At 35.9% G+C, this 58206-nt stretch overlaps 6 protein-coding genes across 8 annotated transcripts in view; 3 read left to right on the top strand and 3 right to left on the bottom strand.

The window, feature by feature from the left end:
- Window positions 1-12389: 12389 nt before the first annotated feature.
- On the top strand, window positions 12390-13844 carry LOC126689354 (2-hydroxyisoflavanone dehydratase-like). Its single transcript, XM_050384527.1, has one exon. It carries the CDS (start codon window positions 12626-12628, stop codon window positions 13592-13594), a length of 969 nt encoding a protein of 322 aa, XP_050240484.1. The 5' UTR covers window positions 12390-12625; the 3' UTR covers window positions 13595-13844.
- A 5360-nt stretch (window positions 13845-19204) lies between these two features.
- Window positions 19205-19929, top strand: LOC126689353 (40S ribosomal protein S16). The gene has a single exon (XM_050384526.1). The coding sequence runs from the start codon at window positions 19291-19293 to the stop codon at window positions 19726-19728; it is 438 nt and encodes a 145-aa protein (XP_050240483.1). The 5' UTR covers window positions 19205-19290; the 3' UTR covers window positions 19729-19929.
- Window positions 19930-27150: 7221 nt separating this feature from the next.
- LOC126689352 (RAN GTPase-activating protein 2) lies at window positions 27151-31038 on the top strand. 2 transcript variants are annotated; one of them, XM_050384525.1, is made up of 2 exons: window positions 27151-27429; window positions 29105-31038. In XM_050384525.1, the coding sequence occupies exon 2, from the start codon at window positions 29129-29131 to the stop codon at window positions 30716-30718; it is 1590 nt and encodes a 529-aa protein (XP_050240482.1). In that variant the 5' UTR covers window positions 27151-27429; window positions 29105-29128; the 3' UTR covers window positions 30719-31038. The 2 variants fall into 2 exon arrangements, with proteins under 2 accessions (XP_050240482.1, XP_050240480.1); XM_050384523.1 differs by having other exon boundaries at window positions 27151-27531.
- A 1378-nt stretch (window positions 31039-32416) lies between these two features.
- LOC126689351 (probable ATP-dependent DNA helicase CHR12) lies at window positions 32417-44437 on the bottom strand. 2 transcript variants are annotated; one of them, XM_050384521.1, is made up of 12 exons: window positions 43940-44437; window positions 42047-42200; window positions 41212-41276; window positions 40568-40756; window positions 40130-40279; window positions 38967-39362; window positions 37384-37643; window positions 37065-37283; window positions 35998-36208; window positions 35767-35920; window positions 34139-34744; window positions 32417-33647 (listed from the first exon to the last, which is right to left on the bottom strand). In XM_050384521.1, the coding sequence occupies exons 1-12, from the start codon at window positions 44195-44197 to the stop codon at window positions 32944-32946; spliced, it is 3366 nt and encodes a 1121-aa protein (XP_050240478.1). In that variant the 5' UTR covers window positions 44198-44437; the 3' UTR covers window positions 32417-32943. The 2 variants fall into 2 exon arrangements, with proteins under 2 accessions (XP_050240478.1, XP_050240479.1); XM_050384522.1 differs by having other exon boundaries at window positions 35998-36205; window positions 43940-44436.
- Window positions 44438-47535: 3098 nt separating this feature from the next.
- On the bottom strand, window positions 47536-53207 carry LOC126689350 (uncharacterized). The gene is made up of 11 exons (XM_050384520.1): window positions 52795-53207; window positions 52649-52696; window positions 52372-52548; window positions 52187-52253; window positions 51471-51532; window positions 50315-50393; window positions 49771-49889; window positions 49557-49636; window positions 48485-48554; window positions 47911-47988; window positions 47536-47812 (listed from the first exon to the last, which is right to left on the bottom strand). The coding sequence occupies exons 1-11, from the start codon at window positions 53062-53064 to the stop codon at window positions 47741-47743; spliced, it is 1122 nt and encodes a 373-aa protein (XP_050240477.1). The 5' UTR covers window positions 53065-53207; the 3' UTR covers window positions 47536-47740.
- A 1885-nt stretch (window positions 53208-55092) lies between these two features.
- The window catches only part of LOC126689349 (protein phosphatase 2C 70), a 10292-nt gene continuing 7178 nt past the window's right edge, over window positions 55093-58206 (bottom strand). The window contains exons 8-13 of the mRNA XM_050384519.1: window positions 57678-57813; window positions 56866-56960; window positions 56300-56415; window positions 56083-56212; window positions 55433-55487; window positions 55093-55307 (exon numbers count right to left, since the gene is read on the bottom strand). Of these exons, the coding sequence (XP_050240476.1) occupies window positions 55155-55307; window positions 55433-55487; window positions 56083-56212; window positions 56300-56415; window positions 56866-56960; window positions 57678-57813 (685 nt within the window). The 3' untranslated portion in view covers window positions 55093-55154. The remainder of the gene's footprint in view (window positions 55308-55432; window positions 55488-56082; window positions 56213-56299; window positions 56416-56865; window positions 56961-57677; window positions 57814-58206) is intronic.

The raw sequence follows: 58206 nt of genomic DNA, 5'->3' as shown, positions 1-58206 counted from the left end.
GTCAGTTACAACCAAACAAGGTGTTCTGGAGACTCGAACTCGCGACTAAAACAAGTCACGAGTTTGAGTCGCAAGCTAACTGCCTTGCTAGACTGAAGGTTTTGTCCTGTAATACAATAGCTGGCGTGACTCTTCAACTCTCCCTGCATGCTTCACACATGTGCCATTCTGGCGACTTGCCAGTCGTGAGCCAATCACGAGATCCAGTTGCGAGGCTCTTCTTGATTGCACACTCTTAAGTTTTTCTTCACTCTCTCACATACTACCCTTACATGATTCCCACCTAAATACAGGGTTTCTAAATACTGAATTACAAGCAAATTTGGCACAAAATAAAGCCAACAAAATGATTGAATAAATTCAACCTTACAAATTTGATGCTTTCTCTCTCTCTAGCATGAGCTTTCATTACTTGAGACATTGAGATTATTTTGCCTGTCTTTTATTTGGAAAGAGGAATGCCAAAAACGTTTAGTAATAATTAGTATTTGTCAATCTAGCAAAGCTAACCCATCTCTCTCTCTCTCTCTCTCTCTCTCTCTCTCTCTCTCTCTCTCTCTCTCTCTCTCTCTCTCTCTCTCTCTCTCTCTCTCTCTCTCTCTCTCTCTCTCTCTCTCTCTCAGAAGGCTTGAGGTTTCATTGAGATGATTTGGTCTGTCTTTTATTTGGAAAGGGGAGTGCCAAAAGCGTTTAATTAATTAGTATTTGGCATTTGCCAATCTAGGTAGAAAGGCATTACTCATTTTTTGGATCTCTCTCTTATTATCAGAATGGGAGTGCCAAAAACATTTCATAATAATTAGAATATTCCAATCTAGAGAAGCCTTTCTCTTGTGCTTATTAGAGACAGCAAAAATTCATTGTCTTACTTGACCCGTTTTATTCTGCTCTATCTTCCATAGGTTTTTCCTGTTTAAAAGTCTCTGCCTTATCTCACTCCAGATGTGTATAAATGTACATGTCTATTTTAAATATGCATTTAAATTATGTAATTATATGTAACTTGAATTTTAAAATTCTCTAACATATATATCTGCTTCTTTTTTTTTTGAGAATTTAACATATATATAAGTCCAAATCTTTTGTCTCACTCTTCCTGCTCCACTATATACTTCAAAAATAAAAACATGCCACATGTCCATCTAATTTATTAAATGCTAAATTTATGTTTTCTATTATTTCAATTTTCTAAAATAAATAACTCATCATATTTAGGTAATTGAAATAATAGAATGCATAAATTTAACATTTAATAAATAAGATAGACATGTGACATATTTTTATTTGTGGAGTATATAATGGAGAGGAAAAGTAAGATAGAATATTTAGACTCCATATGTATCATTAATTATTGATTTAATGGTATTTTTACTTTGGTTTTTTACAAAAGGTAGAATCTGATATTTATCAATCAGATTTTACGATCCGAATTCACTAGACATTCTCACCAAATTTGCATAGGATCCCAATTTTAATAGCCATCACAGCCATAGTCCTCCATAAAGCATGTAAATATTCATCTAGCCATGCCATAGAGATAAGAGTACTCTTTCCCAAAAAGAAGAGATTATCCATTGCCACACCTTTAGGGGCCATTTGATAATATTGTTTTAGTAACGTTATTTGTATTTTTTTGAAATACATGTAGGTAAAAAAAATATAAAAATATATGTAATATTGTTTAAAAACTGAAAACATGATGTTAAAACACACTACCAAACACGTCTTAAACTCTAAGATATCTACCAATTGACTTGAGAAATCGAGGACAATAGCCCACACCCACTATGCATTAGTCTCTGTCTCCCACCCACCGCGCACTTGACCCACCGCTAATATAATATATTGTGATTTGTGAACAAAAGTGGTGAAAGTAACTAATACATGTAAAAGTGTTGTTTTTGAACTTTGAAAAAGAGGTTATACTTTGTTTTTGAACTTTCCGCATCTGACTGCATGGCTATAAATTAAAAGGTAGGGTTGCAAATAAGGACATAATCATGGAAATAGGATTTTGAGTTACTCTAGTCTGTTAGTAAAAAAATGTGAATAGATTCATGTTAACGAGCGTTTTAGGAACACAATACAAAAAAATATTAAATGTTTAAAAGAGAAAATTAAAATTGACAAAAATTTACTGATCATATGTGGACACAAAATTCAAGGTTGTTGTATTTTTTTTTTTTTTTAATGTACAATTTAACTTTATTTTTTGAAAACAAAAATCATTTTTTGCAACAATGATTGCTTTTATACAGGAACTCACTAGGTTACATAGTCTACCCTTTAAAGTCGGATTTCTATTTTTCTCAATTTCACTTGAACAATTGTCAAGCAAACTTTCGAGAATAGCACAATGTACCAATTTCAAACGGTCATATATATATTTCACTCACTTCAAATTCAATTAGGTCAACTTTGTTTCCATTATTGACAGCCTGATGTTTGATTTTTTAATGACACAAGATTCGCTTAGAAATTATTTATGATGATGAAATGTTCAAAAGATCATTAACTTATCATTTTTGAGCAAATCAAAACCTCATCTTTGAATAGCTTTTAACCTAGTTAAACTTAACCTTAAAAATTTGATGCTTTCTCTCTCTCTGGCATGAGCTTTCATTACATGAGACGTTGAGATTATTTTGCCTGTCTTTTATTCGGAAAGAGGAATGCCAAAAACGTTTAGTAATAATTAGTATTTGTCAATCTAGCAAAGCTAACCCATCTCTCTCTCTCTCTCAGAAGGCTTGAGGTTTCATTGAGATGATTTGGTCTGTCTTTTATTTGGAATGGGGAGTGCCAAAAGCGTTTAATTAATTAGTATTTGGCATTTGCCAATCTAGGTAGAAAGGCATTACTCATTTTTTGGATCTCTCTCTTATTATCAGAATGGGAGTGCCAAAAACATTTCATAATAATTAGAATATTCCAATCTAGAGAAGCCTTTCTCTTGTGCTTATTAGAGACAGCAAAAATTCATTGTCTTACTTGACCCGTTTTATTCTGCTCTGTCTTCCATAGGTTTTTCCTGTTTAAAAGTCTCTGCCTTATCTCACTCCAAATGTGTATAAATGTACATATCTATTTTAAATATGCATTTAAATTATGTAATTATATGTAACTTGAATTTTAAAATTCTCTAACATATATATCTGCTTCTTCTTTTTTGAAAATTTAACATATATATGAGTCCAAATATTTTGTCTCACTCTTCCTGCTCCACTATATACTTCAAAAATAAAAACATGTCACATGTCCATCGAATTTATTAAATGCTAAATTTATGTATTCTATTATTTCAATTTTCTAAAATAAATAACTCATCATATTTAGGTAATTGAAATAATAGAATGCATAAATTTAACATTTAATAAATAAGATAGACATGTGGCATATTTTTATTTGTGGAGTATATAATGGAGAGGAAAAGTAAGATAGAATATTTAGACTCCATATGTATCATTAATTATTGATTTAATGGTATTTTTACTTTGGTTTTTTACAAAAGGTAGAATCTGATATTTATCAATCAAATTTTACTATCCGAATTCACTAGACATTCTCACCAATTTTGCATAGGATCCCAATTTTAATAGCCATCACAGCCATAGTCCTCCATAAAGCTTGTAAATATTCATCTAGCCATGCCATAGAGATAAGAGTACTCTTTCCCAAAAAGAAGAGATTATCCATTGCCACACCTTTAGGGACTATTTGATAATGTTGTTTTAGTAACGTTATTTGTATTTTTTTGAAATACATATAGGTAAAAAAATATATAAAAATATATGTAATATTGTTTAAAAATTGAAAACATGATGTTAAAACACACTACCAAACACGTCTTAAGCTCTAAGATATCTACCAATTGACAGTTGACTTGAGAAATCGAGGACAACAGCCCACACCCACTATGCATTAGTCTCTGTCTCCCACCCACCGCGCACTTGACCCACCGCTAATATAATATATTGTGATTTGTGAACAAAAGTGGTGAAAGTAACTAATACATGTAAAAGTGGTATTAAACAAATCATAACTTGTCGCTTAGTCTAGCTTAGTATCGTTTATTTTTTATTTTTAAACAGTATCGTTCTTAGTCTAGCTTTACGTTATCTTTGTTCAAATTGTGCCAGTACTATCAATATTAAAGCAATATTGGTTCTATATAGTAGTCTCAAGAGATTGAGACACTCTAACCATCCGTAGACACACACAGAAAAAGAGGTTATACTTTGTTTTTGAACTTTCCGCGTCTGACTGCATGGCTATAAATTAAAAGGTAGGGTTGCAAATAAGGACATAATCATGGAAATAGGATTTTGAGTCACTCTAGTCTGTATCGTTTATTTTTTTATTTTTAAACAGTATCGTTCTTAGTCTAGCTTTACGTTATCTTTGTTCAAATTGTGCCAGTACTATCAATATTAAAGCAATATTGGTTCTATATAGTAGTCTCAAGAGATTGAGACACTCTAACCATCCGTAGACACACACAGAAAAAGAGGTTATACTTTGTTTTTGAACTTTCCGCGTCTGACTGCATGGCTATAAATTAAAAGGTAGGGTTGCAAATAAGGACATAATCATGGAAATAGGATTTTGAGTCACTCTAGTCTGTTAGTAAAAAAATGTGAATAAACCGTGAAATGACGTCTCGAGCGTTCCCTCTCTCCAGCGAAGAAGAAGATACTCTCCATCGTAGCACCAAGAAGATTAAGGAAGGCCATGATCCTTCACCTTTTGCTCCCCCTGTCCAGAACCAAAACCTCAGCTATAAGGAAAAGTTAGTAGGACATCTTCCTGGTGCCTATGAAAGCGCCTTTAGTCTCGCAGGCCTTATGCTTGAAGAAGCTGACTCGGACGTTGAGGAAGATGATCTTGAAGAAGGAACAGTTGCTATAGCCCTCTCAAAAGAAGAAAAGTCTCGTATCCGATCCCAATGGTCGAATGCTCTCATCATAAAAACCTTTGGCAGAACTGTGGGCTATCAGTTTCTTTCCCAGCGTGTTCGTGATCTCTGGAAGCCCAACAATAGACTTGACCTTGTTGATCTTGGCGAAGATTTCTTCCTAGCCCGTTTTGAGTCCAACAAGGATCTCGACCATGTCCTGAAGAATGGTCCTTGGTTTATAGGGCAACATTTTCTGGCTATAAAGGCATGGGAACCTGAATTCAATGCCACCGAGGCTAACCTTTCACAGGTGGCCATTTGGATTCGCCTACCTCGGCTGCCTATAGAATACTATGACCCTGTGATCCTCAAAAAGATTGGCTCAAAGATAGGCCCAGTCCTCAGAATTGATGGACACACTGCCACAAACTCTAGAGGTAGATTTGCTCGCCTATGTGTCCAAGTATGCTTAGATAAGCCATTAGTTAAAAACATACTCATCGGTAAGTTCAAACAACCAGTCACCTATGAAGGGATTCACTCCCTCTGTTTTTCATGCGGTCGTTTGGGCCATAAAAAGGAATGGTGTCAATATACCATCAAGGAAGTCCCCAAAACCTCTAGCCCAGAGCAGCAGAACGTTGATAACGCATGCTCTAGTAATACCCAGCCACAACCATCCTCCCATGGTACTGAATCACCTTCCATGGAAACCCCTCCATCTGAAGAAAAGACTGACGCCTTTGGACCATGGCTACTGGTGTCTAGGAAAAAGCCTACTGCCAAGAAACAACCTACTCCTATAGGCAAGTCACTTCAGCCACCTTACCATCCTGTTCCTTCTCCCACACATCAAGGTCCCGTCTCTCAATCCAACCCGTCTCCCCATAAAGTAAATGAACCAGAACCAAGTGCCAGTAAAGGCAAAAGGAAACTAGTCACCGCAACTAGACAATTTCAAAAATCAACCGTTATTTCTAAGCAAAAGCCATCCAACTCCTCTAGGGGTCCCACAGCCCGGCCCATTAGTCAAAATGGGAAGCAGACCCTAAGGCCCAAGCAAACTCTGCCCTTTTCTCCAAATGACCGTAACTCAGCTGGATGCTTTAATCCAATCTTTTCCTTCCAAGCTCACGTTGAACCAACAGCGCCGCTCTCCCAAACTACCTCTTCTCCAACCTCATCCTCATCACCTGACTTCTGTCCTCAAAATGCCTTGGGCTATCTGGCACAAGAACAAGGCTGTGGAACTGGGAGACTCTATGATCAACAATATACGATGGGATCCACTGATGATCTACGGGTGGACGGACAAAAATCTGATGGAAGCCTGGAGCTTCATCTTCCCGCTGACGGAGAAAAGCATAATCGACGGATGCCTTCCTCTGACCGATCCGGCATGGTTTTACACTCCCAACCCATGGTGGAGATTCACTCTGGATCGTCCACCTCTGCTACCCATAGGACAGAGGACCTCCAGCAACTCAAAGATTCTCTTGGAGAAAGACCTCTCCGAAGCATCGCTCGACCTCATGGAGAGAGAGCTTGTGCCGTTGGAGATATGTCAGAGGAAATTCTTGACCGGGGAGTACACTGGAGTTCTGATGCAGGGCACCCTTCCCCAACTGAAACTGATCCAAACCATGGTAGCAACGGCGAGCTTCACCATTGGCACTCTGACCAAACAAACTCAGCTGAACCTCCTGGAACACTCTGTCACTCTGATGCCGGGAATTCATGTGGGCAGGGCGGAGCTTCGACAGGTGGGATGGAAGTGGATGACTTCCAGGAGGGTTTTCGCTCTTGAATGTGAGTCCTTCGAACATCATTTATCTCCTAAAATGAATATTTTAATATGGAACTGTAGGGGGGCCATGAAACCCTCCTTTAGAAGCTGTATTCGTGATCTAACTAAGTTTCACTCTCCTGGCATTGTGGTTGTAACTGAGACCCGAATTAGCGGATCTCGAGCTGGTGATATTCTCCGATCCTTGCCCTATGATGGTATTCACACTACTGACCCTATTGGCTTTGCTGGGGGTATTTGGCTCTTATGGCGGAAAGACATGGCCGACTTGGAAGTTCTTGCGGCCACTGAGCAAGAGATTCACGCCATTGTCAAGGTAAATAATTTTGATCACCCTTGGCTCCTCTCTGCAATTTATGGTAGCCCTAGATTTGCTGAACGTAAGATTCTTTGGGAAAACTTGTGTTCTGTTTCTACCCTCCATAATCTTCCCTGGGCCATTGTGGGGGATTTTAATGATGTTCTCAACGACTCTGAAAAATTGGGGGGAAATAGAGTTAACATGACCAGGGCTACAGCTTATAGTGACTGCATGAGTTCTTGCAACATGATTGATCTCGGGTTTTCTGGGCCCATCTACACCTGGACTAATCGTCGAGATGCCAATGGGCTTATCCAAACTAGAATTGATCGTTGTTGGGCCAATCCTAGTTGGACTATCACTTACCCTGAGGCAAATGTAACTCATCTTCCTCGGATAAGTTCTGACCACTGCCCTCTCCTTTTAAGCTTATCTAGAGCAGTGCACAACAAGCCTCAAAGACCTTTCAGATTCGAAAAAATGTGGCTCACCCACCCGGGATTTCCTGCTATCGTTGATAGGGCATGGGATCATGCTCCCAACCTTGCCCAGGCCATCTCTTCTTTCACAAATTATGCCACTGTTTGGAATAAGGAGGTTTTTGGAAATTTATTTGCTCGAAAGAAAATAATTCTAGCTCGCCTTATAGGGGTCCAAAAAGCCATTGCAGTTAAGCCCTCCCCCTTTCTCCTCTCCCTTGATCAAGAGCTATCTCTAGCATACTCTGAAATATTGAATCAAGAGGAAGATTTTTGGGCTCTCAAATCCCGCTTAGATTGGCAAACCCAAGGAGACAGAAATACTGCCTTTTTTCATGTCAAAACCATAACTCGCAGAAAGTTTAATAGAATTGATCGACTGAAAAACCATCTTGGCGAATGGTTGACCAATGAGCAGCAAGTTAGTGAGCACATTCTTAATGGGTTTCGGGTGCTTTATACAACCCAACATCCCACTTCTGTTATCCACTCAGATTTTGAGGTCGATTGGGCCGTTACACTTTCTGAGGATGATTCATCTTTGCTTTCCGCCAATGTCTCTTCTCTGGAAATCAAGAATGCCATCTTTTCCCTAAAGCCTTACAAAGCTCCAGGAGTTGATGGCTTACATGCTGGGTTTTTCCAACATTTTTGGCCCACCCTTGAGCAATCAGTCACGGAGGAAATTAAAACCATCTTTGCTTCTGGTGTGATGCCAGCCTACCTAAACCAAACTCTTGTTGTTCTTATTCCTAAGAGGGTTGGTCCTGAACTTCTTGGGCACTTTAGGCCGATTAGCCTGTGCTCAACAATTTACAAAGCTGTGACAAAGATAATCGTCAATAGAATTCGGCCTTTCATGCACCAATTGGTCTCCCCCTTTCAAACTGCCTTCATCCCTGGTCGGAAAGGCCGTGATAACATGATAATAGCCCAAGAAATCCTCCATTCCATGGGGAAAAAAAAGGGGCGTACTGGTGTTATGGCCCTTAAGATTGACCTCGAAAAGGCCTTTGATAGGTTGGAATGGAGCTTCATTAGGGAAGTTTTGCTCCACTTCAATTTTCCTTCTAATCTTATTGCTTTAATCATGGAGTGTATCTCAACCTCTTCTGTTGCAATCCTCTTCAATGGAGGTAAGCTTGAGCCTTTTCTCCCTTCGCGAGGTATTCGTCAGGGAGACCCCATTTCGCCATATATTTTCATTCTTTGCCTTGAATACCTCGGGCTTCTCATACATGAAAAGATCAATAACAAGGCTTGGAAAGCAGTCAAGGCCTCCAGATCTGGTCCGGCTTTCACTCATCTTTTTTTCGCAGATGACCTAATCCTCTTTGGGCAAGCTTCAGTATCCACATCTAGTGCAATAGACGATGTGCTTAATCACTTTTGCCAGCTCTCTGGGCAGAAGGTCAGCAATGATAAATCCCGGATTCTCTTCTCAAAAAACACTCCCCTTGCAATCCGAGACAGCATCTGCAACAATTTGGGCTTCTTAGAAACAACCAAGTTTGACAAATACTTGGGCTTTCCTCTTAAATTTTCTGACCGAGGCAGCAAGGATTTTGACTTTATTATTCAAAGAACCCAAGAAAAATTGGCGGGTTGGCAAGCTAATTTGCTCTCTTTGGCTGGTAGGCGCATCCTAATTCAAACTTCTTCCACTGCAATAGCAGATTATGTGATGCAGGGTGCCCTTCTTCCCAGCAGAGTTTGCCAAGAGCTTGATAGGGCTCATCGTAACTTTCTTTGGGCCTCCACTCCCGAAAAAAGGAAAATGCACATGGTGAATTGGGATAAGGTCACTTCTCCTACTGATCATGGAGGTCTTGGCATTCATGCTTCCCGACCTAGAAATCTATCTCTCTTGGCCAAGCTGAACTGGGAAATTACAAATGATGATCATTCTCCTTGGGTAAGAGTCCTAAGAGCAAAATATCTCTCCAACCACGCAATTAATAACCCTTGGTCCTCCAAAGGGGCTTGCTCTCGTACGTGGGCAGCTTGTAAGGCTGCAAAACCTCTTTTGGACAAAGGACTAAGGAAAGTCATTCACACGGGAATTTCTACTTCCTTTTGGAGTGATACTTGGTGCTCTATAGGTCCTGTCAGGTCCATCTTCTATGGTCCCCTCAATGTTCATGAAGAGGATAAAATGGTTTGTGATTTTATTGACTCTAATGGTTGCTGGAACTGGGAGAGCCTCTCCTTCTCCCCCCCACAATCCTTTATTGATATTATTCAAGCCATCCCCATCAATCTCACCTCCCCTCTCGGTGACACAACTGCATGGTCTCTCTCAAGGGATGGCAATTTCAACTTAGCCTCGGCTTACCTTTTAGCTAAAGGGTTAAATGCTTTGAACCCGCCTACTTTCACCTCTAACTGGATTTGGAAAATGAAAGTCCCTCAGAAAATTATTATTTTCTTGTGGCTTTGTTCTCACAATAGCATCCCTGTCAGAGAAGTCTTGGGTTCAAGGGGTTTAATCTTAGATCAAGCTTGCCCCCTTTGCCATAGTCAAGTTGAGTCAATAAACCATCTCCTTAGAGAATGTCCTTTTGCCGTAAGTTTCTGGAATCAGCTTGGCCTTCCTTCAAAAGTCATTCAGTTTTTTAGTCTTCCTCTTCTTGACTGGCTTCACCTCAATGGTACCTCCACTATTATCTCAAAACGCCATCTTATGCCATGGAAAGTCATTTTCTGTTTTGGAATTTGGTCTCTCTGGTTGAACAGGAACTCTATTGTCCATCAACGGAAGCAGGCAGCCCCCCCCCTTATTAAAGATTGCATTGCAAAAGCTGCGGAATTTTTCTTCCTCACTCAAGGAACTAACTCCAGCAGCCATAAAAGAAACTTGGTTGTCTCTTGGGCCAAACCAAATCCTGGGTGGCATAAGCTTAACACAGATGCCTCTGTCTTGTCTTCTTCAGGCTTTGCGAGTGGAGGCGGCCTTCTTAGAGATTCATGTGGTTCTTGGGTGCAAGGCTTCACTAAAAAAATTGGCACTACTAACTGCCTTTTGGCTGAACTATGGGCCTTAAAGGATGGCCTTTCTATGGCTAGAAATATGTGTGTTGAAAAGCTCATTGTTAATGTGGATGCCATTGAAGTTGTTAATCTGTTATCTAACACTAAAGCCACCAATCGGCTAACCCAACCCATTGTGGATACTTGCAGGACCATTCTTCAAGCTTTCCAGGAGGTCCAGCTGCAACATTGCTATAGGGAGACCAACAAAGCTGCTGATTTCCTTGCTAAACTTGGCCATAGTCTGTCTGAACCTTTTGTTTACTATATGACCCCCCCTTTTGGTATTATGGAGGTCTTATCTAATGATGCTAATGCTGTTTTGTATAACCGAGTCACTCGGGTTGTAACTGCTGATTTTATGTAATATATTTTCCTCTCTGTTTACCAAAAAAAAAAAAAAAAAAAAAAAAAAAATGTGAATAGATTCTTGTTAACGAGCGTTTTAGGAACACAATACAAAAAATATTAAATGTTTAAAAGAGAAAATTAAAATTGACAAAAATTTACTGATCATATGTGGACACAAAATTCAAGGTTGTTGTATTTTTTTTTTTTTAGTGTACAATTTAACTTTATTTTTTGAAAACAAAAATCATTTTTTGCAACAATGATTGCTTTTATATAGGAACTCACTAGGTTACATAGTCTACCCTTTAAAGTCAGATTTCTATTTTTCTCAATTTCACTCGAACAATTGTCAAGCAAACTTTCGAGAATAGCACAATGTACCAATTTCAAACGGTCATATATATATTTCACTCACTTCAAATTCAATTAGGTCAACTTTGTGTCCATTATTGACAGCCTGATGTTTGATTTTTTAATGAAACCAGATTAACTTAGAAATTATTTATGATGATGAAATGTTCAAAAGATCATTAACTTATCATTTTTGAGCAAATAAAAACCTCATCTTTGAATAGCTTTTAACCTAGTTAAACTTAACCTTAATATATGATTATATTGATACCATCCAAATTTGATTAGATTACGATTCTAAATAGTTTTGATATAAGAATTTGTCCAACAAACCTAACAGCTTTTAACCTATATATATTGCTGATTGATAATGTATTTTATAAATTCAATAATTTGATATGAAAAATTGTAATTATATAGGTTGCCCCAAAGCTTCTTATCAATGTCTAGCATCGCATCACGCTTAGATAGCAATTTTTTTTTTTAATTTTTAATTTTTGAATTGTATTTGAGATGATAAATTATTATAAGAATGATATTATTTTATTATACACTAATCATAAAAAAAATCATAAAAAAATTATGAAAAGTTATTAATCCCTCATTTTTTTCAACTATGAGTTAGATAGAAGTAAATTTATTACTGCAAAATAGAAAGATGATGAAATAAAAGTAAATTTGTGAACAACATTATATTTATTATTTGATGAAATAATTTTTATTAAAATGATGTGATATTATACACCCTTTTAGAACTCAATAAAACTAAAATGATGTGCAGTATATATATTCGGTTTGAAGTACTCTTGAAAGGAACTAGAATCCCATTTTCCAATCATGTACTTCTCCAAAAATGATAGCAAAAAATGATGATACGAACACGAAGTACTGTGTAACACTTATATTTTTTTTGATGAATACTGTGTAACACTGATAGGTAGCATTGCTTTATAGCCCTTTAAGAAGTGCAACTGCTCACTGCCAACTGATAATTAGGTAGCATAGTTTAAATACCCTTGTATGATCGTTTTGTAACCTCCTCTTTAGAGGTTGTTTTGCTTTTTAATGAAAATTCCCGTCTATTAAAAAAAGGAAAAAGTCTTGTAATAAGTGACGAGTTGTGACTTTTTCAGTGACACTAGAAAGCTAACTGATAATGCAGCTCATTCATTATTTTCATCCACCACGTTACGTACCATACCTCATTTTGCTCAATATTTATTGAGTGGTGCTTATTATGGAAACTGTGACTTCAATGTGCAGTTTGTGCATGTGAAAGCTTGTACAATAGGAACTGATTTAGTGATTTTTACCCTTATTTATTTGCATCCACCCACTCCATCTCTCTAGACTCTTGACTCTTACTCTCCGAATTCAGTACCATCTCTCTCTCTCTCTACAAGGCTTCAATGGCTTCCACCACCAAAGAAGTAGCCACTGAGCTTCTTCCCCTCATCCGGGTCTACACTGACGGCTCGGTGGAACGCTTGTTTGGTTCACCGATTGTCCCACCATCACCTGATCAAGACCCAGAAACCGGAGTCTCATCCAAAGACATTACCATCTCAGAGAACCCCTCAATCTCAGCCCGCCTCTACCTCCCAAAACTCACTCCCCATAACCAAAACCAAAAGCTCCCCATCTTGGTCTACTTCCATGGCGGTGCCTTCTGCGTCGAATCAGCCTTCTCCCTCTCCTCCCATCGCTACCTCAACAGCATTGTCTCCGAAGCCAATGTTGTAGCCATCTCTGTCGAGTACAGACTTGCACCAGAGCACCCTCTTCCAGCTTGTTACGAAGACTGCTGGGCTGCACTTCAATGGGTTGCCTCTCACTCAGCTGGTAACGGTAAAGAACCATGGCTAATCAATCATGGTGATTTCGAAAGAATTTATATAGGGGGTGACAGTTCTGGAGCCAATACAGCACATAACTTGGCCCTGCGAGCTGGGACTGAGAGCTTGCCCGGTGGTGTTAAAATTTTTGGTGCTTTTCTTTCTCAGCCTTACTTTTGGGGTTCGAAGCCAATTGGATCAGAGTCTAAGGAAGGACATGAGAAGAGCTTGACTTCTTTAATTTGGAGCTTAGTGTATCCCTCGGCAACTGGAGGCATTGACAGTCCACTGATCAATCCATTGGGGCCTGGTGCGCCAAGCTTGGCTGGACTTGCTTGTGATAAGTTGCTTGTGTGTGTGGCTGAGAAGGATATGCTGAGGGAAAGAGGTGTTTGGTATTGTGATGAAATGAAGAAGTGTGGGTGGAAAGGGGAAGTAGAATTGTTTGAAGTGAAGGGAGAAGATCATGCTTTCCACTTCTTCAATGTTGAGGCTGAGAATGCTAAGGCTATGATCAAACGCTTGGCTTCTTTTCTCAAGTAAATCTGTTCCATCATCAGATTACTAGCCATAAGGAATATGCTTGGGACTGTAATAGTAGATATTGAAGCATCTATGAATGCTTCATGAGTCTTGATTATGCTTCATGAATCTTTTCCAACTTTTTTCCTTCAGTTGTTCCAGTTTAATTATGCGGTTTGATTGATCTTTGTGTCAAATATCGTTGGTAGTAAAGTTAGTTTCTTTCGAAGGGATCTGAATTCTAATATATAAGTTAGCTCTTTGTTTTTTTTAGAGGTGGGGTTAAGAAAAGTTGAGAGAAACCATTTTTGGATTTTGAAGCAGTTTTCTTTTTCTTCTTTAGGTCTACGGTACGAGAAATTTTTTACTATATTAACTATTAAGCTCTCTGTCTATCTGACATACTCAGATACTCTTTGATCTTTTTCTTACTCTCGCGTGAGATAGTGCCACTCGAAGAGTCGAAGTTTCTGCCTGCACATGAGATCTAAAATTCTAAATCTAACCCACATTGAAACCCGACAAACTCGGAGATCTACAAGTCAAAATTTCAGAATTTCTCAACCAGATATTCTGTCTGATGGGATGGATGGCTGGGCTGGCTCAACCAATCCAGCTGAAGAAGTCTGGTTTAATTTTCCTAAATCATTGTGCGTGTGATTTTTGCGGTGTTGCCCTCTTTGTTACGTTGTCTTAACGTGCAAAATAAATAAGAGGAAGAAACGTCAAAATTTTTAAGTGAGGTGGCTTTCTTCATGAGAATGCATTCGGTCAGGCTGTGGCGTAAAACACTGGTTTTACGCCAGCCAATAGATTTCTGCCGCATCATCTTTATCACTTAAATCCCTCTCCAGTCTCCAATTATGGAGCAAAATACAAAAAACCCATCCTGCTTCCTCCCTCTTCCATCTTTGCTTGCCTAAACCTCCACCACTACACACACCAAAGCTCACCGCCACAGAGGTCGCCAGAGCTGTGCGTGGAGCTCGAAAACATACCGGAGCTGGAAAATTCATGCTGCACAAACGGTTCTGGACCCTTGCTTAAATTTAATAAATACCATGGCTTATCAGACTCAAAACTTGAGTTTCTAGTTCATTAATTTCTAGTTTTTCAGCATTCAAACATGAACAAATTGAAAAGCCACACAAAGCTACATCTATAACAAATTGCCCACACAAAAACTTATACAAAATAACATGGAAAGAAACCAAGAAAAAGAAAACTACATTATGGGTAGTATTCAACAAAGAGAGACCAATAACAGTTCAACCAAAACTTTCACCCAAAAAATTGAAAAAGGCTCAGAAAAGAAAACCCAGATTCAAAAAATAAACAAAAATAAAAACCCCACACTATTGCCTAGGAACAGATAAAAAAAAAAATCTAATCCCTAATCCTGAATTCAAACCAACAAACCCAGATTGATATATTACTCATTGAAATGAAAATAAAGTGAGAAGTGAGAAGGTATCTTCCTCTTGGAGATAGCCATAAGCTCCATAGATCCACCAAAGGAGAAATTTGGGAACTCAAATTCGAATACAGATGAAGCAACTTGCTTTCCAGATGAGTTTGAAACCAAAATACAAAAAAAAAAAAAAAAAAAAAAAAAAAAAAAAAAGAACATAAATCATTCGGTCATGAGGCTCCAAAAAAACCCATAAATCCAGAAAAACCCATCAATAATTCGAAATCCAAATTGGGGAAAAGGGAAAATTCACGGCAGCTCCGGTATGTTTCCAAGCTCCACGCACAGCTCCGACGAACTCTGTGGCAATGAGCTTTGGTGTGTGGTGTGGTGGAGGTTTGGGCAAGCAAAGATGGAAGAGGGAGGAAGCAGGGCTGTGTGGGTTTTCTATATTTCGCTCTGTGTTTGGAGACTAATTTAAGCGATAAAGATGACATGGCAGAAATCTATTGGCTGGCGTAAAACCATTGTTTTACGCCACAGCCTGACCGAATGTATTCTCTTTCTTCATTCATGACTTTTTAATCATTTTGCTTGTCATTACTTTAGAGTTTAGACACATAGGCATGGAAAATCAGAAACATAGAGACTAGTGCTTTGAAACTTTGATGATAAAAAACATGGCACATTTGTTAGACTTTAATAGATATTATAATGTAATCGATATTCTTATGGCATAACTATTCGATTGTTTAGTTATTGTTTTTATTACAATGAATAGTTATTCCTTATGAATAACTATCCTTCAAAATGAAGAATAGATATTCAGCACTTTTGATAAAGAAAGAAAACAAATTTTTCTTGTTAATTATTAGCTATATCTTGAACACCCTAAAATTAGTGTATTTTAGGAAATTTGACTTAAAAATGATTTAATTACATCTTCTTTTTATACTCTACTAAATTGTGGATGCATATTCAGGGTTCTATTCGTAAATGGTCACCAAACTAATGAATAGTAATACTTATTACATTCCAACTTAATGTATTCCTTATAATATTTATTTCTATTCCCATGTAATAATCATTACATTGTAACAAACGTGCCCTGAAAATGAGTATTTTTTTTTTCTTTAATAAGAGTCAAGTGGGTAACCTTTAAGTAACAACAGTAAATTTCAACTAAAAGAAAGCCAGATTAAAAAGCCTTTTTTTTTTACTATTTAGCTTATTTTTACTATTATTCATGGGTCCCATTGCACTTTTTGGTATTATTTATAAGTCTCACTGTACTATTTCAACTACCTCTAAACTTGCAAAAAATTTTCAATTTCAGTTAAATAAGTTGTTCCCAAACGGATCCATAATATGTGCAATGCTCATAGGTTTTTAAAGGTTCGGTGGCTGCCATTTTGGAAGGTGCGAATGGGCAACAATGATAATTAGTGCTTAGCCCTAAGATTATTATCTAAAAATGAGGATAGAAAATTGGGAGAAAATGATAAAAAAAAAAATGGGGAGGATGAAAAAGTAAAGGAAATAAAATTGGGAGAAAATGAAGATAGAAAATGTAAAAATTATTATCTGAAAACTAGTTTCAATTTAAATTTTTTTTAAATTGCTTTCATATTATTTTGAAAACAAAAACAAAATCCTCCTACCAAACAAGCCTTAAGATTTTTTTTTTTTTTTTTTTTTTTTTTTTTTTTTTTTTCTGTTATGATTCTGTCTTATTAAACACTTTGAATTATATTATTTGGTCATTGATAAAAATTCATTTGATTTGATGTGATCATGATCAATTTATTTGTAATTTCAAGTATGATTTATTTTATTATAACACATTTTAGAATTTTTTTAAAAAAAATTGTCTGATTAACAGATATTCTTAAAGCATTTATTAATAAACCATTTTAGGAAAGTTATAATATCACTTTCATAGAAAATATAAAAAGTTATTAAAAAAATAATTACTTTTTTTTTCCTTTAAAAATTATAACAAGTGAGTAGAGCCTTGTGAAATTTGAGATGTGGATTAGGCAAGATAGTTTATCCCGACATGTGAGTGAGGTAGTAATGGGCTTGGACAACAATCCATCCTCCAACCTTGCCCATCCCATTGCCTCAAAGAATGGCCAACAAACTAATGTTTTTATACTATGTTCCTAAAAAATACTAAATAATTCGGCCAAAATTGGGAATTAACAGTGTTTTTCAAACAATATAATTAGTAAGCACGGTTTTAAAAGTATATAATTTACTAACATCTCGAGTCTCAGAGACTTGATTTTGGCCTATAAATCGAGTCTCAAAAACTCGATTTCCATGGTCTGATCACGTCTGATGTGGCATTTTTTCCACGTGGCGTCCACTTGGAAATCGAGTCTCTAAGATTCGATTTATAAACCAAAAAAATTTTAAGTCTCAAGTCTCTCAGCCATTCCTAGAAATACCAACAAAAAAATAAAATAAAATAAAATAAGAAATCCCAAAAACACAACAATCCAGCACAATCAAATCAGAGGGCCAAAATTGGAAATTAACACCATTTGTCACACAATATAATTAGTGGGTACTGTTTTCAAATTATATTTTTTACTAACATCTCGAGTCTAAAAGACTCGATTTAAGGCCTATAAATCGTGTCTTTTGAGACTCGATTTCCATGGTCTGATCATATCTGATGTGGCATTTTTTCCACATGGTGACCACCTAGAAATCGAGTATTTAACATTCGATTTATAAGCCCGCAGAGAGAAATAAAAAAGCAAGAATCTAGGAAAAACCAAAAAATAAAAAGCGAGAAAACGAAGGAGAAAACATCGCTCAGATATTTTTCTTCCAAATACGACACCGTCCAAAAAAGTCACCGGATCCGACGTCGTTTTTGACAGATCGGAGTCCCCTCGCCTCAGACCCAGGCCGTGCAGCCCTGACAGTGCAACCCAGATGAGGTGAGCTCTCTCTCCTTGGATTCTTTCTCTCTCTAATCTAATGGGTTTTGGGGTTTTTATTTTTTTAATTTGGATTTTAGGTGGTTGTTGGGGGTGGAACCTCGATTTTAGGTGGTTGTTGGGGGTGGATTTGGTTGGATTAATGCTCAGATTTGTGGGTTGTATTTGAAATTGGCTAGTCTGTGCTTGTATTTGATGGTGGTTGATTTGTGTTTGTGTTTTGTACTCCAACACATGCGAAAATTTCATCTTTTTAGTTTGAAAGTTTTACAGGACAAATCGAGTATTAAAGCGTCGATATATAAATCGAGTTTCTAAGATTCGATTTCCAGGTGGACAAAGTGTCACCTCAGACCTGATCAGAACATGAAAACCGACCCTCAAAGACTCGATTTATAACCCAAAATCGACCCTCTTAGACTTGAGATGTTAGTAAAAAATATAATTTGAAAACAGTGCCTACTAATTATATTGTTTGAAAAACACTGTTAATTCCCAATTTTGGCCAGATCAGAGACACAACAATCCCAGCACAATCAGATTAGAGAGAGAAAAAATCTAAAGACCCAGATCAGATAAGAGACCCAGATCAGCGTGGCCTAGGCAGCGCGGTTTGGGTAGCACGGATTGGGTTGCGTGGTGTGGTCTGGCTAGCTATGGGTTGGCTGGATCGAGTGGCTGTGGGTTGTACTATTTTCGATGACCTCCTTTTATTTTCCTCTCTGTACTCATATTAAAACTATACCAATAATCACACACACACACACTTAAAAAGCAAGGTGGCTTATAAATCGAGTTTTAAGGACTCAATTTCCAGGTAGTCGCCACTTGGAAAAAATGTCACATCAGACCTGATCAAACCATGGAAATCGAGTCTCAAATACTCAATTTATAGGCCCTAAATCGAGTTTTTTAGACTTAAGATGTTAATAAAAAAATATAATTTGAAAACAGTGTCTACTAATTATATTGTTTGGCAAAAAGTGTTAATTTCCTATTTTGGCTAGATAATTCACACTCTTTAAAGAATTTTGATAATATATTAATAATGTATTTATAAAAAATAAAAAAATAAAAAGAAGATAATGGATTAATAATGGACAGTGGCATCAAATCTCTCACCCTTTTAAGACCACGTGTCGTCAAATGACTCCAACAGCACGGAAAATAGATGCGCATCCCAGTCACCCAATCACTGAATTCCACAACCAATCACAGCCGTCCATCTAGCCTCCAAAAACCCTGAACCCAAACCCTGAAAAATACCCACAATCCCTCGTATATTACTCCCTTCTCCTCCAAACCCTAGACTCCACTCTCTCACACACACGCACACACAGAGAGCACAAACCATGGCGACGCCAGCAGTGGAGTCCGTACAATGCTTCGGCCGCAAGAAAACCGCGGTGGCCGTAACCTACTGCAAGCGCGGCCGAGGTCTGATCAAGATCAACGGCTGCCCGATCGAGCTGGTGGAGCCCGAGATCCTACGGTTCAAAGCCTACGAGCCGATCCTCCTCCTCGGACGACACCGTTTTGCCGGCGTCGACATGAGGATCCGAGTCAAAGGCGGAGGTCACACCTCTCAGATCTACGCGATTCGCCAGAGCATCGCAAAGGCACTCGTCGCTTTCTACCAGAAGTATGTAGACGAGCAAAGCAAGAAGGAGATCAAGGATATTCTGGTTCGATATGATCGGACTTTGCTTGTCGCCGATCCGAGACGCTGTGAGCCTAAGAAGTTCGGTGGTCGTGGCGCTAGGGCTAGGTTCCAGAAATCCTACCGTTAGAGACAGAGACACAGTGAGAGAGAGAGAGAGAGAATTCTCGAGGTTCAAATCGGTTATTTTATATGTCGTTTTAGGACTATTTATGTCGTTTTGTTTCTTGTTCTGTCGTTTTAGGGAGATTAATCTGGATTTAAAATTTTGATATGGATTTCATATTTGGCGCAATTTTGATTTATGATGAATTAGTTGTTTTATTTTTAATGTTTGTTTGTTTCAAATTTTGATATGCTAAAACAATGTTAACTTGTTTGCTTAGTGAAATCATTTGCTGTATTTATTGAAAATGTGAATGGAGGAGTTTTGTGCTGTCTGTGAATTGTTAGTGCATAATGTAGTGCCGGGGTAAAGCGGGAATGGCGGTAGATTTAACTGAATGATAATAATGAATTGATAATTGGATGAAAAAAATACATGTGGCTGAATCTAACTAGTCTGTTGCGAATCCATAGCTGACCCAAATTTTTTGATACTTAAGCTAAGGATTAATCTAATTAGTTTGGAAAGAAAAAAGGATTAGTTGATTTATGCTTTTTATGTCACGCAATAGATGGCTATGGATAATGCTTTGCTCATAGTTAGGTGTGCAGTTATTACAAAGAGGTTTGCCTTGATTTTATGATATATTGTGAATGGTCGTAGATTGAACTTGAACTGAATGGTGATAGTGGTTTGATAATTTAGTTTGTTGACCTCAGGTGTTTGGTGTTGGATTGAAAGAAAAGTCACTGATTAGGGGTTTAAAAAGCTGGTGAGGGAGGGGTTCTAGTCATAGGGCTTGGTTTTTCTGTTTTTCGTAAGTTGCTTACTTCATGTTTAGTCCAATTATCTATATACTTTTTTGATACTCTAAACAAGTAAGGATTGCTATTGGGTAGATAGTTTTGAAAATGAGTACTACAAATGTGTAATTTTGATGCTACAAAATAAGAATTATGGCACTGGATCAGAGTGGATGATGTTAGTCAATGGTCATTGAACTAAGATTCTTCTCCAAGGACTAGATATCCTTTACTTGTTTCTTCTTGGATGATGTTAGTAAATAATCATCTTTTTAAGGTTTATAAGTTGAGATTAGATACTCTGGATAAGACTTGGGTGTTTTTGTTTTATAGAATTAAACCTGGTGAAAATGAAGTATTTTTTGTGTAATGTTTGAGACTTTGAGGTGATGCAGAACTCTTTAGTTGTAATAATGTTGTATGGGATCTGGCAAACTCTTGTGGTTGAAACTTGAAAGTACAATTGTCTACTCCTTAACCAGTCATTTTAGTTTCATAGATTATTTGCTTTTCACAAATGATTTGGCAGCCTAGGCTGGGTGTATCCACTCGTTACTATCTACTAGGGGGAATTAGTTTGTCTAGTATAATGATTAAATTTTTTTAGATTATTGCTCATCATAGTACTTTAGTTATCTAACTGCGAAAGATCAAATTCTTGGCTAGGTGTCTTTATGAGAAATGATATTGATTTGTGAGAAGGACATGTTTAGAAGTTATTTGCTGCATATTTGTGCATGTTTTGCCAATGATCTCTAGCACAAATGGTAATGCCTTATCCCAAAAGAAAGCCATGGGTGGTGACTGTTGAGATCATGGGTAACTAGGTTTTACATTTGATATGATTGTGACCATAGTTACCTTTCAATTCATGTATGGTTGCTATGCTTTCCATCTAAATTTATGTGAGGCATGGCTATTGGGTAGCCATACCTAGTAAGCTTATTGTTTTACCATGTTTAGCAGCTGCTTGTTCATGCCATTGGGTCATAATAATGTGTCGGGTGATCCCTGCATTGGATGACCAAATCATCTTCAAAGTAAAAATAGGATTTATGGAGAGGTTTGACTCTTGTTGAATTTAAGGTGCATGTAACTGGAATCTCTGCTCCCCTTGCTAGTACTAGGTGGAGGGTGAGGTTGTGAGTTCAAGATTGATTTGATGCGAGTGCAACTTTCCAATAAAAAAGAAAGGAAGAGGTGTATGTCACATACAGGATGATCTCTTTTTTTTTTTTTTTGGATGAGAAAATTTCCATTAATAACAAAGACCTGAAGTACAACATAAAGCAAGAAAGCTACATCAGAGTAGGCAATCCTGGTGAATTAGGAGTCTCACTGCTGGAGGGGAAAAGCCTTCCCAGACTTGACTAGTTTCATTACAATTAGCATGGTGGGCAAGCTCATGCGCAACCTTATTAAAGTCCCTCTTCAAATGTCTGATTTGCCAACTGCTAAAACAGTCAAGAATGCCCAAGATTCCTTGAATAATATGACCTATTTCTCCACTGACTTCCTTGGAAGAGATGCTCTGGACAACTGTGAGAGAGTCTGATTCAATGAGAACTTGTTGGAGACCCAATTCCTTACCGTATGACCCTAAGATGTTGGTAAGTAGTTTTGAACCTAGGACCTTATGAATGTCAGTAGGCCTTGGAAACTACTATACCAAACCCCTTAGAATTTGGCAATTTTCATGTTATTACTTATTGTCATACGGTGAAAATAAACTTTGTAAGTTCTAACCAGAAACCACCAATTCAATGCAGAGTCAAAGCCTATTTTATTGCATGATAGTTGCTCACTTGCTCGTTGCACATCTGTCTTCCACCTGACTTTATCTTGCTAGAAGGGAGAGATGCGAGGGCCATATGCTCTATTAAGTAGGACCTAAATGCCTTGTGTAAAAATGACCCTCTTGAGTCAAGAATTTCACCAACAATCTAATGGCACTATCATTGTACTATCGCTAAACATGTGTCTATGTTCCATTTGCTGTTTGCTGTTTCTCTGGTCTCCTGTTTTTCAGTGGTATATTATAGACTTATGGCCATTTTGGATAAAATGTAGAGTAGAGTTGGTTGGAAATTAGGTTAATAATTGCCACCTATTGGTTACTGTAAGTTTCAAGTTTGAATTCCCTCAAAAGAACTTGAGTCTAAGAAAAGTCAATTATTCAGCAACTACCACCTGCTGTCCAACGAAAAAGAACCGGTCAAAATTTTGTCTATAGTTGGGCTTTTTTCAATCAACTTATTCACCATGTATAATTTTTTTTGTTCTTTCTTTAAAAGTATGATTGTATTTTTGTTAGCAAAAAGCTAATTATTTGGAGTTTATTAATTTATTAACAATTTTTTAAAGTTCCATGCTATCATTTGCAAACCAAACACAGGAGAAATATATTCCACAAACTTTTCTCTCTATGTACAAACACATAAACGGACGGTTATTTGCCATGCCTTTTTTCATTGTCTCTCAAGTGCAGCCAAACAGAAAGAGAAATTATACGGTCCTCGTGGTGGACTACGTCACATGTCCATCATTCCATTAAAAAACTCTCATTTGTTTAAAATTGTTAAGTCAGTAATCAGTTTCTATTTAAAAAAAATTTCTGACTTGGCAATTTTATACAGGTAAGAGTCTTTTAGTAGAATGGTGAACCACGTCACTTGTCCATCACGAGGACCTTATAATTTCTCCAAAGAACAAAGTTCTAAAAGCAAGTCTGCAATGTGGTTGCAGTTGCACTCATTATGGATGATGGATCCATTCCATTGGACCGCAAAATGATGAGGCTATTTCTTTTACATTACGACTTATCTCTACCTTTTTTTTTTGAGAAACCACTTACCTTTACCTATGTGGTCCTAAAAGAATTTATTCCATAACAAGAATTCTCCAATAAAAAACTTCCATAATAATGTGGCAATAATGTGATTTGATACTTTTTTTTTTATGAGAATGTGATTTGATGCTTAACTACCATTTTAACAATATGACAAATGTAGGTTTGAATTAATTTTTTGGGTAATTAGTGACATTAATTTATAAGATTCATGTAATAAAATTTGTAGTATTCTAGCATGAGCATTTTGTCAAAATATCTCTTTTTCAGAGGCTTTCAACAAATGGCATAACCATTCTTGAACATGAGACCATTTATAGAAGAATATGAAGTCCCAATCTTCGAACCTGAAACCATATGTATTTCAAATTGCTTCTATAATTGTTCGATTTTTACAAGGTACAACATGCAGAAATTCAATAAACTTGCTATATGGAAGTAAATCTCACTTTCACAGTTTTTTTATCATTTTTTTGCAGTAAAGAATTTGCTTGGCATACATTCTATGTAGATGGTTGGATATAGATGTGGAGGGTCCATCATCTGAGACAGATACCAAACCTCTGAACATACCATACCAAAGTTTTGGTGCACTGTTAAAAGATGATTGTGACCCTGCTGTGTGATAATGACCAATTGTGGTGGTTGGCAGTCTCATTTTACTGGTAGTAGTAAAACCATAAAAGGCATAACTCTCACAGAAATTAAGCTTGGTTCATGCATCTGTTATTTTGTCATAATTTTTTTTTTGGCCAGGCAAGCAAGCACAAGAGAGACTGAGTTGCACTGAAGAGAATGATTGATAAATCCAATAACCATGATGGTTTTTTTTTTGGTGGTGAAAAAAGATTCATTAAACCAAATTACGAATGAAAGAGTCTAGGATAACAAACATCCATGTATCAGCCTTAAGTTGAGTTACAAGTTACAACACAGCTTCTATATGCAAAACTTAACACAACGATTCTTTTTGGGATAGGTATATTCAATCCGAAATGCCTCCAAAATTAATGGACAAAGAAACCTGCAATCATTAATAAGAGTACTACACGGGTTAATGTTAGGTTCAATATTTGATTTCAAGCTAATAAGAGCAATTACCAATTGTGTATTCACTTCAATAACCACATCTCAGATTTAGGATGTGCACTAGTCAAGTTGGGTTAAGTTTGAGGTATTTTTGCGTTGAGTACTTTCCAATTCAACCCAAGTCATAGTGGCTCTCAAAACCAATTTAACCAGTATAGGGATCGAGTTATAGGGGCATTTCATCAAGCTAAATAAATAAATAATTGTGTTTTCATTTATATATCTAAGTCCATAATTTAATCAATGATTACAATTTACAATTGAGCGCAATATATCAATTTCATCAAAATTAAATTTCAAAATACCAAAAAAAATCAAACTAACAAATTTAAACTTTATTCCCAAAAAATAAAATAAAATTAATGAATTTAAAATACATGTATTTTTAAAGACTATTAATAGTACGAGTTGGGTTGTGTTACTTGCGTTAAAAGATTTTTCAACTTAATCCAACCCAAGCTTCCAAAAAAAAATAATCTCCAATACATGCACTAGGTTAGATTGGATTAGGGTGAGTTTGTTTTACACTCCCACCAATGGCGGCTCTATAAATCTTTTATAGAGTGGTCACTAAGAAATTTAAATTATACAAAATCTAATAAATAGACAATTTGAATATATCAACGTCACAAAAAAATCACACAAATACATGAAATATTACAATTTTTTTTTGTACTAACAAAGTGAAAGAAAAAAATAGACTAATAAGAAATAAAGTGGAAATTGAAAATTGAAAATGCTGAAACAAGAACAATAAAGTGACCACAATATTTTCATAACAAATCTTATACAACAAACTGTTATTGGTAGGTAAAACATGTCAATGTTGAGCCCAAATTAGAATTAGTAACAACTTACCACATAATATTTATTGTGAAAATATTATGGATTGATGTAGCATTACTCTTATTTTTGTTGAACTCAAATTCTTGTGATTCTCAAGTCAGGATATTTAACATTTTTATTAGAGTAGTCAAAATAGGTTAATTTAGTGTATAATATTTTTTTTGTAAGTATATATATAGGGGCCGACTCCCCTCCAGTCCAAAATTCTCCCATGGCTGTTTTAATCCGGATGCAAGACACATGGCAAATGAAAAATCTAATGGTGAAAAACAAAGCCACCTTGAAATGTATTTATTTCAATTTTACCCACACCTTCAGCGATCTCCCTTGCAAACCCACAGCCTATACACCACCGTCCTTGGCAGCGGAGCCATCTGAAATTCTACCTAGAAACACGACAGTTGCATCCTTCACAGATAGTCAAGATGGATTATTCTATAGATTTTATACTGCATGATTATATGCAGATTCTTCAACACCAACTAATCAACGTCCCAATGGAGAATGAAACAACAAGGGAGCCAAGTTAAAACTTCTATGAGATAAGGTTTTGTATTGACACAGTCAAAGAGGCAATATCTTTTATTTGGGTAATTTGTTGTAAAAAATAGAATAGATGTTGGGTTTGATTACTTTGAAGTGAAATAAGCAAAACCCACAAAAAGTTATGCCTAGATCTAAGAGATCCAAAACCTAAGAAGTGAATTTTGGTGAAATTCATTAAGATTTTTGATGTTTGGAAGAGGATTGGAGCAAACCCCAGATGGTACAATAGGGTTTTCAAGTATTGAATGAGAATTGGCTAGACCCATATGGAGTTTTTGTGGATTTGTGCAAAAATGGAGATAACCCTGAAAAGAATCGGAAGTTTCCACTTTTTTTAGAAATTTTTTTTTTTTACTTGCAGAAGAGATGTAACACCAAGAGATTTTCGGAATGACGCCAGTAACTCCAAGGTTTCTGGCACTATTTCCGATGGCTTCTAGCCATATGCTACCAAGGGTAGTGATGTATGGGTTGAGAGTTTGCAAGGGAGGTAGCTGAAAGGTATTTGAACAAAGCAATAAATTACGTTTCGGGGTGGCTTTGTTTTTCACCATTAGATTTTTCATTTGCCACATGTTTGGCATCAGGATTAAAACGGGAGAGAATGGGAGAATTTTGGACCGGAGGGGAGCCCGCCCCATATATATACATTTCTTTTTCAAGTTAGGTGGTCACAAAACAGATTAATTTAAATTAACTATTTATTTAATTTTTTTTGCTAAGTAAAAAAAAAAAAAAAAAAAAAATTGGCAAGTGAAGGTGGTCCCAGGACCACCCTTACATACAAGTGGAGCCGCCACCGACCCCCACTTTAAATCTATTGTCATCTTGTGACCATCTCTTCAACTTCCCAGTTAGAAGGATTCCACGCAATTGACAACTTTTTTTTTTTTTTTTATTAGAATTAAACTAAGAGCTTTGTAACCCAATTGGTATTTGCATATTTGATGTTTCCAACAGAGATATTTAAAGTTTAAATCTCTTTTATTTATTGCAATAATTATTAAATTATTAAAAATATATATGAATTAAAATTAGATTTTTTTTCAAAATTTTATAACTTTTGAGACTTTCAAGTTTTAACAATGTATATTTTATATATATATATATATATATATATAAAGTTTTAAAATACCACAAATTTTACTACATAATATTTACAAACAAATATAGTAATGAATATGATCCATAGATATCATCAACATAACAAGTCAATGTAATCTTTTTAGCATTTCCCCTAAAATTGAATGTCAAAATTACACTTTTTTTGGCCCATTCTTGTTGAGGAAAAAAAAAACCTAATCAACCAAACAAACCCAAAAACAGAGTTTCCCTCAGTTCAGACAGACATCCAAACAGCCTCTTTAAAAAAGTGACTGTCTTTGTTTGTGGAGGCGTGAATACGACCCATTTCCCAAAACCCAATTCTTCGCTCCCTTCACTTTTCAGTTCCCTCCACACTCTCACCACTTTCACTATCATTATATTTAATTTCTCTCTGTTTCAGTGACAACTCTTTGAACCAAACTAAGCATCAAGTACTTCCCCTCAAACCCAAAAAAAGTTTTCCCAAGGAAAAAAAAAAAAAAAAAGGTACCCTTTTCTTTTGTCTTTGTTTTGAATTCTAGGGTTTCTGTGTGCTTGAAAATCTTTCTGGGTTTGAATTCAGGTTCTTTTCAACTTTATTATAAGTGGGTAAGGTCTTATTTTGTCTCAGATCTGTTACATTTTGTTTTAAAGTTTGCTTTTTTTATGGTTGTTTTTCGTGGGTTTATGGTTGTTTCATGTTTGGAACTGTTATGTTTAATGCTATTTGTTGCCTAAGGACTGTTACATTTTGTTTTAAAGTTTGCTTCTTCTTTTTTTTCTTTTTCTTTTTTTCCATGATTAATTTGACTTGTCTCGTTTCTGGGTATTGAGAATCACACATATGAGTTGGTATAACTTAGTTTGTATTTATTTTAAATATGTATGTATGTATTTTTATGTTTAATTTGAAATCAAGGTGGGAATGATAGGGTAGACAATAAATAGAGGAGTTTCACTTTAGTGGGGTTAAGGAGTCTTGTGTCTGGAAATGAAAAACTTGAGAATTGGGAACCATTGTGTCTGAACTTAAGTCTTTCTCAGTTATAAACTTTTGTGGAGGGAATTTTGTTGCTGGTCTTAGCTCAAATTTGTTACTACACTTTGTTTACTATCCTTTAAACCAAGTGTGTGTGTGTGTGTGTATAAGGATACTACAAAATTTACTACATAGACCTTACCAACTGATGTGCTACCAATCACAAAAAAGTAATTCGAAACATGTATTTGTTATGTTGTTGAAGTGACACCAATCACATTCATTATCTCATCAATTTGTAAGAATTTTGTAGTAAAGTTAGTAGTAGCTTTATCCTTTTCCTTATTACCTTTGTTATTTGCTTGAAAATTGTTGTTGCACTGACTTGCTTTGAATTTAGAATCATTGGAGAAACACTTTTTCTGAAGTTCCTTGGAATTCTTTTGTTTTTTTAAATATTTTAAATAAATAAATAAATAATTCATTCTTCCTACTGATTTCTATTTTCAAATTATTTTTTTGGAGATTTAAATTAAGATGAATTTGTTGTTTGTTTCCATATATGACTCCTCCCCTAAAATTGCATTGTTCCAATTGAAAGAAAATGAACTTTTTTACCCTTCGAACTAGAAGAATTTTTAGTTTCAATCATTCGGTTCACTAGGTTTTCTTCTACAATGTAATAATGTTTTTATTGCTCAACGAATTTTCTGTTTCTTTCTCTTGCTGATAATAGTCATTTTTGTGTTGAGTCCATCATGATATCTTGGCTTTTATGAACGTCTTTGTAGTGCATTTTGTTGTTGAGAACCTTGCTTGTGTAGAGGATATCTGATCTCATACCATTGTTAGTCTAAGCTTCCACATGGTTGATCATTTTTGCATCACGGAGAGTTTAAGACTTTACTTGTGTTGAGTCCCTCTTGCCAACATTTTGGTTGGACAGTAGCATGTTAGGAATTTTTGTTTTTAGTGACGATTAACAGCTTATCTTTCTTATCTTTTTGATTGGATGATGACTACAGGTCCTTTTAGCGGATTAGGACTTGGCTTGTGTCTTGTATCCCTTGAGAGTACCTTATATTACGTATTTGCTATCAATTAAACAGTTTAATATGTGGAAATTTTATACATCCATTTATACATCTATATGATCTACTGATGTTTATCACAGTAATTTTTGAGATCTGTTCATGTTTGCAGCTTGCATTTTTAGGTTCTATTGCAATGGAGGCCCCAACACTGAACTCAGAACGCAGGCAATTCTCAATTAAACTATGGCCTCCTAGCCCAAATACAAGGCAAACACTTGTGGTGCGGATGACGAACAATCTTGCCACTAACTCAATTTTTACCCAGAAGTATGGCTGTCTCAGCAAAGAAGAGGCTGAGGAGAATGCAAAACGAATTGAGGATGTGGCTTTTGCCACTGCAAACCAAAACTACGAAAAGGAGCCAGATGGTGATGGTGGTTCTGCAGTTCAGCTTTATGCCAAGGAATGTAGCAAGCTCCTCCTGGAAGTTCTTAAAAGAGGCCCTAGAAGCAAGGCAGACACCACATCTGAGGAAACTTTCTTTGATATATCAAAGGGTCAACGAGCCTTTATTGAGGCAGAGGAGGCTGAGGAACTCCTAAGGCCACTGAAAAAGAAAGGAAATTCTTACACTAAAATATGCTTCAGCAATAGAAGTTTTGGTTTAGGAGCAGCCCGTGTTGCTGAGCCCATTCTGGTTTCCCTGAAGGATCAGTTAAAAGAAGTAGACCTGTCAGATTTCATTGCAGGAAGACCAGAGACAGAAGCTCTTGAAGTCATGAATATATTCTCAGCTGCACTGGAAGGTAGTGCTTTGAAGTCTCTGAATCTCTCAAACAATGCCTTGGGTGAGAAGGGTGTTAGGGCATTTGGGGCACTCCTGCATTCACAGGCTTGCTTGGAGGAGCTTTATTTAATGAATGATGGCATCTCTGAGGAAGCTGCTCGAGCGGTTTCTGAGTTAATTCCCTCCACAGACAAGCTAAGAGTCCTGCAATTTCATAATAACATGACAGGAGATGAGGGAGCACTTGCTATCTCTGAGGTTGTAAAGCGTTCTCCATTATTGGAGGACTTCCGTTGCTCCTCTACAAGGATAGGTTCTGAAGGGGGAGTTGCATTATCGAAAGCACTCGAAACTTGTACCCATTTGAAGAAGCTTGACCTGCGGGACAACATGTTTGGTGTGGAAGGTGGACTTGCCCTGAGTAAAGCTCTTTCCAAGCATTCAGATTTATCTGAGGTTTACCTGAGCTACCTGAACTTGGAAGACGAGGGTTCAATTGCCATACTGAAAGTTCTTAAGGAAACAACTCCTTCGCTCGAAGTCTTGGAGATGGCGGGAAATGACATAACAGCTGAAGCTGCTCCCGTGATTGCTGCTTGTATTGCGGCAAAGCAAATCACCAAGTTGAACCTGGCTGAGAATGAACTTAAGGATGAAGGTGCAATCCAGATCAGCAAGGCATTAGAAGGTCATTCCCAATTAAAGGAAGTTGATTTTAGTGCCAATCTAGTAAGAAGGGCCGGGGCTCGGGTTTTGGCTCAGGTTGTGGTTCAGAAGCCCAAGTTTAAGTTGCTGAATATCAATGGGAATTTCATCTCTGATGAAGGCATTGATGAGATCCAGGATGTATTCAAGAAATGTCCTGACATGCTTGGGCCATTGGATGAGAATGACCCAGAAGGAAGGGAGGATGATGAAGAATCAGGTGAGGGTGAAGGTAATGAGGATGAACTTGAATCAAAACTGAAGAACCTGGAAGTTAACCAAGAGGATTAGAGGTTCACCTATGGAAGGTGTTTTCGTTTGGTTTCTGAACGAGTAGCCTATTGGAACATTAATAATTGTAGGACAGGACATTTTGGGTTTGCCTGTTTTGTTGAATCTAGAGTCTGCATGAGCAGGCTGTGGCAATTTTTCAGAAGGATGATAGGTGCCATGATTAGTATCTGTCTTTTCTCTATCAAATTTGCTTATTTGGAAACCTGCATAGGTTAGTCATCTAATGCAATAGCATATCTTGTAATGGATCTTGCTCTAATTGTAGCCTAAGACCATTTTCTCTGTTGTGATCAATTCTTGACGGTCAAGTTGCCTGACATCTTTCTCTTCTTTTGGACCTTTTAGTTTTTTTTTTGTTATGCATCCAGCTCTACTGGTGTGATATGCTTTATGAGGTTCTAAAATTCGTGTACTTCAAATGTGCTTGCTATACTTTACGATTGCTAGTGTGCACATATCATACCAAGTGAAGCTCACTTGAGAAGATGCCCCACTCTTCCCTCATAGCGCACTGTTCGAATTTTTTTGTTCCTTTTACTGCTTTTATATTTAAATGGAACTTTCATACGCATTACAGTCTGAGAATGTGTTTAATGGGAATAGGATGCCCATCTCCGTCTCATCTCCTCTTCAAGGCGGGGTAAAGTGTAAACTTGTGTGGAGTAGGTTGGGGTTTGAGTGTTTGACAAGTTTGGAAGTTTCTGTTTGTCATCTCAGTTTTGACATATATATCTAATAGTAGTTGAAGCATAGTATTTATTGTTATTATGTTCTTGTTAAACTATATTAACATAGCGTTTCAGTCTAGTTTGATTAATTTTTGTGATACTTTGGGATGAGAGGTTTTTCTAAAAAGACAGTTTTATTAACAATATTGGTAGATTTTTGATAAAATTATAATTTTCTTGTGTTATTAAAGTCTTGTATTTTTATTTCTAATGTAAATGATAGAATTACTTATTTCTGCTTTCTCATTCGAAACATGCAAGGATGAATTATTTATAAGGAGTACTAGAAACAAATTCAAACAACAAATTACATTATTTACAAAATATCTCATTTTATATAATAATTTATTGTAAATTGCATTATCTTTACCTGAAAGAAAAAAAGCAGGGGAAAAAACTTACCAAAAAAAAAAAAAAAAATCGTCAAATATTCCCACGCATTGCACACATCTACAACTAGTTAATATAATAGAGATAAAAGGGAAAATGAAAGATGTTCATGAAAGTGTTAAAAAGAGTAAAAGCAAGTGTTTTGATTGTTCTTGAAAATATTATAGAATACGTAACAAAAAAATATATTATAAATGAAATTAAGTTATATATATATATATATATATATATATACACAAGTTAAACAAATATTGAATAAAAGTATACATACAAATTCAGGGTTGAACATGCGAGATTGGTCTGTCTCATTAGATTAAGTCGAGATTGGTCCGTCTCTTTAGAGTAAGTCAAGTCAAGCGAGATGTGGAATTTTTGTCGTCCCTAATGAGCTAACGAAATGCCTACCATATCTTAGAAAAGATTTTCATCTTTCCCTCTAAAACATTCTCATATTAATATATAATGCTAAGAAAAAAAAAAATTAAAGTCTCATGGCATTCTCAATTATGTGTAGGAGCTTCTTAGCAATCCAGGGACTTGAATGCATAAAAGAAAATTAAATTACGTATAATGCACATCTCATAAAATTTTGAAAATTCTAATTAATAAAATAAAATTATGAAGACATGTTTGAATTATCACATCTATCACTATCAGACCATTCTTGAATAGATTTTAATAGGCACAAGAGTCCAGCTTTAGTTTATTGATTTGCAACTAGCACTCGGGTCTCTTCTTCTCCTTTTTGCCCTAACTAACAGCAACTACAACCTCTTCGCTACCAATAATATCCTACTTTATCAACACACTGGTTCAGACCAAAGAGAACCAAAAGTGCATTCCATTAATTGGGATAACTTCACATTACTGCTACTATGTGAGATGCTAAGAACACCAGTGACTAGAAACTGAGCGACCATAACCGCACCAGTTCAAATAATCATCTAAAGCTTGCTGCCCCAAAATTCCAGTAACTGAGCCAAACATCGTAGCCCAAGCTGGAGCCATGTGTATAAAAACACCGGCAGCTAAAAATACAAGAGGTCCAGCTACTGATCTGAATATCGCATATCCATGTTTGAAATTATTTTTTAGTCATTTCAATCAAGTCCATCCACTTCCTCTTCCATTGGAATTCTGCCCTCTAGAATCAGACAATGTGCTCTGGACAACAAAGCTTGATCTCTTTTTCTTATGAGTATTCCATGTTAACAAATGCCCATTCCAGTTACTTCCTCCAGGACCCTGATATTCATGTTTCTCAGTATTTTCCTCTTCAGACTTTGGTCTCTTTGGGGTTGGGGCCAAACCAACGGTATCTTCATTTGTCATAGGCATGTTTTCATTCTCAAACTCTAATACCTTTTCCTCTGCACCACCAATATTTCTAGTTGATGCATTGCCCTCGATTGCAAGATGATCTTTTCTCTTTCTTTTACCAGAAAGCCTTAACATGTCTTCTCCATTTTCCACAGCCTTCATCCACTGTACATCACTCAGAGTATCAGCATAAACCACCTCCTTTCTTTTCCGCTTTCCCATGGCACCACTACCATCAACACCTGGGGCCTCATCTTCCTTAATTTCAGGTGCAGAATATGCCCACTCAGGTACTTCGTGTTCTTCCATAAGACGAGATCTGTATTTCTCCTTTTGTCTTCTCTCCTCATCCATTTTCTCAAAAAGCCAGAATTCATCATCTGATCGGGCAGCGAGGCGGTTGATTTCTCTCTCACTTGGCACATCTGTCCCAAGTGAACTTGTTCCTCTACGCATGATTTGCTCTAACATCTGCCTGCTGTCCTGAGCTGTATACAGAAAGATGTGCCATGTTAACACAATCTTCAGTAAGAAAGAATGGGCAGACATTTATATTAAGCATGCAACAAATCTGGCTGTTGCAGTCCTTAACAAGATAAGGAGTGGCACATATATAAATGACATTTAAACCCTAACCCCATAAAATTTTCACCAGAATATAGAAAAGGTATTCATGACATAAGTGGCAACTTTTGTGGCAGTGATGCCCACCAATTTCTCCCAGAATGATAAAGATATATTACTGCCCAAAGTCTGAAAAAGTGAACAGGAAAAAATAATGGATTTTTTTATAAGCAAGTTCACAATATGAAATATTATTCATCTTTCCAAAATATTTCTTGATTCTAAAATGGCATGAGTATAAACGAAGAGGCATAGTAGGGAAATCTTCAATAAATGCCCTTAACTTCATATATAGTTTTTGAGATGGAGGGAGTGACAATATTATGACATTGCATGAAATTCAAGTACAACAAACCTGTGGAAGTTGTATTGAAAAGTCCTGCCTGGATCACCTTGGCATCAATGCCCATCTTCTGTTTTGCACGCTCCAAGATTGCCTCTTCAACTGATCCAACAGTAATTAACACAAATACTCTAACTTCCTTTTTCTGTCCGATACGATGGGCCCGATCTTCTGCCTGTTGATCCATTTGAGGGTTCCAGTCAATGTCAAAAAGTATTACAGTATCTGCTGTTTGTAAGTTCAATCCAAGACCTCCAGCACGAGTGCTCAAGAGGAACATGAAGTAAGGAGAGCCTGGAGCATTGAATTGGTCTACTAGAGATCCTCTACTCTCAGTTTTGGTGTTACCATCCAGTCTAAGATACTTATAATTGTGAAGTTGCAGATAAATTTCTAAAATGTCAAGGAGACGAGTCATTTGTGAGAAAAGCAGAACTCTATGCCCCGATCTGTGAAGTTTTGGCAGTAAACGATCAAGAAGTTCAAATTTCCCAGATGCTCTGGCTATCTCCTCCTTGCGCCACATATTATAATCTCCCGCAACAAAAAGGTATGGATGGTTACAACACTTCCTGAGCTGCATTGTCAGGTTCTGTAGACCCTTTGATTTCCCAGCACCTGCAAATCTTCTATATTAGTGAACAGGTGGTGACTTTTGCGGAGTTTAAAATTTAAAACTATACCTTCAGATGAAAGAGACGAATAAATAAACATGAAAGTAAAAATCCACTGTTACCAAAAAGAATATAAAACTACCCCACAGTTTCTCTCTAAAAAAATTGTAGTATGAGCTTTTAATCCATGGGACGGCAATATTAATTGCCGTTTGCTTCGTGAAATGAGGTGGTAACTGTTTATTTAGCATTTTGAGAAAAATAAAATAAAATAAAATAAATTTACTTTTGGGAGCAAAAATGTAGAAGCGATTTTCAGTTCTCAAAATGTTTAAAACTAAAAAAGGCGGGGGGGGGGGGGGGGGGGGGGGGGTGCGCGGGGGGGGTGTGCGGGGACACTTGGTGTTGATTACAAAAGGGAAGGTCTTGGGGAGGGAGATATAACATTAAACCTTCAGCGTTTTTGCTGAATTGGTCACTGTAGAAAATAAACCTAACATAGGTGTGCATGATAGCCCTAGACTTCTAACAATGCATAAAATATGGCTAGATACTAAGGTGGAATAACTAAGAAATACCCCCTCCGTATTTTTGTCCAATTTAGATATCCCATTTTTAACGGAAAATCATTTAATACCTCATCTTTCAAATGAGAACAATGAATAAGTTTTCCAAACTACCCTCCTTAATTTATATGGGGTATTGACTTTTCAAATAAAGTAAAGGATAAATTGAGAAAGTTATCAATCTTTATTGACTTTTCAAATAGAACGATATTTTGGCACATCACAAAATAGATTGAGGCCCAACAATATGACACGAAGCAAGAAATTTTTTTTTGAAATGCCCACCCAAGTTAGCACTTCTCCAAATCAGAAGCATTTTGAGGAACAATTAGTGTTTTTTTTTGGTTTTGTGTGTGTGTGTGTGTGTGGTGGGGGGGGGGGGGGGGGGGGGGGGGTTATTAAATGTAGTATGGAATGTTCAAATGCATATGCATTGCATGCAGGTTTGGAAGCTACAAACCATTATCTAGCCCAACTCTGCCCACATCTGTAATTTGTTGATAATATGCTTTCTGCCAAGCTGACGTATCGCATTTCAAAATGACCTGGGATTTCCCAGGAAGGTATTTCTCCACCTCATCCTTTTTCCTCCTCAATATGAAAGGTCTTATAACCTAAGAATCACAGAAGTATTTTAACAAGAATGTCCAGAAAAAATAAAATAATATACAAATTAGGAGACAATACTGACTTGATGCAGACGACGAATGATCAGTAGCTCTTCTTCATCTGTAAGAGAAACATCACCCTTACCCTTAAAGGGTGCATTAAACCACTCCTCGAAATTCTGAACTGAATTGAAAATGTGCGGCAGAAGAAAATTAAGCAGGGCCCACAATTCCTGCAAACTATTCTGTATTGGGGTACCCGTTAACAGAAGCCTCCGTTGTATCTGATAGCTGCTACACGAAGAAATTTACTTAAAGAAGCATTCTCAATTTTTAAATTTTATCAAAAACTCCCGAAAAAATCAGCAGCATTTATCCAAAATATCTAATAAATAAAATGAGAAAATCAGTCATAATCATCCTGGTACCAAAAGGATTATCGTAACAATTTCCACAAGAATTATACACAGCATAGCTAGGTTAACACCAGAGCTAAGAGTGAAAGCTTAAGAGTAGCAACTTTTGATGGATTGTATAGTTTAGAAACTATAATATTATTATAAATCTCAAATGTCGACCCCAAATTTCGGGACTAAGACTTTGTTGTTGTTGTTGTCAAGTGCAAATTTCTTGAGACTCCATGCATCTATGCATTTTACTTCTCAAAAAGACTACATTTAAAACCAGAACAAGTGGATCTTTCATTCAAGAATAGTGAGAAATCAGAACTAACAATGCCATCATTCCCATTTTGGGTAGGGTTCCAAATAATTACCACTCAAGACAATTATGGCTGATATGAGCACTTGATCATTTATTTATTTATTTTAATTATTGGGTTAGGCTCACAAATGTTCTTTCTAGTTTCAGAGAAATCAAAATTACAAAGTAAATATCTATATAACATTAGAAGTGAATTCCACACCATATTAATGAATTGCGAGAGTTAATAAACATCATCACATAACCATAACACTAGGATAAGAGATATAAGTTAAAATTGGCCAAATGGCTCCATAAGCAATAAGTGGAGGGTGAAGTCACTAGTTAAACCCTGTTTGGGTGGATGAGTTACATTTACCCTTTTTTTTTCTTGAAGAATTCACACAACATATACATATTAAACATCACAAGAAGCTCAGTTACATACCCTGAGACAAGAGTCTTTGCAAGAACGCTTTCATGATTCTTTAACCGATGCCCTTCATCAACAATCATGTAGTACCAGTGAATTTTCTTCAGAAATGCCTTATCTCTCATGATAAGATCGTAGTGTGTGATCAACACATTAAATTTGCCCTCCCCTGATAACTTTTCCCTCATTGCCTTTCTCTCCTCTTGACGTCCATCATAAAGAAAAGCTGCAATACTGGTTCAGAAAGAAAATTGAAGAGTGATTTCAAAGTAACCTCTCTCTAACACACACACACGCACACAGATGTAGGTTTCAAAGAATTCTTTTTGCATACCTAGGAGCCCACATTGAGAATTCATAACTCCAATTTGGTAATACAGCCTTTGGAGCCACTATCAAGTGGGGCCCAGCCACACCCTTGCTCTCCATGAGATATGCTATCAATGAAATGGTTTGTATTGTCTTCCCCAGACCCATCTCATCAGCTAAAATTCCATTTAAGTTGTTATTGAACAATGAAACCATCCACTGAAGCCCCTCTACCTGGTATGGTCTTAGCTCTCCACCTTGAAGCATGGCTGGCTGCTCAGTTACCTGTACAACTTAATTCAGTTAGATTCACTGATTCCATTATAAGTGATGTTTTCAGTTTTTTTTTTCCCCAAAAACTGTAACAGAGATTTCAAGTATTAGCAACAAAAAAAAAATTGCATGGAATTTGCATACATTATTTTTGAAACATCAAGCATTCTTATATAAAATGGAGCACTTGTCAAGCATTTAGCAATCTTAAGACCGTTACTTATGCTTTAGTTATAGGAGTTCAACACAATCATACACTTTTTGCGGTAAGTAAACATACATCCATACACAGAAAGAAAAGAAAAGGGATTGAAGCAATGTACGTCATGCAGTCCACACTTAAAACAGCTCCAAGCAGAGATTATTAGGCCCTCTATGTTGGAATCTGTTCAAAACTATGCCCCACCCATCAAATCTATAGAGATTTTAGAACACACACACGCAACAACAACAACAACAAATCATAAAAAAAAATATACAAAACTAACCATACAATGATGCAGGAGGCACAAAGAGATATATATTTAAATTTAGTCTTATTTAATTTTGAAGTCAGTTGTATTTTATTTTAGGTCTAAGTACTTAATTAGGTTTATTAGTATTTTTATTTAAACTCAAAGGTATTTTTGTAATTGAATAATTTGGATTTCCCAAGTCAATTAGAATTTGGATTTTCCTATGTTAGTTAGAAATGGGGTTTAGTAGTTTATATAAGGACAATAATGTACTCCTATGGAGGAGGATTATTTTGATTATGAATGCAATTTCTTGAAATTGTTCCAATTGTCTGGTGCTAACTCCAACCAACCCTAGGTATTGATCCCTAGAGGTTTACTCCTTCTTGATGTTGAGTCCAAGCAAGTTTAGGTGTTGGCTCCTTGGTTATCTATCCTTTATTTCTTGTCTTTAATTTTCATGTTGCATTTTTCTAATTTGTACCACATTATACAAGTTTGATAACATAAAATATTAGGGTTCCCAAATTTTGGGAGAGTAGATGAGTCTGGGAGACTTCCAAGTGGCAACAGCCAAAGAAGTTTCAAAGTTCAAACTCCTCACTAGAAGAGTGATATAAACCATTGCACAAGTAACATATGGCGTTGTTATCTTGTCTAAAATTACATAAAGGCTTTATTGCACATTCAGATTGCAACCACTAATTAATTTATCATTCCCCATGAATGTTTGGCAGTCTATATATTTTATGCACTAGCCCAACAATTAAAGTGCAAATCCATTTGATAGAGCAAAGAGGGGGTTTCAAACATAGAACCTTGCACTAAAATAGCTTTGCACTAAGTAATATGATGCAGAAAATTAGGTTTTATCCTTTACCTTTTCTTGAATTGAATGGATGGCTGAGTGATACTGCCTCTGACCTTCAAGCAAATCACTAGTTTCACTGTTGCCATTAGAATCAATGATGTCCATCTCTTCCTCAGGAAGTAAATCTTGAGGAGTTCCATTGTTTGAAGCATCCAATTCAGGCAAATCAGCTTCTGAGTCGTTCAAGGCCTCTATGTCATCTGAATGTTTAGCGTCTTTCTGACGTTTAACAGCAGCTCCCAAATTTACAAGAAGTTTATTTGTTTCTTCAAGCAGCATTGTCAATCGTTCATTTTTGCTCTCTTTTACCATTCTCATGTATGCTTCTTGATCATCGGACTTCAAGGCTTGGAACCTCAATTTCTCTGCCCGTGTAGCACGTTGCCTTAGCCTTTGATGCCATTGCTGCCAAAATTCTTATCAGTGGTATTTTCAGTAAATGCTATAATAGCAATATTATACATTTCATTTTTGCTTATGACCTTTGCTCTAAGTGATAACTGATTACTCAGCCAGCAAAAAGTAACAATAATTTTCTCTCTATCTCTAAAAAAACTTTCACCTTCTGAAGCGAATCTCAGAAGATTGCAGTACCTTGTTTCTTACTAGCATTCGTCATCAAGAGAAGATGTAAAACAAAACAAAAAATTGTTTAAAAGATAATTAAAAAATTGATATATATATATATATATATATAGAGAGAGAGAGAGAGAGAGAGAGAGAAAGAGAATCTCTTTATTAGCTTGATATATAGATTATCTAGTAACTGCTGTGACATTGTTACAAACTGGATTGGATTACAAAATTCAGTTATACTCTGGTTGCAAAGTATAAAACAAAAAATAAAGGTTAGAATTACCATTCATTTTAATCTGAAATGTCTTCTGAAACAAGGACAAAACCCCTAGCAACAAAGGATGTTTTAAAGTTGCATGTCAAATAGCTAGGGTCATAAAGCATTATTGTAAACTCACTGGAGTAGTTCCTGAGACCAATGGGAAGCCTGCTTTCGACTAACCATATTTGTTTGTTTTCTTTTTTCCTCTTTTTTTCCACCCCTCTTTTTAAAATATTTCCCCAGACCTTTCCCACAATGTTTTCATCTCTATATCCCATTTTAAGTAGGCATAAAATGTAAAAATGAACAAATAGAGGAAAGACACATAGCATACCATGATCCCATCATTCCTTTGTCTCCGGCGTTTCATAGAATTTTGAATTTGCAATTGGAATTCGCGCACTGCATTGAGTACTTCCGCAAAAAATTTTCTCTTTCTAGTTTCAATATAATTCTTCTCCTCCTCTTCCAACCTTGACAATCTCTGCATCAAAGGTTTTAACCATATCAGCTGTGTCTAGGTACAGAGTACTCTTTCTCTACACTTCAATGATCCATATTTGGATCTTTTTATCTATATAACTCGTTTATAAAAATCATACTATAATTTAAACACATGACGATAAGACTCACTGATAAGTGGCCCTTTCTAAGAGTTTCTCAGGCCAAAACTTGACCAGGTATAAATAATTTTAACCTTTTATCATTGTTATACAGTATTCATTTTGTTTTCTTTTCTTTTTTTCAAGTAATCCATAAACTAATAAAATACCTCAGCATCCCGTTTCTTCCTGAATTGGTCGTCAGCATCCATGGCAAAAGCATCTCCGACACCATAAAGTGGACGACGCAGTCGCATCATGCCCCAGTCAAATAATTGCTTGTCAGGTTCTGCACAGTTCACACGAAGCCAGTACTCTGAACTCACCTCAGATCGAACCTTGCTTTGCAATTCTGCCAGCTGCCGGGGAAAAAGGTAGTCACCAACAAGGAACATCTCTTAGCATCAGAAGTAACAAGTAGTAAAACACATTCAACTATAACCATCACTAGGAGAACTCCCTTACCACCATTTTAAAATAAAATCCAATAAGCAACATAGAAATTGGCATTTGTAAAATCATTGACTAATTAACATAGGCCACATTTGGTTATTTCTTCATGGGCAACAGTTCTCAAATTTCTCAATGAAACAACTCTCAGAAATCAGAATTAGTTTCTTTTGTTTTTGGGTAAGGACCAAGGAAAACCGATCCTCTCTCTGAAGAACCAATCTTTGTAACCCAACATAACAAGTTGCTTCAAAAAGAATCATTTCAAGGAAGTATAACCAAATGCAGCCTTACCTTTATTTGACAACTGCCATCCTCCGTTCAATGTTTAAGCATTTGTTATAATTTAGGGTATCAAGTTTACCTTTAGCCCATATAGTTCAAGCAAGCACTTTGTCTGCAGGTCCTCACCTCTATTTGAAGGCAATACTGGTTCAAGAAATAAATGCATAAGTAATCCTTTTTTTTAATAAGTAAAAATTCTTCAATGAAAGTTAAACAAAAGTGATCCACAAGTACATAGGCAGTGGACTAGGGTTACATAAGTAATCCATTTTGAAAGATCAAAAACTTGATATTAGTAACAATTAATTTGTAAAAAGATAAAAAAGAACCACTTTGAGGTAGAGGGGGGGAGGAGATCTCAAAGCAGTTTAGTCTACCAATACCTTAGAGAAAGCCTCCAGACATTTTCCAATCAGTACACTACATGTAGATCAAGAAATGAAATATAAAGGTGGTAAATCCATGTCAACAAGGTCTAGCAGCAGCTCCAAATTTTAATCCAACAACCACCACCATCTTTACTTCAATCACGTATCCCTGTTCCCCCCACATTTTTTTTTCCACCAGACAAGAACCAACCATAGAGCTAGCTAATCTCCACATCCTTATTGTACCCATATCCTACATTGCAACATCTACTCTAGAATATGGTTGACAGCAAATAAAAATAACCATAAATGATAACCAATTAATTAACTAGTGGAACTTGCCAAGGCTATTCTTCCATAGATCTTTGATATTTAAAAGCAGCCAAATGCCGTAAGAATGAAATTATCAATAAAATAAATAATCTATCAGCTCTACTACTTAAAAGATAAAAAGGACCATCAGAATATAGTGAATGCAAAGATATTTAAATATCATGCACCAAAAATATGATACACAAGGTGAAGGTTCCTTATAAAATTAATAACCTTCAAGCTCTGTCAATCGATGCTGAATGTGACTCTGATAACGATTTTCCCGTAATGCAGTCAATCCAAAACCTGACATGCAATTTGGACGTTGCTCCAACAGTGCATCCTCAAAGTCGTCTAACAGATCCCCTTTAGGACTACCATGATCTTCCTGCATAATAACATCAAGTTGATATTGTAAGAAACAAAATCAGAAAGACAAGTTAATCATACTGGGACACACATGGCAGTTAGCAGCAAATACTAAAATAGTTCAGTCAAATCTCAAGAGGGAAAAAGATTGCACGGCTGAGTCAACATTGGTGAGATATGTATAAATACATGAAAGAAACATTCAATTTGTTAGGTTTCAGGTCACAAAAAGCTCCATAGCAATATGACTTTAAGCAAGACTTATTCAATAACAACATCAACATATTATTTAAATATAAACACTAATTGCATAGTAAATAAGATTCACTAAGCACACCTATCAAACAAAAAAAAAAAACTAAACACATCCATTGATAAATTAAACCCAGAATCTATATACCATATATTCTGTTACTATCATGATTCATGAATAGACTAACCCAACAAACTGCAAAAATCATAATTTGCTTAAAACATGTTGATAGATCCACACGTCATATGAAATACTTAATCCTTTGACTGCTTATTACCAACATATGACTGCTTATTACCAACATATGGAGGTATGTGACGTATGTCATACAAAGAGTTTCAAATAGAAGTGTAATAAATGTCTGGTCATAGCTCTACATGAGATAAACTTTAAAAACATATAGAACAGATTCCCCTATTCTGTAACATCATAAATAAAGCTAGATTGAATTACCCCTTTTGTCTTTAACCTTTGCTAACCTTTGCCCCATGTTTCAAAATTGTTCCTAACCTTCAAATGTTTCAGTTTAGTCCTTAACCTTTAAAAAATGTGTCAAAACGGTCACTGCTATCAACTAATGAATGGAAAAATATGACTTGGCAAATGGAAACACTAAGATCAAACACTTTTAAGTTACACATGCACCCATTGGGTCTTGAACCTACGACCTCACTCTCCGCCTAGCACTTATAAAGGGCGGAGGTGCCAGTTGAGGTAGAGCTCATTGGCAACACTGACAGCTAGTTTTATTCAGCTGAAAGCAAAAAAATTCAAAGCATACCTTCAATGCCTTGAAAATTGCCTTTTTTTAAAGTGAATCAAGAGCAAAGAAAACCAACCAAAAATCAGAGAAGTACAGCCTTCTCCACATGGCCACTTAATCTGAACATCATTACTCTATCAAACCACAAAAAAAAAAAAAAAAAGACCCAAAAATATAATGAAAACAAAAAATAGCCAAACTTTAATCCAATACAACTATTGTAGGATTTTTGTAGGCAAGTAGTAACATTACACTACTAAAATTCTAAATTTCCACACACACGACACACCCATTGTAAACACTCAAAAAGAAACCAACAAAACAATCCCTTCAACCCTAGACAAACCTAATCTCGCAAATTTTCCTCAGCTCATAAACTCCATTACAAAACACACACACACACACACACACACACAAACAGGAAAAATCCAAAAAAAAAAAAAAACCAGCAATAATACAAACAAAAATCCCAACCCTAAACCTAAACCCTAATCCCACAAAACTCCTTCAAATTAACTCAAAGAAAAGCCCCCAACACCCAAACACAAAGCCATTCAACCACATAAAAACACAAACACATACTCAAACCAACAACAAAAACCCTAATTCACCACTCCCACACACAAAATCCCCAACCCTAACCCCTCCAAACCACGCAAAATCCCAACCCTCACAAAAAACACCAAAAACCAAGAAACAAGAGCACAAAAAAACCAAACAACATCACAAAACGAACCCATACCAAAACCTTGCTCGCAACGGATCCGGATTCAGCAGCAGCAGCAGCACCGCCGACGACGCCGTTTCGGGCCTCAACGGCGTCGGCGTGTTCGCGGGAGGAACAGATGGAGGAAACGGCGTCGTAGAGGTCAGGAGGGAGAGGGAGGTTGCGAGAGACGAGGTTGAGAGCGCAGATCAGAGACTTGGTGCTGCGGACATGGTCAGGGTCGAGCCAGGGCTCGTGGCCTTGGGTCTGAGCCTGGCTCTCGAGCTGAGCCATGGCGGGAGCGCCCCCCAACGGTCCCTTTTTTTTGCTCTCTTCTTTGTGCGTTAACGGATATTTGAAAAATTGTTAGTGCCAACAAATTCTAATCTTTTTGTTACTTCTGTCTCTGTGGGTTTATAATTTCGCTTCTCTCTCTTTTTTTTTTTTTTTTTTTTTTTTTTGCCCTATATATTTTTTTTCTTTTTTTTTCTTTTGGGTTCGAAGAAAATAAAAAAAATAGAATGGTTTGGGTCTCTTTCTCTCTCTATCTCTCTCTTCGGCGCTCTTTAGGTGAAGCAGAGAGGGATGGGTTCGCTTTTATATTTTTGTTTCGTGACCAAACACGGCTTTATTTTTGTGGAATGACGAAATTACCCCTATAAAATATCGCTGGATCCTTTGGGCCGCTTGGGCCTTTGGTGCACCGCTAAAGTTAATTTTTTTTTCTTTTTTTCGTTTTCCCAAAAATCATTAGAGAATATTTTCATCATATTAAAATATCCCAATTCTCAAATTAGGTGAATGGGCTATTATATTCAATCACTATGTTTTTTTTTTTTTTTTTAAGATGTACTATGTAGATATTCAAATATCTCAATTCTCAAACCATATTGTCCATTCCTCTACATGAGTATTCCATGTTCATGTATTTGAATAATAATGTCTAGATTAGCAAAAAATAATTGTATAGTTTATATGAATTTCATAAATGATATGAATAAACAAAAATATAATTAGGATAGGGTCTCTTAGTCAATGTCATTTATTAAGGTTAAACCAAATTGACTACATCTAAATCTAGTCCAACTCGAGCACACTCATAATTATCGAGCAAGTCCTTAGCGTAATGATATTTGAAACCCATCAACCTAAATGTATGAGTAATGATGTGCTCCCAAGATTCTCACCTATAAATCTAAACGTTACCCTACAATTATCATCATGACACTAAAAATTTCAAGTAACATCCTGAATAATGTCCAACCAAGATTCAATACAAAACCTAATTCTATGCTACAATTAAGGTAACACACTAATATAAAAAAAAAATAAAAAAAATATACTTAAACTTTTTTCCCCTCAAAATTTAGAAACATTTACTTGCGAATTGGAAACTTGATAACCAATATCACACTAATGTCTTTCTAATTTCTTTGTTTACAAGAATTTATTATTAATATCAGTCATACAATCAACTGTTTCATCACTAAAGTATAATAATATGATCTAAGAGTCTTATAACTAAGCGATGTTGCCTGATTCTCTCGTAAAAGACAACTTGGGCTTGATCGAATCCTCCATTTTCCACTTTAATGTAAGCAAGAAAAAGTATAATAATATATATTAGTTATGGATAAATCAAGTTTAGTCCCTCGGAGATATAAAAATAAAGGGAAATTTTTTAAAAGGCTTTTAAATATTTAATATTTTTTTGAATATTTTTAAATATTAATCCAACAATACGGTGCTAGTAGAAGGAACAAAACAATTTATTTGATTCTTGAAAATTATCATGGAAAAAAAATTATCTTAAACGGATATCAAAATTCAAAAATGTTCTAATATTTCAAATTTATTATATTTCAAAATTAGTTTCAGGCTAGGTGAGCTTATAGCTTCCAATTGCTATTGTCTCTAAAAATTAAAAAGAAAAAAAAAAAGAAAAAGAAAAAGAAAAGAAAAGAAATTTCATAATGAAAAGGTAGCATGTGTTATTAATTGGAAGTTTTAATTATAGGTAAGTGTCATGAAATGATTTATAAGAGCATTATTTGACTTCTTAGGGCTCCTTGTTTTGAGAGCATCTTCAACAATTTACGATTTGAGCTAAAACCCCATGTTATTGTAGATTTTAAAGAAATAGTTAATCACGTTTTTAAATAAACTTTTTAACAACCTTTTATTTTTTATGTATTCTATTTATTAAATATTTATTTATTATTTCTTTGTTTACAATCAAAATCTTCACCATTCTTTTTTGCCAAATGAAAAAGTATCTTGTGTTTCAGGTGTATGCAGCGAGTCTCTCACAATATGTGCACTCCACATACAAGTGGAATCTACATATTATGAGTGTCTCAAAGCATAGGATGCATTCACCTTCAAAACACCCTTCCCTAAACCAGTACACAGTCATCACGCACAAGTTCAAAGACAATCCAAAACAATGGCCATCGAGCCCCAAATCCAATTACAAAAACCAACAACAAACCCCAAATCACCCGGAACAAAAATCCATACCACCAACAAAACACCACTTCAGACGGCCAACATCCAACCCAAATTGTGAAACACATTCCAAATCAAACCCCAAAAATTGCCACTAGCCACCATAACTCACTCTACCGCCAAAAAACCAACTCCAAGCTCAAACACCACCAAGAGCCACCAATGCTGTTGTGAAGCAAGATTGAGGGATAGTTTGGTATTGCATTACCAACCCCCATAAAGAGGTGGAAAGATCATATCTCATATGTTTGGTCAAATCTGAAAAGAGTATTTTAAGCTCCCTCATAAGCTTAAAAGGGCGTTAAGCTAAAGCCCAAATTTGGAGCCCTTAAAGCTCTTTTTTTGCATTTCTTTTGGTACTCCTAAAAAAGAAAATTATTTCCAAATGAGCCTTAAAAAGTTTTGCATGGCCTCCTTGGCCAACCCAGTAACCTCCTTCATTATCAGTCACGGTCTTTCTCTGAAATATACTTTGCTTAAACATAGCTTTCGACGTGCGTAGGTTCTCTGTTGATGCTTTGTATCTTAGGCCTAGAGTTTGTGAGTGCAATAAGCTCCCTGTATCCTTATTTCCATGCTGCATAAAGTGCTGCTTTGGTTGTTAGAATCTGGCTAGTTTCCTTATTGTTGGTGTACTAGGAGCAGCATCCTTTGTTGATGGCCTGTCCAGTGCCATTTTTTCATCACAAAGGCGCCACCATCCCAATTTGCTTGTCAACTGCGAGTGCAATGTCCTAGAATTATTGGAAGAATTTGCCACCCATGACCACATTGTTGCTCCTCGCCATTAATGCACTCAAACTGAACCCACCCCTCCCCCACCACCTCACAAAAATCAAAATCAACCCTGGGCTCCAAGATAAAGAATAGGTAATAATAACAACATTGACAATTAATTGAATTGTTTGGTCTTAACTATAGTATGAAAATAAGTTTTCTAGATTAACATACAAGCATTTTAGTAACACTTCTGATGCCAAACGTTCTAAAATATAAATCTATAAGTGTTCTTAAGCCAGCAATTTTAAGCAGGGAAAGAAATTAAGAAAACATATTGTTACGGTACAACATTCCTGTACAGCTTAAACCAGTGTACATATCATAATTTAACATTTTTGGGAAAATATCTCAAAAAAGAAGCCTCGATTAATGGATAAAAATTGACTTAAGATGTCAGGGTAATTCCACCTTTGTAATTATTCATATGTATATTTCATACAGTCTACAACCAGATTTAATCTGGAACATGGTGACCAGATCGAGTACTTCCACCAAGTAAGACATTTGCCAAAATTCTGAATATGTAGCTGTTAGTTGACTCAAGGAAAATTAAACTTCCACTCTCTGCAATGCTCGGCTTATTGGCTCTTGGAAATACTGAAGAGATATAAGTATTGCTTCCTATCCATAAAGATGCAAATTGAGCAAAATTATGAATAATTAAAGAAGATTTTTTTTTTTTTTTTTGGGCAACTGAAAAATGGAGAATATACAAGTACCTCTGTTCGAATCGTTCGACTCCCCTGATGTGGACATGTGTTCAAGTACAAATCAAATACCTCCTGCGCATTTTTCCCCTGAAAGCAACATTAACAGCATTCAGTATTTTACCATATTCTCTTTTCCTCCTTTTGGCTGTTAAACACTTAAACTAGCAACAATAATTGTGGCTTGTCATGTAAAATTATAAAGGACAGAAATTTCAAGATAGTCCAGAACTCCATTACTAAATCTAATAACCAATGCCTTCCTCAATTCATTTTCTCATGCCAAATCAAGCATAAGTGGGTTAAATGTTACAATGGATACACAAATAAGAAAAGAACAAGTGCACAGTGAGATTAGACATTCTTTTAAGTCATAAGACAGGAGTATTAAAATCCCAGTCAGAAGCATTAAAGAGAAATAAAATCATGTTCTCTGTTTTCTATTTTCTATTTTACAGCTCTATTCAAGAAAGATCCATCTGAAAATATCTTGTTACCAAAATCCATTTGCACTTCCTGGAAATGTTTTCCCAAACAGGAAACCAAAAAGTGTCTACAGAAATTAACCTTTCATCTAGTAATATACCTTTAAATTATTGTCTTCCTCGATGCTCTCTTCCAACCCAGCAAGTCCACCAAAAGCAATCAATAGATGCCTAAAAATTATACATACAACAGATTAACAAGCATCAAGGGTAAATGCATTGAGTATGTATATATTATCATGATGTATACTTGAGTTCATATTGCTTCAAATCTAAAACTTTTGATGTTCTGAGAGATGGTTTTGTCATCTTTGATTCTCCAACTGCATATGTGGAGCTTAATTATGATTTAGAAAATGCTAAATTGAGGGTAAGGCTGTCTAAAAGCCACCTCTCCCATACCCTGCAGAAAACAGGAGACTAGGTACAACCAACAATTCTAATACGTATTATCCCTATTCCCTGCCTAGTTACTGCTTGATGCAATTTGGCTAATAAAATTCCCATTAAAAAAAAAAAAAATCTAAATTTGAATTGTATATGAAGTTGGGAAAAATGGGATGTTAAGAATACTACAAACCCAAACATAAACATAAAACAAGGAAATATGATGTACCCTTAAAAACAGACACTACTGAAAGCCACTCACTTATCAAATCAGATCATTCAATTGCTAAAAATGCCTACTAAACAGACACTACTAAAGTTGATTTTCTTACTCACCTCTCTCTAGTTTCCTGCTTAATATGATGAACATATAATATTGTAAAAGTGATTCTATTTTTAGCCTTCAAAAGGCATAGATATAGATTAGAGGTTATTAACTTAAGTCACTGAAATTTTTTCCATTGTCATCATGAGGCAGCCCACTAATTGAACTATAAATATACATATATCAACCAGTTTAAATTTTACAGACAGAGACATTAGTTCTAGTAACCAAAGAGCAGCTAGCCAAAGGAAGTCCTACAACAACTGACAAAAACACTTTTTTTTATTGATAATTAAACATGCACCCAGAAGGTCTTTGAACGACCTCTCCCTCCACTTTGCTCTTACAAGGAGAAAGTTTCACTGGGGCTAGAGCCCACTGGACTCAAAAACACTTTTTTTTTTTTTTTATTAAGTTATAAACAATCTTATTTACAGTCAAGACACCAAACAGAAACATACCTGAAAGTAGGTATGGTCAGATCTGATGAATTAACAATCAGACCATGCTCTGAGGTACCAATCAAATGGTCATAGCCACCCTGTGAATATAACATAAGTTGATAGAGAAAGGCCATCAATGAAGGGTTACCAAGAAATGATGCTAAAAAGAAAGGGGGAAAAGGGAAAAGATAAAAGAGGAAGAATCATGGTGTGGAAGAATGAGGATGAATACCTTGTATGGGCAATCCTTAAATACTGAACTCAGATTGGAAGCATATCGAACTCTATACCCCCAATACATTCCTGATTCTTCCCTAGGCTTGGAGGGTGAGGCAATTTCACGCGGTAAATCTAGATTAATGCAATTGTGGATCATAAACTTCAGTAATAACACAATTTTTTTCCCAATTACAGGAAGATGATGCATGAAGGCATAATAAAAATGAAACTTAAGGGAAAAATAAAAAGAGAAAAAGGATCATTGTATTCTAATGCAATGGCATATGGAACTCACCACCGATAATTTATCCAGATACCATAGCAGGTGGTGTGAATACAATGAATGCCAAAAACTTAACTACATTTTTTTTTTTAAATAAGTCAAACCAACTCAACTACAATTTAGTTCCAAGAAAATGAATAGGTTACACAAATGAAGGAAAAAGTTGAGACATGCAAAAGGAATTAAATGACCAATAAAAAGGGTCCACAACTTAGAAAACAAAATAATACGATCAAGAAACCACTTAGACCAGTTAGAAACATCTACTCATTACCAGTATCCAGGTTGCGATTGGTTCCCATAGCTACAGTAACTCTTGTTCCAGGTTCCACTACTTGATCAATAACAACATGCTGCATAAATACCAGTGAATCAATATTTCTTTTTTATTGAAAAGTTACATGTGCACCTAGTAGGTCATGAACCTCACCCTCCACCCTGTTCTTACCAGGAGAGGAGGCGCCATTTGAGGTAAAACTCATTGACATCAGTGAATCAATAAATGAACAATTTTTTGGAAAACATTGTATATCCTTTTATTTTATTTTATTGGGAAGTGAGGGAGAGGGGGGGGGGGGGATTATCCAATCTTCAAATGCAAAGTAAAAGTGGAATGTGCCAGCGAAGGAAGTCAGCACATATCTTCACTTGCCTATTTTAATTAGAAAAAAACAATATGTTTGGAAGCTATTGGCAACTATTGCTTTGCATATGTACTACAAGGATAATTTATCATGTTTTTATAGATGACATATTAACAAGATTTAAAGGTCAGTATACTATCTTGCCAGCAACCCAATGCTAATGGATAAAGACAGCAAAAAACTAAATGAGACATGGCAAACATACACAAACAACGCCCCTTGACCAGCCCACTCACCATAAATCAAACTCAACAAGCAATCCAAGTCGTTAATATGGGAGAAAAATTAGGAGGGAAAAAACAATTGGGACCATCACAGGAACAGTGGAAAGAGCAAATAGAACTATCTACTGAGGCACTTACATTCCACCGCACCTACAAACGAATGTGTACAGACACATGCACAGAGAGACGGAGAGAGAACTATGGTCTACTTTAAAAGAGTGTATTGACTTTCAAGTAAACTGGGAAGTAGACAGAACTGAACTTCAGGAATTAAATACAGATTAAGGTTACAGGATTACAGAACTCAATTTCTGAAACTCATGTGAGGTTATCATTTGTTTATCACTGCTGGATTCATTTGGCATGATCATAAATTAATAAGTTCATCAATTGTTTGCCATCACGAGTAACATGTTAGTCATTTGACATCCAGATACTAGATGATTGTGCCCATAAATTGATGTGTGGAATGATTTTTTCATACCTTTCTATACAAATTTATTTTAGAGGGGGAAATAACAATTGTACAAAACAGCTAACGCCAAGCAAAATTTGACTGTACCTTATGTAGACCCACATCAACAAGTGTTCCCGAGTCTGGAGATCTTTCTTTTAGTGTGACACCTGCAAAGTTATTTCAAGATATCAAAATTTCAGGCATACATCTAATACTATGGATTTTAAGGAAAAAAACAAGGTCATTGAAACTAACATTGTCAATAGTTTCAAGCTAGCCTTCCAAAATCTAGAAGAAAAACATCATACAACACAATCATGTAATGCACAATGTTCCCTCGATTAAGAGCAAACATTTTCAAGCTTGTTAAATTCATCTTAAGTAAAAGTCGAGAATTATAACATCCAATTCCATCCATCTTAAGCCACATCTTTGGTCAAATACTTCCAAGTTATCTCACATTTTTCTCTCCCTCTCTTTTATTTCTTCATCCAGAAGCTTTTTTTAAAATTGGTAAGTTACACACGCACACAATGCATCTTGAACCTATGACCTCACCTTCTACCTATAACTTATAACAGGAGGAGGTGCTAATTTAGCTAGAGCTCATTGGCATGACCGAACACACACCTATTCAAAGACTTTCACATTTCATACCATCTCGGTATGATACTCCACGTCTTTTTACCTCTGCAATACACTACTAATGCTGCGGGTATTTCTATGCATTGAAAGCCAAAGAGCTCACTAATTCACTATCAATCATCGAAAGTGTAACCACTCCCCTCAAAATTTACATTTTTAAACTAAATTATCATTACCTTCTCGATACGGAGCCCACTCATGCTTACGCAAATGATGCGGAGCATCAAGTGGTGGCAACACACCCTGCAAAAAAAAAAACATTACACAAAACAAACTTCAATCCACTACACACCAATACTCAACTAAACAAAATGCACTTCAATTTATCAACCAAAAAAAAAAAAAATCTGCATTTCAGTACCACAAATCTCAAGCTATTATGCTTTGGAAACAGAGCTCTCCTCAAATATTGAGGCGTCTCAAGATACCGCAAGATCCTAATAAGAAAAGGCGCGCCGGTTTCGTTCTCATCTGAACTATCCAATTCTTTAACACTGTAATCATTCACTGAATCACTCTTGTTATCAAACACCACCACCTGTTTGTTTACACAAATAATGACAACAATTGAATAATTTCTTTCATTGCAATCCAAAATACGAACAAATTAGAAGAAAAAAAATGCATAATCTTCCAACCTCATCGATTCGGAAAATCGTTGCGGCACGAGCAATCTGACCAGCCAACTTAGAAAAACAAAAAACAAATAAATAAATAAAAATAATATGATATATATATATATATATATATATATATATAGAGGGAGAGAGAGAGAGAGAGGTACGCGAGTGGCGAGTTCGAGGGATTGGGCGTTGTTGATGATGGAACCGGCGAGGGCTATGGTGACAGTGGGTATTTCCTTTGCTTCTTCTTCTTCGTGGTCGTTGTCTGCTTTGTTATGTTGTTTCTTTTGCTTTTTCTTCTTCTTCTTCTTCTCGCTATCGTGAGAGTCGCCATTAGCAACGAGCTCAACTTCATTTTGTGGTTGTGGTTGTGGTTCTGGTTGGGATTCGGATTCGGCTTCGGCTCTCGCTCTCTTTTTCTTCTTCGCCATTACTAATTAATGTGATGAGGTGTTTGAAGCTAGTAGAAAGTTAGAAACCGCGCCTAGTTTGCAAGGGTTTTGAGTTTCAGCTTGAGAGTGAAAGGGTTTAGGCCAAAGCTTATTTTCTTTGTTTATTTTGCCTAAAATTTTAAACTAGACGTTTCTCCAAAAAAAAAAAAAAAAAACTAGAAATTTTTTTAAAAGATATATATATATATATATAGGGTCATTAGGAATTATAAATGAGCAATAAAAATAAACCCTTTAAAACAAAGAATTACTAAATAAAAATCAAGCCGATCTCATAGCATTGGAAAGTAATAATAGATAATGAATTTTTTTTTTTTAAATATCTATTTTGATAAATATATAAATAAAAACTCAACTTTAACTAATGCATTTCTTGTACTCATTAATGAAAGTAGGACCCAAAAATACCAAACAAATTATTAGCTAGAATTGAAAATTTTCAAGCATGTACTTTTCAAGGTCATTTTGGCAATTGGCCAGTGCTTATTTTATTATCAAGTTGGGAAAATTATTAGGTGATTCTATGACATGGTACTCATACTCCTTACATTTATGACGGAATATACAGTGAATTTAATTAGTGAGATTTATCATAAATATGAGGGGAGGAACTACTACATCATCATGCTTTGGAGACATCTCATTACTTATCAAGTTGTATTGCAAAGATAAGGATGATAGAATTACAATTCGCTTGGCTTATGGGCTTTATTAGTATTAGTATTGAAATTAACTATCTTTGCAATTAAATTTAACACATCCACCAATCCTGCCTTGTTTTACTACATTTATTTCTGTTTACAGGACAATGTTATGTTACGGGCTGCAGATTAAGATGAAGCATATACATAGATTATAGAGAAACTAATAGATGTGTTGACCATCTAGCCTAGCTACAAAGCCTACAATGGGCGCTCAACTTTTATACCCTTTTGTATCTTCTGGCATTCTCCATGATCTATGTATTTTGATTACCTATGGAACATCCAACAAATTGTCAATTATAGAGTTGTGTAATATATAATGTGATGTACCATTTTATGTCTACTAATTTGGTCCTCTAATTCAATTTTATCCTTCGACTATTAATTGTGTTTATTTAAGCTCTCGAGTAATAGTTTTGCAATATACACTCAACTTTCAAAGTTTAATCAATTTCATTCTTAAATATCGTTCTCATTTAAATTTTATCAAAAGGTAATAAATGTAACAAATACTACATTAAAAAGATTTTTATTAGACAATGTAAAAATTAATCATTTCAATTATAATTCATTAAAATTTAAATGGAGAGGGATCCCTATACCCTATGATATTATTTACTTTATTTTAAAAGTTGCGAGACATTTTAAAATTTTAAATCAACACAATTAATAGTTGAGAAATCAAACTGAACTTTTTGACTTTATCATGTAGCTGGAGGACCAAATTAGTAATTCGACCCCAAAAAAAGAATCAGTATGGGAAAATAGAAGAAAATTTTACTCCAACATGCGAAGGCCAAGGACTATCCTGATTAACTAACCAAAATTTTAAATAGCACTAGCAATGTAAAAGCCTAAAAGGTTATTCTTCCCTTTTTTCTTATCTGGCTTTAAGTACATAACAGCAACCTCAAATATCATTCTTTCATGTTTCTCTCGTTCTAACTTGCATTATAGCTTCACCTCAATTGCCAAATGGTTAATCATTCCAAGTAAGTTCTTGTCTCTGAGATAGTCTCTCAGAAAAAACCATCTTGTGCAATGGAGATATCTCGGATCAAGGACCACTTTGTCCCTCATGACACCAATTTCTTCCTCTCACAGCACCATAGGAGTCTGCTTGTAAACCATGATTCTAGGTTCAGTTCAAGCTTTCCACGTTTGCTTAGGCTTACTTCCATTGCCATCTGCACCATACATCTTGAAGCAGCTTCTTACTCTTCTAGTACTAAGGAGCCAGACCAGATATACATCTATATTTGGGTGGATATTACTTGAAAGAAGAGAATAGATGGTACAGCACTTCAAAAAACAAAAGAAAACAAATATAATCATTACTGAAACACTAAAACCTTTTGATTCAAATCAAGATTCAACTTTACATGAGCTTCTATTGGTATCAAAATCTAAGAAAACTATAGAAGTGTTATCCTTTGTACGCAATGTTCTAGCCTCACTCAACAAATAATTAGCAATCTTCTCTGCTGAACTCTCATCTGTTGAGTATCTCTCCCTTGTCTGTCAAGAACAGAAATTTATAGATATATTTAAATGACTTGGGTGATAATACCTGAAGAAACTTTAAATCTTTTTTTTTAAAGTCATAATCCACAGAAACTTTAAATCATGTAACAAGATAATACCTGAAGGACTAGTTGTATTGCCCTCTTTGCACCAATGACATCCCAGAACCCATCACTGTGATTTTATTACAATCCAGTTACATTTCCAAAATTTTCATAATTATTAAATATATATATATATATATATATACAAAATAGGCTATCATTGAGAGAGAAAAATATATAAGATCACTTTTTATAAAGTACTTTGAAATGAAAAGGGATTTGTTCAAGAGAAGGAAACAACTAATATGATGATCACATTCAAATAAATCTTTTTTTAGTCAGTGAGTTACACGCTCAAAAGGTGGGTCTTAAATGCATAACCTTGCCCTGTACCTTACTCTTAAAAGGGAGGGAGTGCCATTTGAGCTAATCCTCATTGGCCATGAAAATTTAATATCCAAAATAAGGCCATCAGTTGGATCAGCCAACAATGAGCTGAATCAGGAACTAAGGCATAAATTATCATAGAGACAATTATTGTCAAAACTGAAGCCAATGAGATCTGCCTCAAATGACACTTCCTCCTCCCACAAGAATAAGTGGAGGGTGAGGTCATTGGTTCAAAACCCATTGGGTGTGTGTGTAACTTACCAATATAAAAATTTATTGCTGAAACTGACGCAGTGCACAAGAATTACAAAGACAAGGATCAGAAGCACAATAACCTGGCCAGTAGTGCAAACGTCCCACTAGCTTGATTGATATGTACAACTTGACTTATATAAGGCATTGAACTGAAGCGGGAATCCTGCTGTTTAAGAAATTTGTCTCCAAGCATTCGGCCAAGGTTCAAACCTGAACCAGGGAAGAAAAAAACCTTGAGCAACTAACCATTACTTATTTATGTAATTGACAAAAAAGTTGAAGTAATTTTGCCATTACCACAGAGACGAGTTTCCCCATCTCTCAATGGTTCTCCTGTTTCTTCAATTCGAAGTCTTTCAGAATAACTAGTTATTCTATGGTCTTCGGTCATCTTAATCTGTTTTCCATCAACACTGCCAAACAACGGGAAAAAAATTATACAAGAGGCAGAGACAAACACAACATGACAAAATCACAAGCAAAAAAATTTCAACAGTAATACATGTAATGTTATGTGTGGATGCTAGTCATTGTAATATAAGAAGATAACATCTAACGATAATATGATGTGATTGTTAAGATGTTAAGTTGATAACCACCAATGTCCAGTTATATTCTACCACATTCAAATTAAACATTTCATTTCAGAAAAGAATGGATATATAAATTCAACAGGTCCTTGTCATAAAAATAGCAAAAATCATAGTGACCATATTAACCATTCCAAAGAAGATAAAAGCCAAAGACCCCTAACTTCCATGCTTGCCTACCAAATTCCCTATCCAATACACTAGCATACAAGTTTTGATCATATGTTTACCTAACAACCCTATGCATGAAATAATGACAACATGAACACATACTTCATAACACAAGCTGAATCCCCAACATTTGCACATTGCGCAAAGAAATTTTCATCACCATCAGTCCATACCAGAAGCACCGTTGCAGTACAACCCTGTAACGAATTGATTATTATGAAGTGCAAACCACAACCTTAAATTAATAACAAAACAAACATTTAAAAGGAAGATGGAATAATCCTTTTTACGCAAGGTGTGGTCACCAAATAAAAAATACCAATCGAATGAAGCCTACAGTTTATCATGCAGTTAAATAGTTAGATCCATTATCCAAGTTGCTACTGCAATTAAATATCATATCACACTAATGAAAAAAGGAAACAAAATAGAGTAGCTAACATCACATAAATCTACAGAAGGGGTACCTTTTTTCTTTTTTGTCTTTTTCTCTTGTATAGAAAGATCTCTCTCGCTCTCTCACACACACTCCAGGTGAAATAAGTTTATAGCCATCTAGGTGCATGCATATGCACAGATTCAATTCCTTATGATATGCATTTGAAACAAGTTCTTGCTAATGGTAAAAGGAGAGCTTTGAATGTAAGGGCTGTTCTTATTTTTACCAAAAGGATTTGAATCCCCTGGCCTCCCCCCCAAAAAAAAAAATCTCAGTTAATGTTCTTATTATTAATTATTATTTTTTAAAGAGAAGTAGCATATTTCTTCTATCTGCTTACCAACTTCTACGCAAGCATGATGGCTGAAATTTGCGACTCTCTATAACATCAAAACACTTGACAGCTAGGTTACTGCAAAATGTTTAGCCAAACAGAAGGAAAATTAAATTTGACTACAGGAGAACAAGAAAATACCTCATAATTATGATTCATGCATGCTTCTGTCTGAGAGAATGCATCCCTCAGAACATCGGAAGCATCACGTAGTGATAAAATCCTCTCTCTTTTTAGTGAATCCGACAAAATATCAGCAACCTTCTCAGGTAAAATTCTGTAGAAGAAAATTATTAACAGTCATTACTAAAGTATTGGACAACAGCCAAGTACCACAAAAGCATAACATCTTGATGCACAATATTGAAAAGCAAGAGCAGGGGCGGACTAATTTTTGAGAGGTGGGGGGGGGGGGGGAATTTGAAGAATTGCATCTCAAAGGGCATCATATGTGAGGGCAAAGGATTGTTTCAGATTCACAATCTTCAAAACCCATCATATTTTGAACCTAACCCAATCCCCCAACCACAGATTGTTGCAATGTCAAGTCAGTTTTTGCTGTTCGCAAATATGCCCAGGTTCAAACAGATATTCAGAAAATGCATAACTCTGCAGTAGCTTTCACTCTCTCTCTGTAACATTTATGCATGTATGTATATGTATTTATGCA

Source organism: Quercus robur, chromosome 6, assembly GCF_932294415.1.
Source record: "Quercus robur chromosome 6, dhQueRobu3.1, whole genome shotgun sequence".
Classification (NCBI taxonomy): Eukaryota; Viridiplantae; Streptophyta; class Magnoliopsida; order Fagales; family Fagaceae; genus Quercus; species Quercus robur.
Note: the sequence above shows the minus strand (reverse complement) of the source record. Positions and strands in the feature narration are given on the sequence as shown.

Excerpts from the sequence above, each read along its gene's own strand:
- LOC126689350 (XM_050384520.1), bottom strand. The coding sequence starts at position 53,064 with ATGGCGAAGAAGAAAAAGAGAGCGAGAGCCGAAGCCGAATCCGAATCC. Across the intron at positions 52,697-52,794 it reads CCCTCGAACTCGCCACTCGC|TTGGCTGGTCAGATTGCTCG; the intron begins GTACCTCTCTCT and ends TGTTTTTCTAAG. Across the intron at positions 52,549-52,648 it reads CGATTTTCCGAATCGATGAG|GTGGTGGTGTTTGATAACAA; the intron begins GTTGGAAGATTA and ends GTAAACAAACAG.
- LOC126689353 (XM_050384526.1), top strand. The coding sequence starts at position 19,291 with ATGGCGACGCCAGCAGTGGAGTCCGTACAATGCTTCGGCCGCAAGAAA.
- LOC126689354 (XM_050384527.1), top strand. The coding sequence starts at position 12,626 with ATGGCTTCCACCACCAAAGAAGTAGCCACTGAGCTTCTTCCCCTCATC.
- LOC126689351 (XM_050384521.1), bottom strand. The coding sequence starts at position 44,197 with ATGGCTCAGCTCGAGAGCCAGGCTCAGACCCAAGGCCACGAGCCCTGG. Across the intron at positions 40,280-40,567 it reads GGAAGAAACGGGATGCTGAG|AGATTGTCAAGGTTGGAAGA; the intron begins GTATTTTATTAG and ends CCTTTGATGCAG. Across the intron at positions 39,363-40,129 it reads AAAGGAATGATGGGATCATG|CAATGGCATCAAAGGCTAAG; the intron begins GTATGCTATGTG and ends GAATTTTGGCAG.
- LOC126689352 (XM_050384525.1), top strand. The coding sequence starts at position 29,129 with ATGGAGGCCCCAACACTGAACTCAGAACGCAGGCAATTCTCAATTAAA.